Genomic DNA, 72,089 nt, shown 5'->3' on the forward strand with positions numbered 1-72,089 from the left:
ATAAAATCACGTCAAGTCCATATGAGTGCATTTAATAATTGGTACTATTGTGAACCTAGGCCGAGAATATAATATCAGGTGTCAAAATCTCACTCTCATCATCTCATTTGAAGCTATATTTATACATTTGGAAATTATATATATTCTTCTCTCTTCTCATAACACTCATCATTATGCTTAGTGTGATCGGAAAGAAGAAACAAACTTTCTTTGTTTAATAGAGAGAAAAGAAGGAAATAAGAGAAAAGATGATGGATGAGTTATCTTTTTCCTCCTTCATAAATTTTATTCTCTCCAAATATGGACTGAATTCAGGAAGGAAGAAAGGGAATACTATGATAAATGTTTTTAAATTATAAAACATTCCTTATAATTAGCACTTTCTCTTCCATTCTCTTATAACAAATAAAATAAGGTATTATCTTATTCTCTAATTTTCCATTCAACCAAATAAAAAGGGGGAAGTACATAATCTCCTCCCTAGGGATATCTCGATTATCAATTCTTTTCTCCTTTCCATCTAATTTTCTTTTATCCTACCAAACAAAGCATTAAACCCCTTACATCTTTCCTCTCGATGTCACTACACCTCTTAACCCATCTCAATTTATAGTGTTTTCAAACCTAATTCTTTGAGTGCATCTAATAATTGACTTAACTAAAGGAAGGAAATGGAGACTGGGAAAAAGAAGAAAAAATCACGTCAAATTCATATGGGTGCATCTAATAATTGGCACTATTATGAATTAAGGAAGAGAATATAACACCAGATGTCAAAATCTCACTCACTCTCACTCATCATCTCATTTTAAGCTACATCTATACACTTAGGAATTACATATACTCTCTGTAGACACTAAAATTTTAGTGGGTTTTGGTGTTGACAAATGGACACATTAAATATGAGCCTAATGTTTAATTAAGTTATTTAATTGCCCAAATTTGGTCCACTTAAATTATTTAATTTGCCCAGCCCAAATGGTTAAATAAAAAGATAATTATTCCTGATAAAATATATTTGGAATAATTATTTTTAAGGATAATTATCATAATATAACCGGTCCGACCCAGTTATAATTTTATCCTTATCAGGAGATGACACGTGCCATCATCCTATCAACCCAAAAAATTCAGGGTCCAGAAATCCAGAGACTAAAAAATCCAGAGTTCAGAAATCCAAAGACTCAGAAATCCAGAAAGTCAAGAAATTAAGAGAATCAGAAATCTAGAAGGCCAAAAATCTCGAGGGCAAACTTGAAGGCGAAGAATACCAAACGCATCCAACGATGTGCCGTTCTTCATCAAATTCAACAAATTCTCTCATCTCTGAAGACGAAGAACAACAAGCACATCCAAAGATGTGCCGTTCTTCCTCAAATTCAACAAAGGACACAAATTCATAATTCAGAAGTTCAGAAATTCAAACACAAATTCAGAATTCAAAAGCCCAAAAACAAAGGAAACAAATTCAGAATTCAGAAGTCCAGAAATCCAGAGACTCAAAAGTCAGAGACACAAATTCAGAATCCAAACCCAAAAGCGAAGAACATCAAACACATCCAACGACGTGCCGTTCTTCATCAAATTCAACGGTGATTAACAATAAGCACATCCAACGACATGCCATTCTTCATCAAATTCCACGGTGATCAACAACAAGTACATCCAAAGTCGTGCCGTTCTTTATCAAATTCTACGGTGATTCAAGAATAAGCTCGTGCAGCCCTTGAATCCAACCAATAACAAAAAGGAGATCGAATCAGAAGACCATTCTTTTTGTAAAGAATATTATTACAGAGGATTGTACTCCAAATTTTTCTAAATTAATAAAATGTTCTATTTGCTTCATATTTTGTTTCTATTGCAGATTTACAAAATTTGTGTGTACACTCTCTCCTCACAACATTCACCATTATGCTTAGTGTGGTAGGTAGGAAGGAAGAGGGTGGAAGGAAAAACAGAAAAGAAGAAACAAACTTTCGTTGTTTAGTAGAGAGAAGACAATGAGAGAAGAGAAAAGATAATGGATGAGTCATCCTTCATCCTTCACAAATTTTCTTCTCTTCAAATATGGACATAATTTAAGAAGGAAGAAAGGCAATACTAGTATAAATTTTAGTAAATTATAAAACATTCCTTATAATGCACTTTTTCTTCCTTTCTCTCCTAACAAATAAAATAAGGTATTATCTCATTCTCCACTCTTCGATTCAACTAAATAAAAAGAGGGAAGTACACGATCTCCTCCCTAGGGATGTCTCATTCATCACTTCTTTTCTCCTTTCTGTCTAATTTTCTTTTATCCTACCAAACGGAGCATTAAACCCTTTACATCTTTCCTCTCTTCTCTCGCTTTCACTACACCTCTCAACCCATATCTATTTATAGTGTTTTCAAACCTAATTCTTTGTTGGATAAGTATTCCCCAATTTACTTACAATCTTCTACTATAAAATAGCAATCTTCTTACTTTTCGTCCAACTAATTCAAAAAAAAACTTGAATTGGTTCAATTGGAATTACAATCATGTCTAACTGGTTCAAGAAAAATTGAACTAGTTCCAAATAACTAAAACTTGTTCATTTCTCTCAGAATACTATTTGCACACCGAATTCGAGCCACAAAGCCCACCCATCTCCACATTGGCTTGAATTCGTTCTACATGTACTTCTTCAAAACTGCATCTCGAATAAAGATATCTTCATAACTCCACCTCAATAGAAAATCTATCCACCTCGAATCAAATATTATGATAAAATTGAGAAACACTCTAACATTTAGTTCGTTGGACAATTTGAGTAGTTAAACAAGGGTTTTAAGTAGAATTGAATGAGTACAAATCTAAACTACTGAATACTCTAAGGTTCAAATATGTATTGCGTAATATAATGTTTGAGAATCTGAAATTAGTGTTTTTTTTATCTAAAATTCATAGCAAGTATGAGAGTTGAATTGACTGAAAAAGCATTTTAATCAAGTATATTATATATTGTTGGTTCTAAATAAGTAAATACACAAAATACCAACTTGTTTAGCTCTTTATCCTTTATCCTCTCTTCTCAATCTACTTTAGACGATTCTTTTTACTTAATATCTTCTCTCTCTATCTCTACCCCCTCAAAAGAAAAAAAAAATATAAAATAAATAATAATAATAATAATAATAATAATAATAATAAAGTGTTTGTTAACAATTTGTTAGTGCATTTTTTATTTATTTATTTTTTTTTATTTTTTATTTTACATTTGTTTAAGGTCTCTTAAATTTGTATCCAATATTAATTAGATTCACTAAAAAAAAAAAAAATACTCCTATTTAAATACAGTTGTGCATTATAAGAAATAAGGGAAGTTTTAAAATATTTTCTCTTATAAAAAAAACTCTCTAACAGTAACCGCAATGCCTTGGATTTGCATTTATTTCTGGTTGACACTAGGCCATCATAATTAAGCATCACCACACTCTTTGGCTTTGTTTGGATTGACTTTTTAAACGCGACTTTTGGCTTTTTGAACTTAGAAACCGTTTTGAAGAGTGTTTGAATAGTTTTTAAAAACGAGCTTTCGTTTAGCATCCTATCCGTGAGTAACACTATTTCCCTTCCTGCTCCAACAAGGTCTACTACAATTTTATTTATTTATTATTTTTATTATTTTTTATTTTTTACAATGAAAAAGTGAAACTTTGATTTTATTAGTTCTATGTTTATAGGTATTTAAATTTATACACTGCTATATATTATTGTGTTGACACCCATTTTGGCAAAGTCTTGCGTTGATGATGTGGCAACCATTTTGGTGATGATGTGACATGTGGGCAAGGTAATAAAATGGACACATAGAATAAATTATGGAAGATGCATGCAAAGGTGGTATGGATAGAGATATTCAAATTAAACTATAGATAAGGATTATAATGCTAATGGCTATCTTTGAGATAGTTTAATTTGAATATGTACTTAGTTATGTTATAGAGTCATAATGTAATTAAAGTATTTTAGTGTAGGAGTTGTTTTGGCTACTTTCTTTTGTAAATAAGTGTAAAAGCATTCGTTGTAAGAGGTCCAACACCGGCCCTTAGAATCACAGTTTATTATAATTTTGTTTTCTCAAGCTCTTCTTCTTTAATCCAACTTTCTCTATTTAGCAGTCTTGCTATTCATTCACAGAGGAGTTTTATGTTTTTTTTTTCCTCCTATAATCGCCTGATAGTCAATTTTCTCAAAGAGACTAGAGTTAACTACACCCATTCGAATCACATTGCTGGTTCTGGCACGCCTGTACACATAAATTTCTGAATCCGCTTAGTCAGTCGATTTTAGGGTAAACACGTTGTAAACAGTCCAAAAAAACACTCCGGCTCCGTTTGTTTGGACGAAAAATATTTTTCCGAAAATATTTTTTTATTTTCTAATGTTTGATTGTCATAAAATATTTACGAAAAAAAAAATTATTAAAATTTAACAAAAATAATTTTTTCGTCAATTTTCGGCAAGGTATTTTACATGTCCTGCCCGATGAATAAAAATAAAAGAATATTTTACCTGAAAAAGAAAAAAATATATATATTTTTAAAAATTTTACGTCAAAACAAACATAGCCTCCACCTAAAAGCAAAATAGTTACTTCAGTTTTAAAAGAGTCTGAGCAAATGATTTACCAAATAGACATAAAAGTCCTTTTGTCATCTAAAGTACAGTTTTCAACATAAGCTAAATGAAAGTAATAACTTCTACTATACCTTCTTTTTTTTTTTCTTTTTCCTTTTTTTTTTTTTTTTTTTTTTTTCATAAAACAAAAACAAAACCTATGCCGAACAAGTTCTTAATTAGTATGTCATGCACATTATGGTAATTGACATTTGACCATTATAATTAAGCATTACCTCACTCTTCCTATGTCATACACATGCATCATGCTAATTGACATTTGGCCATTAGCCCATTACCTAAATATAACCTACATAAGAAGGAAAGTTTGGTGACAAACTTAACATTTGATATTGTTTTGACATGGTTACAAGAATACTTAAACCTTCATTTAGATTAATTTAAGTTTTCATCATTGTATATTTATGAATTTCAAATTATTGCAACAATTATATTTCAACAATCACATTGATTTAAGTTGGAATTGTCCATTTATTTCCGGCAATTCTTGAACTTTTTTCATAAATTAGAAGTGTGAGATGTTTCATTCTGAATTAAATTTCTTAATTTTACTTTTAAAATGCCGCTTCGCTTTCAAATATAACATTTTTTTTAATCCAAAGGTAGGGTCGGCCCTAGGGCAAGGCGATCAAGGCAGTTGCTTAGGGCCTCCAATTTGAAAGGGCCTCAAATTTAAGATTATAGTGCAAATATAGTAGTATATGTGTGACATTTAGGCCATAATTTTCATAATATATTAAAGACAATACATACTTATATTTCATGTAGATTTGTGGCAATAAATAACCTTAAAAAAAAAAATCTGTGGTAATAAACAAATGTACTTATAATATCAATTTATATATGTTATACAATAATTTATATGGTAGCAATAATTTATTTCTATTCTCGTGTATGAAACCTTATAAAGGGTCTCGCATTTAAAAGTTCGTTTAGGGCCTCTAAAAATTTTGGGAATCTCAAGGCCGGCCTGTCCAAAGGGTTGGCTCAGTGGCAAGGTCACTTGGTTTTGGTACCTCATGAGGCATCGGATCTAATGTTCGACTTCGACTGAGTGCAACAATTCCTTAGAGTCAGGCCTCCACGACTTACCAGACCTGGGGTGGAGAGCGCCCTTCTTTGGTCTTGGGGATTAGTCAGGGCTAAGTTTTGGACACCACATGTTAATCTAAAAAATTATATAGTTTTAAAAAACTTTTATTAGGGTTGTGACGTAAAGTAAGCACAAGGTAACAAATTGTTAACTAAGATATTTAACTTGATTCTAAAATTGTACAAAATGCATAAAATTTAGGGCAAAACTTGCCAACTCACCGATGAGTAAGTCGCTACTCATCCCCGATTTCTTTATTTATCACCTTCTTGATTTTGTAGTTACAAACTATTTGTGTATTTAAGATTGGACCACATCAAGAATGAGTAAGAATGACCGGTGAGTAGACAAGTCTTGTCAAAAAATCTAGGTTAGTTCCACTCTATTAAAAAAAAATAAGAAAGAAAAAATAATCTATTAATGCTAATTTTACAATGCTTTTAACATTCAAACAGGCTATTACTCAATGTTGTCCTACTAATTCAAAATTAACTTCGAGTTTATTTGTACTAAATATAATCGTATTTCAACATGCGTTCTCGTCCTATTATAATATCGACCCTTAATTAATTCAATATGAATTTGAATAGTTGCAACAACAAAATAATGTACTATACAAGTTTTTGTAACTTGTTCCCTTTAATTATTAAAAATGTTACACGTCCTCCGGAGGTATCCTGCAACAATATTTTCAATAATTGAAGAAGAAAGGAAACAATTTATGTAAAATTGTATTACAGAAAGAAGATATTTTTTATTTTATTTTTCCATTTAAAATTTGTACTAAAAACATTTTAAAATGATTAAAAATACATGATTAATATTATTTAAGTGAAACCCATCAAATGACAAGGAATTGCAATGTTTCTGGCTAACATCAGCTTAGCCTTGTCTCTTCCATCAACTCATCTTGTGAACAAAACACAACTCATTATGTCTCACACCTTCCACCCAACCACGAGACATGTACTACAGCACCCAATGAATTTGGCCAACTATACACACACTAACACGTACGATGTGTGTGTAAAATACATATACCCCCCCCAGACGCACATATCACATGCATGCATGCGTCTGTTGAGTATACACATTAATGTGGCATTCATGCACTTCCATTTTTTGACATCAAGTGCATGTCCTAGCTCACTAACCCTAGTGCTAGACATCAAGTCGTGGATAGAGCTAGAGAGTTTCATTCGTTCGTGACTCGGGTTATTAAGGACAAAATCCACAAGCCTAACAAGCTTGAAATTCAATATAGATAATAATGATTCAAACTCCTCATGTATGAAAGATTAAAATCTTTCCCCAATAGGTTGAGAAAGGCCAAATGCATGTCTTTTCGATCAATCTTCCCACTCTCTACGTTTATAATGGTATGCACTTATAACTTGCTTTATAGTGAGTTCTTTCCAAACTATTTTCAAGTTTGGAGTTCTTTCCATTGAACTTTAGTCAAATTCGTGGTCAATTTTTTTTTGGGAAAATTATAATTTTATGACCAAATCTAAACAAAATTACTCTGGAGTGATCACAAAATCAAGAAAAGATGAATAGTTACTAATTTTGAAACTTAATTGCTAACCAGTGACAATTTGATGGTTTATTACGTAAAGATTCTTCTTATAATATATATATTTTTTAATTAGACAAACTTATCCTACACATTGAACCTAGCTGGTATTGGTGTGCCGTTCACCACAAGCTTAGAAAGCGTGCATTAAGGCGAGGGCCAAGTTTTACATTTATAAAAGCCACTACTACCTTCACTAAAAATATAGTTAGGGTGAGTAGGGATCGTCCTAAGGGATTGGAGTCGAATTTGGTTGTGGAATCACTATTAGGGTTAGTAGGTCGAGTGATCAAACAAATAGTTAGTTGGTTGATTAAACTAGAGAGCAAATTAAACTAAATAATTGAATGCAATAAAGAGTAAGTAAGAGAGAGAGATCTTGGGGTTTAGAGGTCACCACCAAACAATACTTTTCTACACCCTTAACAAGTGACTAATGAGAGAAATGTGTGTTGCAATATTGATGTGTGTGTGTATTTGGTTGATTCAATTAGCAAGGGTGACCAATTAAGTATATATTGTCTAAGCAACATGTGAAAAGCACAATATATCTAACAATTAAGTATATATTGTCTAAGTAGCATGTGAAAAGCACAATATATCTAGCAAGTCATTAATCCTTTTATTAAGCTCACAAGCCAAATACACCACGAGGTTAAAAACATATGCTACTTGCATTCAAAAGTATGGAATATCAAACAACAAGCATGAATTGTCCTCCCATCTTACAACTATGCTACCACTGCACTACAATTAAGCTAATGACATGAAATTAAACTAATTAAGCTAAGGGAGAGGCACAATCCATCAAGAAATGAGCATGAACCATCAAGAAAATTACAAGAGCATTCCATTAAGCACTATGTTTTGACAATCTTTAGATCTATGGCATTAATACACATAGACATGCATCAATAACACAAGAAATAGAGACAAACACATGAACATCTATTCTAGCATACATAGGCATATGGATAGAATGAAATGATCAATTGGAAGCATTAAACCACATAAATCATTGAATAAACAAGATCTATATATATAAAAGTGTCAAAACATGTATTATAACACTAATCCCTCAATAATACACAAAATCAAGATGTAGAAAGCATGCTTAGGGCTAACTCTAGTCCCAAGAGGATGTCTAGCCACTCATGATAATACTTCTCCAACTCTCAAGGGCAAACTTCATGGAAGAAATCTACTCATTGGTTGATGAAGAGCTCCCAAGCTTGTGTCTCTAACCTCTTTCTCCTTTCTTCCTTCCTAAGAATAGCCTCTATTGTGATAAATCAATCTAAGTGTCCTAAGTATCTTTTAAAAAGTGTATCATATTCTATATATAGGTAAGTCAAGTGACACACAAAATGAGCTGGGGTCGTGCACAAAATATTCCCCAATGATTGGATAAGGACAGCTTTCAATGGGCTGGAAATTTAATTTTTTCGCACTGGAGGAAGTTCGATCGATCGAACCTTGGACTTGGATCAATCGAACATAACTGAGATCTATCGAACTGAAGTTGGATTGATCATCAATGGCGGCGCTTTTTGGATAAAAACAAATTTGAGATATTTCGAAGATATTTTTAGGAAAAGGACAAAAGTGGTTGGTAAGGTGGTACAACTAGATAAGATCAATCATTTGGATAAGGACAAGGTAGTTCGATCGATCGAAGAATGATGTTGGATCGATCGAACTTTAAGATCTCTGAAAATGTCACCATAGCTCAGATCCATCTTGAAGTGCTGAGATCGATCATGTTGGATCGATTGAACTTTGATCTGAGATCGATCGAAGATGTTGAATTTCACCTTTTTCTTCCTTTTGCTTCCACTTGGCTCCTTTCTTTGATTCATCCCAGAATTGCTTCATTTCTGCTCTTATTTGGCTGAGTTGGCTTATTTTCGGGATAAGTGCCTGAAAATGGAAATAACACGTAATCAATGTAAAACGGTAAAGTAAGATAGATAAAGGTACTAGAATGCCTAAGCTTAAGGGGTTTAAATACGTATTTTTCAGCGCTCATCACACCCCCAAACTTAAATATTGCTAGTCCCTAGCAATGAACTAGAAAGTAAAGGAATGAAATGCACAATTAAACAACTACAAACTAGAAAGCAATAAATGGATAACACCACCTTCGTAGGGAACACGATTGCACTTAGCATATGTAACAAGCCTTTTAAACCCCTAGGTTACCCCTACCTTAAACTCCAAAGCACGAGTGCGACGATTATCATAACTCTTTTGCCTATTCTGGGCAGTACGCATGCGATCTCGAATAAGAGCTATTTCTCAGAAGTATCCTTGATAAACTCAGGACCTAAGAATCTGCTCTCGCCAACCTCCATCCAACAAACAGGCGATCGGCACGGTCGGCCATATAACGCCTCAAATGGTGCCATCCCAATAGTCTTCTGAAAACTATTATTATACGCAAACTCTACAAGCGGTAAGTAATCCTCCCAATGGCCCTTAAAATCAAGAACACACGACCGAAGCATATCCTCCATAATCTGATTCACCTGCTCAGTCTGTCCATCAGTCTGAGGATGATAAGCAGTGCTAAGATGCAACTCTGTACCCAAAGCCTGCTGAAAACTCTTCTAGAATCCCGACACAAAACTTGAATCCCTGTCCGATATGATAGACAACGGAATACTATGCAACTTTACAATCTCTGAGATGTAAAGCCTTGCCAACCGCTCCGAAGTAAAATCAGTGTAAATAGGCAAGAAATGAGCTGACTTGGTCAACCTATCTATAATGACCCAAATGGAATTATGACCCTTGAAAGAAGTGGGCAATCCCTCCACAAAATCCATAGATATACTCTCCTATTTCTACTCCGGTATCGGTAGTGGCTGTAGAGCTCCTAGCGGCCTCTGATTATCAATCTTGACCATCTGACAAGTACTACATTGCGAGACAAAAAGAGCAATGTCCCTCTTCATACCTGCCCACCAAAACTGTCGCTTCATATCTTGATACATCTTATCGCCTCCTGGATGAACAGAGAACTCAGAGTGGTGAGTCTCAGTCATCACATCCTTCCTCAAATCATCAGCAGAAGGTACCACTAACTGTCCCTTGTACCGCAAACCTCCATCAGCCCCAACATAGTAGAATGGAACCTCTCCGGAAGCTATCTCTGCGACCTTGTCGACACACTGCTGATCGGTGAGTTGTGCTTTAAAACCTTCCGAATGATAGAAGGTGTAACCACCATGCAAGCCATAAAAGCGTCTGACAACTCATCTACATTCTTCAAAGCATTCCACTCAGTAGTGAATAGAGCAAAAAGACTACCAACAGGTCGGCGACTGAGTGCATCTGCCACCACATTCGCTTTCCCTGGATGATATTGTATGGAAAAGTGATAGTCGTTCATAAACTCCAACCATCTGCGCTGTCTCATATTCAGCTCCCGCTGAGTGAACAAGTACTGTAGACTCTTGTGATCACTAAATAACCTGAAGGACTCACCCAACAGATAATGCCTCCAAATGCGTAAGGCAAAGACCACAGCTGCCAATTCTAAATCATGTGTTGGATAATTAAGCTCATGAGGCTTAAGCTTCCGAGATCCATAAGAAATCGGTCGCTCCTCCTGCATCAAAACACATCCAAGACCCTGCAACGAAGCATCCATGTAGACAAGATACTCTATCCCGCTCTGTGGAGTAGCCAGAATGAGTGCAGAAGTTAACTTCCTTTCCAGCTCATCAAAAGCTCGCTGACAATGCTCATCCCACACAAACCGTACACTTTTCTTAGTCAGATGAGTGAGTGGTCCTGCTATCTTGGAGAACCCCTGGATGAATCTCCTGTAATATCCTGCCAGACCGAGGAAACTTCGAATCTCAGTAGGTGATGTAGGCTGTCCCCACTCAAGCACCGCTGAAACCTTGGCTGGATCCACTGCTATCCCCTTTTCTGACACCACGTGACCCAGAAATTTCACCTCCCGCTGCCAAAATTCACACTCCTTGAACTTGGCATATAACTAGTGCTCACGAAGCGTCTGTAAGACTATGCGAAGATGTCTAGCATGGTCGTCCTTAGACCTAGAATAGATCAAGATATCATCAATAAAGACAATGACAAACTGATCTAAATAAGCCCGAAAAACTCTGTTCATTAAATCCATGAACACTGCAGGTGCATCAGTCGTCCCAAACGGCATGACACGAAACTCATAAGAACCATATCTCGTGAGAAATGCTGTCTTAGGAACATCCTGCTCCCTAACCCTTAACTGATGATATCCAGAATGTAGATCAATCTTGGAGAAGTATGTGACTCCCCTTAACTGATCAAATAGATCATCAATCCTGGGTAAAGGATACTTGTTACGAATCGTAACCTTGTTCAACTCCCTGTAATCTATACACAAGTGGAGCGAACCATCCTTCTTCTTCACAAACAGATCGGTGCACCCCGGGTTAAGTACTCCTACGGATAAAACCTTGGCTGAGTAATTGCTGAATCTGAACTCTCAGCTCCCTCACCTCCACTGGTGCCATCCTATATGGTGCCCTAGCAATAGGCGTAGTGCCCGGAACTAAGTTAATCACAAAATCGATCACGCGACTAGGTGGCAACCCTAGACTCTTTTGAAATACGTCCAGAAAGTCCTGTATAATTTGTATACGTTACAGTAACCTCCTCCTTTATTTCCTACTCTATTCGAAACAAATAGGTGCTATTGTCCCCGTTAAAACGTGGCTTAGTAACGACGTAAACATCCGGGCTAGGTATGGTAACCACAATAGACCCATCTAAAACAAATAACTTGAGCATGGCAGTGATAACCAATCCATCCCAAGTATCCTGTCATAAGTGTGCATGTCCAGGATAAAAGATTAGCTAGAAATCTAAGTATACCAATATCTAGTGTCACAGGCACATCACGCTCATGAAAAATGGCAGTATTGCCCAATATTGTAGAAATATCCTGAGGTCTACTGCATACGTGTGTCACCAACCAATCCATGAAAAATTCCCTGTTTCTAAATACTCCGTAGAGCAAAATACATAAGGTAAAATGGAATGCTCCACAATCATCCCATTTTTAGATTATTATTCTATCCTGGGAATGCCTCCTTCCAAACCAAACCTACCATATGGATTTACACAAGTTCTCTTATAAACTTCTTGGTAATCAATCTGTCTCCACACCATGTATTTACAAGCAACTATTTGCTTTCCTGTTCTACAAACCAACCACTCCACTGTGGTCAATCATTAATTATCACACATTCATATTCCAATACAGTCTAATAAATATTCTAAGTGTACATAACATAAGAATGCCATCACACAACATAATAAGGATAGCCAAAACCGCTAGTTCACTATATTAAGAACGTGTTTGGATCATAAACCTCCAAAGAAAACATATTTGTAAAATATCCTTTAATAACATACCAATGTACGTGATTAAACCGTACCCCTTTTATTAAAATCTCCACTACTATTAGCAATAACTACTACTCTTAAAAAGAGTCTTTCTCCTTGTGATCCGGTACCCTCCTACTTGGGCGGCCCAATATCATCCTTATCTAGGACACTGCCTAGTAGTGTGGCCGTACTCTCCACAAGCATAGCAAGTACCCTTAAAAGTATCGAATGGCCTCTTCTGCTGGTTACCCTGTGGCTGATCTCGTCCTGCTGGTGGTCCCCCATCTTGTTGTCTCTGAGCAAACCTAGGACATTGGTTAGATGTATACCCATCCTCTCCGCAGCCAAAACAATGAACTTAAACCACAGTCTGCACCACTGGTTCGGCTTCGAGTGTCCGCTGCACGTTTGACTGATACTGAAATGCAGTTGCTACACCTTCAGCTACAGCCTGAGCAATAATGTACACTAACTAAGGAGAAAACTTTGGATTACTGCCGTGACTGTAGCCCCGATCCTGGAACCCCTGAGTCTGCTGTACATCTCCCCGCTCGGTACGCAACTGACCTCCTTCCCCCTGCTCCTTATCCTGATACCTAGGCAGTTGCTGCTCTTCCTCACTTTACTGATGTCGTAGGAGATATTGTTGCCTACGCGCCGCTCTCCTTTCCTTCCTAGTTCCTCCCATGTTCTGTCCGCTCCTAGCGTTAACCATCTATTAACACGGAAAGACAGACATCAGTACCATTTCTAAACGAACCGTAAAGAATACACTGAATCCTAAACTTAAGCTCTAATCAAAAGATAACGCTACGCGAAAGACTTAATACGAAACACCCTAGAGACACTTGAACCTGGCTCTGATACCAATTGTGATACCCCTCGGATCCGAGACACGGGTTGATCAGGCCCAGGCCCAAACCCGAGGGAAATATCAAACAATTAATATATAACCGAACACAGAATACAAGATGAAATAAATAATAACAATAAGCTGGAAGAATACTAATTGAAATCCTCAAAATATAATTAATGAAATCTGTTAAATCCAAACTCCAAAACTCCATAACTTACAACTCGGAAATCCATCTAGTGGACCCCTTATTATTAAAAATCCCAAATGAAACTAAAATATCTGAAATTAGAAAACTAAAGGTAAACATAGAAAAAATTCCTACGTAGTCGGAGGAATGAATGTCTGTATCTGCTCTGCACGTCCAAGCTCTAACCCTGGAACTGACGAACGCCTGAAAAATAAGAGAGTGGATCAGGCCCACATACAAGTCCTATTCTACTACGATCCAAACAGTAATCCGATACGCAGATATATCTTAGGAAGACTCAACAATATCTAGAGTCGTCCATATGTATATATATAGTACACACTATAGGACGCTCACTAGTCCAGTAGGTCTGTCTCAGCCTGAGTAGAGATACCATGCAAATCACACAATAATGTGGTCATGTATACCTAGACCTACCAGGAAACAACACCTATGTCCAGTTATCCATCCTAGGCGATATACGCGCCCTAACCATGGTCCTGAGACTCAAGCTCATACCATGGTACCAAATAATAAATATATAAAATCCGTACTCCTCCTAATACAAAATACCATCCATTTGTGTAGTGGTCTAGTATATGTATAATCATCCGCCCTGAAACCATATTAAGTCATCCAACTATTTTGTTGACCTGACACAAGTAGGTAATAGACTTAACCTATATGGTTAATCCGTACCTTAATCCAAATTAGGTAGGACTTAGGGTTTGATCCGGTCCATACCTAGTATGTCACCATCCCACACCGGCACATACAATCCTCCAGTTTACACGGTTGACCAAATAGTGATAAGTGCAAATCAACTATACTCCAGAATAAGCACACATACAAATCTAATAAGTGTATGATCAAATTATACATCCAGTACATGATCTAGAAGTCACATTTTAGTCCTTTAAAATGTTAGAGTAAAATACAGCATTTACCTCCTCTAAAACAGTACCATAACTTGATGCAATAAATAGTATAGTTAAACATCAATTAATTTCCATTTAAGCATACCTATTTTTTTCCAGAACATATAATATATGCTTATACAACAGTTGAAACATGAACAACAGTTTAAAATTATGCTAGAAACCAAAGTGCTTTATAGAAACAATAAGCAATGTCAAGGTATAATTCAACCTCCCACATACAGTGTATTATTGTAGGTTATCCCATGCTTCAATATTAATACTAACATTTTTCCCAATTCTTTTAATATCTCTGGAACCGTTTTATAAACCATCCACAGCCCCTAGAACAATTCAGAAATCCTCCTACAGGCCAACTGGAAGTCAGAAACGTGAAAAATCAAAAAAAATAAAAGAGGAGCCGCCTACACCAAAAGTGGAGCCGCCTCTCCCCTTGGTGGAGCTGCCTCCACCACAAGTGGAGCCGGCTCTACCCCTTGTAGAGGCGGCTCCACCCTTGTGGTGAGCCGGCTCTACTCCCCTGTGACCCCCTGTGACCCGTTTGCGCATAGTTTGATCATCTTCTTCACCTCCGGTGGGGTTCAGAGGCTCTGTACAATTTTTATAACTTATTCTAGAGTTTAATTGATTTCCTAGAATTAATTAAAATCATGCATTCATTCCAAGACACATAAGGCTAACAAGTTTAAAGACCCATGCAAACTGATTCTTAACAGAGCAACTTCCTACACACAAAACAGATTCATACAACGATTTAACAGTCAATTCAACTATGCTTCCAAGATTGATATTAACTTTAATTTAATCTATTTTAATGCTTGATTAATCCCTGGAGTCTAAATAGGCATGCACAGAACACGAATTAAAGGGAAAGAGAAGAACAAGACTTGCCTGTAGTTTCATATTTTGAAACTATAATCCACTGTCTCTAAAGTTTTCGACAACGTCCTAGATTGTCGTCCCACTCCTCCGGTGCTCTTGGTTCAACTCAGAAGCAACCCCGTTCCTTTCTCCTTAAAGCTCCCTTTTAAACTCTCAGAACTCTCTCTCTGTTGCTCTCTGTGTATCTCTCTGTTTCATAGTTGTGACTATGAGGACTAGGGTTTTGTTTCTAACCCTAAACCAACGTAGAATATGTATATATATAGACTTTTAAATCCTAAACCCTAATCCTTATACAACTCGGCCCATTAAACAACCTAGGTTTAAAACAGTGCCGGCTACATGAACTTACGTAAATTCATACGCACAAAAAAATAATAACAATAACTTAAATAAAGAAATAAAAAAAAACAACCATTAACAACCAATTAATAATTAACAATTAATCAAATAATTAATAATTAAACAAAATACATGCAATTTAATCAACACAATAATAAAACAATAATCAACACAATAATAAAACAATTAATCCAATTAAAAAATAATTAAATCAAAAATAAAATACCAAAAATATCCTTTTAAAATTAGGGGTATTACAGGTTGTTATCCACCTTTATCAAGAATGAAAGCTTTCAATGCACTACTAGCTCAATTGGGATATAACCAATTCAATAGTCAACAAAGCATGTACCCCACAAATGAATGCGAGTGTACGCCTGTGCTAGTGTAGAATCCTAGATTAAATCTCAAAACAATCACAAAATTAAGATGATGTGGACCACAAGTGCAAGCAAGATATCAATCTTTCGAAAAATTTACTCCTAAATGGCTTCCACAAGGCATACAAGGAGTATTGGACTCTCAAGTCAAGCAATTTTTAAATTTTAAGCAATATAGTCCTCAAAAAATCAAAATCATCGCTAATATGGACCAATCATAGAAAATCTCTCAAATATACAAGTTATGCTCAAAATTTTGAATTTAAAAACAAACACTGTAACATACACCATTACCCCCAAACTTAAACGGCACAGCGTCCTCAATGTGCAAAGAGAATAAAAGGAAAGAGTATACCGGTGCAATTAAGGCAAAGAATGGCTGGGACTGAAGTATCCAAAGTGGGTGGCATGGCCCCCCCAAACTTGGGATTAGCCGTGGTCCTGAAATTTGGCACTCGGATAAATTCATCAAATAACAAAAGGGATAATCAGTGCACAGTGGACATGCAAGTGTAAATGAAATAAAACAGTGAGAGAAGTATAAGGGTGGTCTTGAAAATTATGTAGCATTCTCTCTCACTGTAATCACTGTGATACACCTGATGGAGTCAAACAGATAGATATGAGAACATAATAGATGACATCCATAGCAAAAACATATATAAAGAAAATAAAGTATAGAGTACATCAAAAGAGCAAAGCTGACATATCCGGCTGCAAATAATCTACAGTAACAAAAATGAAGTATAGATCACAAAGGTGTAGTATGAAAAGATAGAAGAAACTGGGAATCTCAGGTGGACGAGGCAGGACGGGCAGGGCGAGCTCCACGGATATCGTGAGATAAGTCTTGGAGTGCAGTCATGATATCTGTGCAGAATGTATCAAAATTAGCTCGGTGGGCCACAACATCGGCTCGAATGGCAGCAGTATCAGCTCTAATAGCAACCACTGTATCCTCAAGAGCTTGAATACGCTCTCTAAAGACGGGGGTCTGATTAGGAGCCTCAAGTACGGATGAATCAGAAGAAAAATCCTGAGTTTGCTTCTCCTAGTGTATTGGCGACCTAACTAGAGAGTGCTGCTCTGCATCATTTGTAGGTCGCTTTAAATTAATATCCATACGTTCGACAGCCGGATCAACTGGTGCGTCGTCCGCTGCTGGGTCTACTGCTGCTGCTGACTCCTCAGCCTCTAAATCTTCTAAATCTAAGTCCTCTGCCGCCTGAACTGCAACCTCCTGTAATTGGGTAATAATAGCATTATAGCTCTTGTCCCAGTCCTTCTTCAAGAAGTGATAGGAACCTCTTTCAGAGTGCTCCCGAGGATGGAAAGGATAGCCTTGATCAATCAGTATCTGGGTGATGAGGTGGCCAAATGGGAGAGACTTAGCCCTTCTGGGCTTCTCCTTGCTGATATACTCATCGAAGAGCTTCCTCATCACGCTCCAGATGAGCACGGGAATAGATACCTAGTGGCCCTTGTAGAATGCGTAGAGGGCTGTCAGATAGTCTCCTCGCCGCTAAATCTTGTGCCCAGCCATATATATGTTCCGAAAGAAAATGGAATCAAAGAACCATAGGTTATCTGGAAGATAAGTGTGGGTGGCGAAAGTCTAGCCATTGGCATGGTGACCTGTCAAGAAAAAGGCCATGTCGGCATAAGAAGGCCTGTACAGCCTCGGATATAGCTCATGTAGCTCCGGAGGGCATCGGTGTGGATAACGGCATGATTTGGTTAGCGTGTCCACAGTAATAGTAATCTGATGGCCATTTATGGTAATGACCAGCTCTGCCGTGGTACGTGGGAATGGTCGGAGGTTCTGGAAGAACACCCGAACTAGCCGCGGGTAGACTGGCTCAGTAACTGGGGCAAGAATAGCTGCAAGGCCCCTCTGGATAATATCATCATAAGTGGATTGGGTCAATACCAATCTGGAGAAGAAACCTGTGTCAAAAACTGACTCATGGTCCACTGTCATCTGTGCATATCTAGGCGCGGGCCTGTAACCCTCTCAAGCTGGCTGAGGTGGCTGGTGTGGTGGAGGAGATGGAGATAGTGTAAACGAAGGCTGAGCCTGAGAAGGAGATGGAATATGATCAGCCTCAGCCTCATGAAAAGGTGACTGAGGTGGAGTAGGCTCTAATGGCTCCTCCTGTGCAGGGTCTTGTGCATGAGAAAGACCAGCCTCGGCATCGAAAGTGTGCCTGCCCTGGCAGTGATAGTGACCGCGGGCTACAGTCTTGAGCTTAGGCATGGCCTGAAAAATAATTTAAAAACTTGCAAGGGGAGTCAGTGCCAGAATAAAGAATTGAAAGCACAAAATAGATTCATGCATGTCAAATAAGATAGACAAAGCATATATGACATGAATCTATACAAGTGATAGGAGGTGAACATGTTAAGCAGTATAAGTGAGAAATGCATCCAATGTGGAATATCACAGGCATTGGGCATATAGAAGATAGCATGGTACAAGATAAGATGCATGGAATGTATGTATGAAATCTGTGAAGTTCGATCGATCATAAAAAATTGTGAGATCGATTTCAAAACTTCGATCGATTTGAGAAACTGAAAAAAAATGAGTTCGATCAATCTTTCAGGATCAATCTGAGATAGAAGTTCGATCGATCGAACTGTGCGAAGATGAAAATCAAAAGGTCACAGATTTGTGACGTAGATGGCATGGGGCCTTCACGAATAGTGTCGTGGGCCCATCAACACAACAATTCCTCAATCCTACTCACTTTACAAAGCCCATACTCCCATAAATCAAATCAAAACTCAAATGTATACAAAACATGTAAACATATATATACATAGTGCCTCAAGCTTCATCAATGGAGGAAATCATCAGCAATATATCATGGATTCAACATTTAAAACATGTATTTAACAACTTGAAGCTTGAAATCAAAGATGGGGTTCGGATTTTACCCAAAATCGTGGAGAGAAGATGAGATACGAAAGGAGTAATGCAAACTCAGATTCGAGAGGAGAGAGAAGAGAGAGAGAGAGTCGAAGCTCACTGGATCTCGCCAGAGATTTGCCGGAGATGATGATGAAGATGGGTGCACAGTGGTGACGGGAATGAGGGACTGAGGGTTTGGAAGAGTTGGATCGATCAAATGAATCGATCTTGAGACCCTTATGTTCTATTTTTTTAAAAAAATTTCCCATCCAGTTCGATCGATCGAACTGAGATTTTAGATCGATCGAACTGTGATGGTCTCTCTTCAAAGTATTTTTGGAATTTTTGAAAAATCAAAAACTAAAATTAAAAATTAAAAATTAAAATTGAAAAATAGAAAATATTTTTTGGATTTTTGAAATTAAAAAGTCAAACGAAGTCAGAGATGGTGAGATGAAAAACAGAGATCGATCTGAACAAAATGTTCGATCGATCAGACATAAAGCAAAAATATGCAAGTTTTTGGTTAAAAAATTTGGCTAAGTGTTGGAACTCAAGATCGATCGAACTTTGAAGTTGGATCGATCTAAGGTCTTCTGATCGATCTGAGAATAAGTTCGAACGATGGGATAGAGAGGTGATTTGGATGCAGGTGGATGCAGGTCGAAATTTTTTTAAAGTGTTGGATGCAGGTGGAAGTTCGATCGATCGAACTCTCATTTGAAATCGATCGAACTTATGCAAAATGCTCAATCACAACATAAAAGTTCATGCAATCCTAATCACAGTCCCTAGCCATGTGTATGAACCAAAAACAAGTATCTAGACTTCGCAAGAAATGAAATTAAAGATAGAAATAAGGGAGGAATAGGGTTTTGACATCCTACAAAATGTCGTGCTAGTCTTTAACGTCTCTAGCAAGACATTGGGCTCTTTTAGCCTAGATCAAAGATCTTGTAATGCATCCCCTCCTTGTTGGGGTGATAAATGCTTTGAACTCCACCCAACAAATGGTTCTTTGAAGAACTTGTTGAATTTAGCTTAAAAGAAACTTTTGATCCCTTGTCAATGCAATCACAATCTTTGGGCTTTTATGCCCTTTCAAAGCAAGAATTTGAAACAACACTTTGAGAATGCAAGGTTGAAGATGATCCCTTTGAAGTTTTGGTCTTACACAAAAGCTCACTTCCTTGACATTGAAGATTATAGCATTTATCTACAATATTAACCTCTCCTTCATATTTGTCAAATGAATTGGGTGTGGGATTGAAGATATTCAACTTCACCTTCATGTGGCCAAATGAGATTTTCATTTCCCCGTCCTACAATTAATGTTGGCATTAGCGGTTGCCAAGAAAGAATGGCTAAGGATAACAGGAATTTGGCTTTTAGGATTGGGGACCGGTTCCGTGTCAATGACAACGAAATCGACGGGGAAGAAAAATTTGTCAATCTTTATCAAAACATCCTCAATGATACCCCTAGGCTTCTTAATGGATCGGTCGGCAAGTTGTAAAACTACCGACGTCGGTTTCAATTCACCTAGGCCATATTTGACATAAACCGGGTATGGAAGAAGGTTAACACCTGCTCCTAAGTCAAGAAGCGCCCGATTAATGATATGATCACCAATGATGCATGAAGTACTAGGTGAACCGGGGTCTTTAAACTTTGGTAAATTGTTATGTTACAAAATTGAGCTCACTTGCTCAATCAAAACCACTTTTCTTGGTGCTTGGCTCTTGTTCTTCCGCTTTTAGGTGCACAAGTGTTTCAAGAATTTGGCATAAGCCGGAATTTGCTTGATTGCATCCAAAAGTGGAAGATTGACTTTCGCTTGCCTAAACATTTCCATGATTTAAGTGGTTTTTGCCTTTTGCTTGTCTTTTGAAATGGATCCTTTTAAGGCATCCGGAAATGGAGCTTTTGGCTCAAACACTTTTTCAGCATTTTCTTTTGAAAACTCTTCAACATAAGAATTTTTCAAATCACTTTATTTCAAATCATTTTTCAACAAAACCTTTTCAAACTCATTTTTTGGCAAATCTTTCTTCAAATCATTTTTGAAATCATTATTCAAATCACATTTTGAAGCTTTCTCATTCACAAGATCATGTATATGCAATGAATGAGGAATATGATAGGAAACGGGACGGGTGACAACTTGAGGTTGCACCGGTTCACTCTCTTCATTGGACATTTCAACTTGATTGTTTACAATCCTACCACTCTGCAAGGTAGTCACCGCATTAACATGCTCAATGGTGTGGCCTTCTGATGAGGAATGGGTTTCCACAACACATTGTTGCTTAGGTGGGGCATTCATAGGCATCTTTCCATTTTTTCTTGCATTAAGAGTGCTTACTATTTGCCTTACTTGGGTTTCTAGCTTCGCAATAGATTGAGAGTGGGAATGAAGCAATTGTGTGTTTGCCTCAAGAGTGCCCAAAGCATTCAAAACTTTTTCTTCAAAGGCGGGACTTCTAGCGTTTCCTTGGGAATAAGATTGGTTGCGAAAATGAGAGTTAGCAAATTGATTCCCTTGTGATTGATAAGGTCTATAACTTGGGATCCTTGGTTTAAAGTGAAGGTGGAATGTACTTCCCTTGAAAACCACCTTGGGAAGGGTTTGAGCCCTCTCCCTGGTTTTTCCAAGAGAAGTTCGGATGATTTCTCCAACTTGGATTATAATGAGTACCATAAGGATTGTTCCCTTGGTTCACAAAAGCTGCGTTAACTTGTTCATTAGGTTTATTTTGCACTTGTCTGTGAGGACAATGAGAAGTAGAATGAAGAACACTAGAACAAGTCATACATGATTCATTCGATGTAAGATGAGAATGGTTAGGGAAGGAAGATGCTTGGTTCGCCGAGTTTTGGTTAATCAAAAATTGATCAAACCTTTGAGATAAAGACTTCATTTTGGCGGCTATTTTATTTGAATGGTCGACTTGATGTAAGCTAACACTCTTCCTACCTTGTGAATTTCTACCATTCTTGGATGATAATGTTCTATGCAAAGAATTCTCACTCATGCTCTCATAAAGACGCCACACGTCATCCTCATGCCTATCAATGTATGAGCCACCCATGGAAGCATCAAACATACCTTTGTAATTGTCCAATAAGCTCTTAAAGAAATATTGAACTAATTGCCATTTGGGCATGTCATGATGTAGACACTTCCTAAGCAATTCATTAAAGCGTTCCCATGCCTTATGAAATGTTTCTCCATCCCTATGTGTGAATTCTCTAATGAAAGTTCTCATGGCATTGGTCTTAGAAACCGAATAATATTTCTTCAAAAACTCTTGTTGCATTTCTGCCCAAGAAGTTATTGGAAAAGGCCTAAGATTGTTAAACCAATATTTTGCCTTATCCTTTAAGGTGAATGGAAAAAGTTTGAGTCTTAAGACCTCCTCCGGCATGTCCGTATATTTTACGGTAGAACATACTTTAAGAAACTCATCCAAATGCTTGTAGGGTTCTTCACTTAGAAGTCCATGATAGTTAGGAAGCATTTGAATGGTTTGTGGCTTAATTTCATAGTGATGTGCTCTAAATGGTGGCAATTGAATGCATGTGGGTGCATTATATTTATTAGGCACATAGTGATCTCTTAAAGCAAGTGGAGGATTAGCAATTTGAGGTGCAACATGGGCACTATGCTTTGATTTCCTTGCATGATGGGAGGTTTTGGAGCATACATTGGCCTTGGCATTCCAAATGGAACTTGGCCTTGTTGTTGTTGTGGTTGGTGAATGAATGGCCTAGGCATGTCTAGTGGTGCTTGAATGTTCTCATGATGCACATTTGGATGGAGGATACTTTGTTGGTCTATGTGACCAAGGTCCTCTACTTGCTCTTCATTATTGCCTTCCATTGATGTAATGGATTGGGTAGAACTAGAACTTCCTCTTCCCCTAGGATTTCTAACTACTGATTCAAGATGCAAATCAAGAGGGACAAGAGTTGGTTTTAGTGATCTACGACCATGTATGCACAAAACACACAAACACAATGACTGAACAAACACTTCAACTTCATAACAATTCAATGATACTTCCTCCACAAATACTTAACCCATACTCCTATGCCTTAACAACAATAATGCAAAGAACAATTAAGAATGCCTCCACGCGGGCACACGATTTATCTAAGAATTTAAAAACAAGCCTCCACGCGGGCCGACGATTTAACTAAGGGATTGAGTAAAGAAAGTCTCACAAAGGTCCTTTAGCACTTCAACTCCAAATTCAGCTTAGCTTAGTAATTTTTTTAAATTTTTAGCATTTTTCCTTGCTTGCTTAGCTCCTTTGATTGAATGCTCCTTTGCTTGCCTCCTAGCTCAATGCTCCTTGTCAAAGATGAACAAACACAATAAGTGATCAAAAGAAAAATAAAAACAAAGTAAAGACACGATCAAAAGAGTACTAATTCCTCATTGATTCCACAAATACGACGTTGCCTAATCCCGGCAACGGCGCCAAAAACTGGTACTGGTGTGCCGTTCACCACAAGCTTAGAAAGTGTGCATTAAAGCGAGGGCCAAGTTTTACATTTATAAAAGCCACTATTACCTTCACTAAAAATATAGTTAGGGCGAGTAGGGATCGTCCCAAGGGATTGGAGTTGAATTTGGTTGTGGAATCACTATTAGGGTTAGTAGGCCAAGTGATCAAACAAATAGTTGGTTGGTTGATTAAACTAGAGAGCAAAATAAACTAAATAATTGAATGCAATAAAGAGTAAGTAAGAGAGAGAGATCTTGGGGTTTAGAGGTCACTACCAAACAATACTTTTCTACACCCTTAACAAGTGACTAATAAGGGAAATGTATGTTGCAATATTGATATGTGTGTGTGTTTGGTTGATTCAATTAGCAAGGGTGACCAATTAAGTATATATTGTCTAAGCAACATGTGAAAAGTACAATATATCTAACAATTAAGTATATATTGTCTAAGTAGCATGTGAAAAACACAATATATCTAGAAAGTCATTAATCCTTTCATTAAGCTCACAAGCCAAATACACCACAAGGTTAGAGACATATGCAACTTGCATTCAAAAGTATGGAACATCAAACAACAAGCATGGATTGTCCTCCCATCTAACAACTATGCTACCACTACACTACAATTAAGCTAATGATATGAAATTAAACTAATTAAGTTAAGGGAGAGGCACAATCCATCAAGAAATGAGCATGAACCATCAAGAAAATTACAAGAGCATTAAGCACTATGTTTTGACAATCTTTAGATCTATGGCATTAATACACATAGACATGCATCAATAACATAAGAATCCCATATAGATTATGACCTGGATCAGATCGATTCTTTTTTGAATCTCAATACGTGCAATTCCCTCAACACCGGAGGATATTCGCATATTTTTTTGTACATAATTCTTAACACATGCAATCCCGTATTTTTTGATCATCTTGGAGACCCTCAGAATAATTTTTTCGTTGTGCAAACCAAAGGATATGGTTGACATTGATGCTTTTGATAATGCATTCTCAGTTCAACACTACCATGAAACTTTACTTCGTCTATCAAATTCTCACTTCTTCATTCACAAATGAAGATTCAGAAAAAGACTGGGGTCTATTGCGATTCTAGTCTTTCTAGACAAACAGTGATATGATAAAAAGGGTGAGAGACTGAAAATTACAATTAGAGGGCCATCTTTTGAGAAATTCCCATGGGTGTACAGACCCTCAGTTTGTGACAGCTAAAAAAATGAGTATAAATAGTGACAAATGACAAAGTCTGCTTCTTTTATTTTGGTTTCTTTATTTATTAAAATATGTTGCTTTAAGTCCCCCTTAGCGGCTAAAAGAAAAAAACTGGCACAACAATTCGATAACAAGAAAAATAGATCATCTTAAAGAAAGAAAACAAGATTTCATAGATGACTTTATCACTCCTTAGATGAAAATTGCAAAACTGCAAAACTGAAAACTATACTTTGTGATTAGAGTTTATATGGATTTTGATAAATATGATATTAGTGAATGCACAAGATGTGCTAATTGGTCTATTGTTTGAAGTCCTAAACATATTACATGCATTAAATAATTCCAATTGAACTTTAAACGTTTTTAGAGTTGACACATCATCAAAAAATACTTGCTGATTGGAATTTCTATTTATTCAATTGTGAGATATATAAGAAGTTCTTAAAATTCTTTCTTTCCTTCAATCATTTGGAATATGCTGCATGTAATTCTTTTACATGCTTCTGATAATTTTGTTTACAAATAGCTTTGCTCCATATGTATATTTTGATTAAAAATATTTTTGGGTTTTGTTTATTTACATTGCAAATAGTCCAAATATACAGATATGCTATATGTTGTGGTGTCAGAACTCCGAGAAAAAAAGTGGGGGCAAACTGAACACCAAAAAGTAGCCTCGGACCTCAAGAATCCTGAGGCATCAAAAAATACAATTTCCTCTAACCTCGGACCTCAAGAGTCCGAAGGTATCAAAAATATGTTGTCTATCTGCATTTGCAATTCTTATATCCAAGACAGAAATTTTGTGTACCTCCTCCACGGGGAAAGTGCTAGGCCCCATGTCCTCTTGACCTCCATCGTTCTCCTTGAACATCTGCAAAGATCCGATCTTGAAATTCAAACCCTCTGGATGATTCAAAATTGTGTGTAAGCACTTGACCATCACTGTAGGGGGACCCTTATTTTCACCTGAAAATCAGTGGTGACCACTCTTTGGATGATCCAAAATGTAAGCAGCAACTTCCCTTGGTGCACCTTCCAACTCTGGTACCCTTCTTCAATCCTTCACCTAACAAGGACAACCCCCGACGGTTTTTCACAGCCATGGGTTCTTTATCAATCAGCTTAAAAACAGATATATACTTGCTCCCTGATGTATCCAACATTAAATATGCTCCTTCTGTACCCTCTGAGGACCTGATTGGATAGTTCAATCTATCTGACCCTTTAGAGGTAGAGTTATTCAAATTCCAAATAGCCAAAGGTATTTCGATTTTTTGATTAACAATCACAGGTTTTATCCAAAAATTTATATCAGGAGGCTTTTCTAGGTATAACAAGATTGTTGTCAACATTTTTAGCCCTAATTTTAGCAGATTTCTGACAAAAAAGTGAATCATAGCATCATTATTTTTACAAATATCATTAATCAATCTCTGAACCTCCAGCTGCTCACCATTACATAATACCTCTTGATTATCAAGATTAACCAAACCATTCTTCTTTTTAGCAATCTGACACTTAACGTAGCCAACGTCTCGGCACCGTTCCACATGAAATATGAATTATTTTCCACAAGATGTTCTCACATTGATGACATGAAGATCAGAGAGACGGTGAACCAAATGCAAAACATTCCCCTCACTGACCACATAATCCCGAATGAGAGAATTGCTCCGTGACATTTCTCTCATCCTCCATGTTAGAAATTTGTCTAAAATTCATTTATGACATGGCAAAAATCTTTTGGCTAAAGAAGTGTGATGGTGAAGCTTCCAAATTAGCGTCCGAATGAAGCTTTGAAATTCTTGGGCAACAAGAATTATTCTTGGGCAACAAGTGTTATTTGGCTTCCAAAGGAAGCTTTGTAATATACTTAGACACCAAGTATATTTTTGGCTATAAATAGCCTTGCATTCATTCAATGAAAAGCATCCGAGAGGCATCCAAGAATAAGACAATACTCGAATCAAGAGAGCATATTGGTTTTTGTTTGTGTGAGAAAATCCTTTTGCGTGTACAATCTTCAAGAGAAAGTTGAAGCTTGTATTTGGGTGGGTTTTCTCTTTGTGTAAACCATATATTATTTAGGGTATTTCTTGTGAGTGTTGTGTGAGTCTTCTTTGTTGGTGAGTGAGTAGTGTGAGAAAAGAGATTAATAATCTTCTTCTTTATAGTGATACGAATCATTATTGCCCATGGACATAACTCTATTTGTGAGGGTGAACCACGTATAAATCCTTGTCTCGTTTGTGTGTGCCTATTTTTTTTTATTTTTATTTTTTGTCATTATTTTTCACTTGTTCTCATAAACTCCTATTTGATCCTTTTTTCATAACACTCCACAAACCAACTTCCGTTTTTTCACAACAAATCCTTTATAGGACTGAATCTAAAGCCTCACTAACTCGACCGAATTAGACTCCAATACCCGCATTGGAATCATATTACCCGATACAGCCACATATATTAAAATGGAATCGCTTGAGGGATGATTATGTATGTGATTAGGAGAAACCACAGATTTATTTTGAATGTGAGTTATTGCAGCACTAGAAGACAACATTTTGATCATCAAAATTGAAAGAAATTCTTAAGCCCAAGAAGTAGCCTCGGATCTCAAGAGTCCGAAGGCATCAAAAAATAAAATCCATCCTAGACTACACGACTAATGGTGCAAATATGGTTTTGGCCAAAAAGTGTAAAATTCATATTCATATTTATTGAATTATAAATTGTGATTATTGTAAGAGTGAATTATCTAGACCATTTCGAAGCTCTGGGCTCACTAATAAGACACCGATGTTTGCTTCAAGTATCAGTTAGCGGGTCAAGATCTTGACACAATTATGTCGACCACATGATGCACGAGTGCAATCAATCCCATCATCTTCTTTCAGATTTTATCCAGAGGCAGATCTAAGATTTGCAGAGGCTGCAAGTTGAAATCCAGAGCAAGCCATGAATGTATCACACCGATTATAAAAACAGTGACTGGTCGAACCGGCCAAGGGTACTGTACGGTGAAGTTGAAGCCAATGAAGGTTTATCATGGGACAACTACAACACCTTATTGGAAACTTGAAGCATTTTCGTCAAAAAGATAAGTAAAATCCTTACCAAGGTTGTTAAAATTGGGATTCTACGTAGAATCGTTTTGGGTTCCGTAGAATCGGAATCGTAGAATTGGATCGTGAATCGTAAGATTCTACCAAATTGTGAAAAAATAATTAAAAATAACTTCTAAAACAATAAGATATGTAAAATATAACCAAAATAAGGCCAAAACACACAATATTACATATCCATGAGTTCACAAATCTCAAATCCTAATAATATTCTAAAGTGCGAATATAAATAAAAGAAAATATTCCTAAGTCTGAATATAAATAAAAGAGAATGTAACACAAAATAACATGGTCCACAAATTTCAAATCCTACTCATCCCTCTCCAAAGTTAGAAACTAAAATTACGTATCAATAAAGTCATCATTCAACCCTTCACCATCTTCCTCATTAGCTTCATCAATGGGATTTAATGGCTACAAATCTTCATTATCATCAATTGCATATATTTCCTCAACTACAAAGCATAAAGAAAGAACGAAAATTAAAAGTTTTGCATTCATATAATTCATATAACTAGTGTTTGAGCATTCTGACAGAGGAGAAAGAATTGAGAACTTCCAACAAGATACAATTTTCTGTAGCCCATGGGATGTATCCAGTTTAATCTTCCAACAAGTAAAAATTGATCATACACTCATTTCAATAACATGAATATAAATTAGGATATGTACAGAAAACAATAATATATAATGATATATATAAGCATTCAGAATAATGATTGTCATTAATCCTTAACAAAAACAACATTTTTTTCTTTCTTCCATACCTAAAGCTGTGCAATCTACTTTATTCTTTTCTTTTTGGACTAGAGGTATGAAGAATATCACTCATTTTGATGCCTATTTATATATGTAAAAAAAAAAAAAAAAAAGTAAATAAGAAAAGGTATAACTTGAATGAAATATGTTACATTTAGCTTGTTTAAATTACGCAACCACAGACCCCTTGTAATATTTACAGGACATCCTTTTTTTTTTTTTTCTTAATACTATTTGTGTCTTTCTGGTGTAGCTATTTAATTACTTATTGCTACTAGTTTCAATTCAAATTTGGTTCTGTAATTTTAACAACAATATCAGATAGATCAAAATATTATTTGGCTTCAAAATTTGTAAAAATTAATGTAGTATTTGTGATTCCGCTAGCTAAAATTTCATGAAATTAAAGGGTGTCAAGGCTGATAAGATTTTCTGGACGAAGATTTCGAGAAGAATTAGAGAATAGCAATCAGTAATCACCCACTCACTGTATCCATGATTCCATACTAAAAGAAGAGGGAGAAAAAGAATTCTTGGTATAGAACATACCTAGTCGAGCCGCCGAACCTGCTGCTGTATGGAATGGATCCAATCTGCTATATAAAGGCCTCTGCACTGCCGCCTCCTCTCAGCTCTCAGTCCTCACTCTTGAGTCTTGACTTCCCGTTTCTAATTCTATAATAGAGTAGGGTTTTCTATTGTCATGTTTTGTTACTTTGTATTTTATAATTTATAAAATAAATAATAAAACATATAATTTGGTAAGTTTTGGGCCAGACCTGGCCCAAACAACTCATACAATTAAGGCCCAAAGACCAAATATTATAAAGGCCCGCCCAAACACCCGTTTTGGTAGAATCGGTAGAATCGTGTAGGATCGTACGATTCTACGATTTTACAAATGATTCTACCGATTCTACCCCCGATTCTACCAATTGAACGATTCTGCTCCGATTTGACTCGATTTTGAGTTCTGAGTCGTAGAATCGTGCGATTCTACGACTCAAAATCGTGATTTTGATAACCATGATCCTTACAACTTAAAGTACAATTTATTTTGACGAACTGCTTTACTTTTTGATTCTGCACACTTCATCATTCTAGAACTTATCTTGCTTTAGCAAATCAATGGTAGAACTAAACCAAAAAATAAAATAAAAAATCAATGGATAGGTGCATCTGCATATTTCGAGCCTGAAGTTCCTTTATCATCCCAAGGATCGTACCTAATGGCTGAACTAGGATTGAGAAAGGAGAATTTCCTATGTGAAAATCCCTTATTTGAGTATAATAGTCTAAAGGTGAAAGGTAATTCACCTTAGAAATCCTCTTCGAATAGAGTCATTGTTACACCAATTTAGACCTGTCAAAAGTCAGAAGATAAAAGTAAAGAGTCAGCCTCACGACATAAGAAAAAGGTCCTTTGAGCTTCAAAGAATAGGTTTTCCGCCCTTACTTTGCGTAAATATAAATAATGCAAAAAGTTTTTGCAGTAGACTTAAATGTTTATTTCAAGCACAATACAAGATATTTCTGAAGCATCCACATGCCAATAATTTGAATCATCTAACTCCTCGGGTAGCTAAAACAACCTATTTGACTCTCCCTCAGATTGAGAATGATCCTGAGATAAGGATCCTAACGTGTTACTTTTTAGGATTTACCCCTTTGTCCAAAACTACCTGTCCATATATTGGTGCAGTAATAGGATAAGCACAAGAAATTTTATGTAGCAAATTTTATTTATATCAACAAATGATCACCTAAGAGAAGACTGTATCTTAAAAAAAATATAATAATAATAATAATAATAATAATAATAATAATAAACTTTATTTAATAAGGGAAGAGAAGAGACAAAGTAACTTACCTTGGTACCTTTGGAAGATCATGGAATTCCAAAGAACAGACAATAAGGGGCATGAATAGACTATAAATTGAGTAAGACTACATAACAGATTAGTCAAGGTGATTTTCATATACATGTATATGTAAATATTTACTGTTTTATTCAATCATTTCTTTACATAGTCTCTCTTGCTTCTTCCCTAAGCTACGTACAACATCTGAAGTGAATGAAATATAAGATAATAGTATCAATTAGATATTAAAACAAGAGAAATTAAAGCAATCTGGACTAGGTCGCATGTGGCAACGTAATTGATTTTTCAATTGACACTCTTTATGGATGTACAATAATTTCTGAATGAAAGTCTTCATGTAGTCTATGGAGCTGCTTAAGACAATTGCAGTTGCAAAGTACATTTTAGATAACGATCTAAAAGACTTTAATATGTTTAATGAATAACAATAAATACAAGATGTGGTGTTGGATCCATTATTTAAATTAGTTCTAAACATATAGCATGCATCAAGTCATTTTTAGAGGTATCAATTGCTATATGTAGTAAACGTATAAATGCTCACTGATTAATAGGAGCTCCATTATCAATTGGGAAATAAATGAAGTTCTTCAAATTCTTTCTTTCCTTCAATCAGTTGGCATATGTTGCATGTAATTCTTTTGCGTGTTTTTTACAATTTTCTACACATGGACGATTATAAATAGTTTTCTATTTATCTTTCAGTCTTATTTGATCCATGTTCATATGTTGTTCACTAATATTTGGGTTTCTTTACATGCCAAAAAGAGCTAATTCCCAAGTGAAGTGGCAAATAGCACATTTAAGCCAATCAAAAAAATAATGGCCTCAGAAACTAGTGTAAGAGCAACAAATAGATTATATGAAAATTACCCGGTGGTGGTGGCCTTGTCGCTACTACACCACAAGCTTAAACTGTGTGCATTAAGGCAAGGACCAAGTTTTACATTTATAAAAGTCACTACTACCTTCACTAAAAATATAGTTAGGGCGAGTAGGGATCGTCCCAAGGGATTGGAGTTGAATTTGGTTGTGGATTCACTATTAGGGTTAGTAGGTCGAATGATCAAACAAATAGTTGGTTGGTTGATTAAACTGAAGAGCAAATTAAACTAAATAATTAAATGCAATAAAGAATAAGTAAGAGAGAGAGAGATCTTGGGATTTAGAGGTCACCACCAAACAATGCTTTTCTACACCCTTAACAGGTGACTAATGAGGAAAAGGTGTGTTGCAATATTGATGTGTGTATGTATTTGGTTGATTCAATTAGTAAGGGTGACCAATTAAGTATATATTGTCTAAGGAACATGTGAAAAGCACAATATATCTAACAATAAAGCATATATTGTCTAAATAGCATGTGAAAAGCACAATATATCTAGCATGTCACTAATCCTTTCATTAAGCTCACAAGGCAACTACACCACAAGGTTAGAGACATATGCTACTTGCATTAAAAAATATGGAACATCAAACAATAAGCATGGATTGTCCTCCCATCTAACAACTATGCTACCACTACACTACAATTAAACTAATGTCATGAAATTAAACTAATTAAGCTAAGGGAGAGGCACAATCCATCAAGAAATGAACATGAACCATCTAGAAAATTACAAAAGCATTCATTTAAGCAAAATGTTTTGACAATCTCTAAATCTAAGGCATTAATACACATAGACATGCATTAATAACACAAGAAATAGAGACAAACACATGAACATCTATTCTAGCATACATAGACATATGGATAGAATGAAATGATCAATTGGAAGCATTAAACTGCATAAATCATTGAATAAACAAGATCTATATACATAAAAGTGCCAAGACATGTATTATAACACTAATCCCTCAATAATACACAAAATCAAGATGTAGAAAGCATGCTTAGGGCTAACTCTAGCCCCAAGAGGATGTCTAGCCACTCATGGTAATGCTTCTCCAACTCTCAAGGGCAAACTCCATGGAAGAAATCTACTCCTTGGTTGATGAAGAGCTCCCAAGCTTGTGTCTCTAGCCTCCTCCTCCTTTCTTCCTCCCTAAGAATAGCCTCTATTATGATAAATCAATCTAAGTGTCCTAAGTATCTTTCATAAAGTGTATCATATTCTATATATAGGTAGGTCAAATGACATACAAAATGAGCTGGGGTCGTGCACAAAATATTCCCCAATGATTGGATAAGGACAGTTTTCAATAGACTGGAAATTTAACTTTTTCGCACTAGAGGAAGTTGGATCGATCGAACCTTGGACTTGGATCGATCGAACATAGTTGAGATCTATCGAATTGAAGTTGGATCGATCCTCAATGGTGGCGCTTTTTGGATAAAAACAAATCTGAGATATTTCGAAGATATTTTTGGGAAAAGGACAAAAGTGGTTGGTAGGGTGGTACAACTAGATAAGATCAATCATTTGGATAAGGACAAGGTAGTTCGATCGATCGAAGAATGATGTTGGATCGATCGAACTTTGAGATCTCTGAAAATGTCATCATGGCTCAGATCCATCTTGAAGTGCTGAGATCGATCATGTTGGATCGATTGAACTTTGATCTGAGATCGATCGAAGATGTTGAATTCCACCTTTTTCTTCCTTTTGCTTCCACTTGGCTCCATTCTTTGATTCATCCCAGAATTGCTTCATTTCTGCTCTTATTTGGCTGAGTTAGCTTATTTTCGGTATAAGTGCCTGAAAATGGAAATAATACGAAATCAATCTAAAATGGTAAAGTAAGATAGATAAAGGTACTAGAATGCCTAAGCTTAAGGGGTTTAAATATGCACTTTTCAGCGCTCATCACCAGCCAACCACTTGTTTTAAGTTTTTGTCTACGATGTCGAGCTAGGTCTCGGAGAGTAAAATGAAGACGATTACACGAAGATGGGGAATTGAGGACATCGGTGTTGAGGACATGGTTGTAGTTGATTTGGTATTTTGGGATCATCTCATTTGAATGGTGTTGAGGTTGTCTAATCTTCTTCAAATTAAAGCTACACAAATTGCATTGTGCAAGAACTATAAAATGTTTTTTTTTTTTTTCGCAACCGAACAAACATTGCAAACCACATGAAAGAGCGTTAGTGGATGCAAGTTTCTGAATGCTCAAGGTAATACACTGAGGATACCGAGTACGACGCGGATCGGATACAGCCCACATGACACAAAATGGGCTAAGTCGGTGATCCTGATCCGAACCAACCAATCTCAAGCTAGGCCTAAGATTGAATAGTGATGCTGAAGGCCTATTAAAAGTAATCGAGCCCATGTCAAGGGAGGCCTAGAACATGGCTCAGTGCGAGGAATTAGTTAGGAGACCTCTAGGACCATTGTAACAGTCTATAAATAGACTGAAAATAGAGGGAAAGTGGGAGAGATATGATTGAAGTGTAATAAAACTCTGTTAAAATTAAGAGAGAATTTTCTTGCATCTTCAATTGGCGCCGTGTGTGGGAAACGATGAGGATTGAGTGACGATTGGTTACAAGTGATTTGATCGCGAGTGATTCGTGACGAAGAAGCTAAATCAAGATCAGCAAATCAGTTTGGCTGAATTTTGATTCTGGTTGATTGTGAGAGATTCGCGTTTGATCTACGCAGATCTGATCTGTGCTTGTTCAGTCGATCAACACGATTGTGTTCTGTTTGGCAGAGTTAAACCTGACGAGTTTACGGTGGAAGCAGTTCGGATCTGGCCTAGAAAGATTAGAATTCAGCTGATTTGAGTCTAGATCTAATGCGATCGCATTAGCGAAACTCAGATCTGATTAGAAATTTGCAGTTAATGACTTTACTCCGATCAGGAATGATGATCGGAGGTGAGAGCTCAAATCCATTGGAGAATGGCCAGCAATCGAAACTCGATGAATTGATGAGTGTAATCGAAGCACTAAGAAGAGAGAATGCAGAATTGCGAGCTGGAATGGAGCGTCGTGAGGCTCCTGCTATTCCAAGGCCACCTCTAGTAGGAGAGGGAGTTGTGCCATCTAATGTTGCTCATCACGATGATCCGAAAGGAAACAATCGTATGGATCTTCATCGCGAGTAGATTATGCCAAGCGATTTACCTCCAAACGTCCGTCAGATGGAAGAGTGGGAATGATCTATCCATTTGGATCCGCATCGCGAGCAGATCATGCGAGAAGAAGTCACCGCTTTTGATCCAACTCAGGGAAGGTTACGGCGCGATGAAGCAATGGAGTTTGGCCATCATGGAGCTCTATCACCGTGGCATAGGGGATTCACGGATGACAGACTGTTTGATCCACCATACCGACCTTCAATGCCGACGTATGATTATAGGGTTTCAAGAGAAAGATCTGTAGATCCGAGGATTCCACCACAGTTTTCAAGGGAGTATGAAGCACTCCGTTCCTCCGCAAGAACAATTACATCACCATTCACTAGTGAAATCTTGAACACTCCGAATTCGAGGAAGTTTTCCATGCCAGTATTCATTCTGTTCGATGGAACGACCCACCCGATCGATCACATTTACCACATTCAGTTGAAAATGGCTTTGAATACGAACAATGACCCTTTGATGTGTAAATGCTTCCCTATAAGCTTGGCAGGGCCAGCCCTCAACTGGTTCAAGAATCTGACTGAAGGCTCAATCGCTAGCTTCTAAGACTTGTGTGATAAGTTCATCAGCCAGTACTATGGGAATAAGCGCCTAGCAAAAGATGTTTTAAGCCTTTTTACTATGAAGTAGCATGAAGATGAACGGCTTCAAGCTTTCCTCACCAGGTTCAATCTTGTCAAGAGCATGGTAATGGAATGTCACCGATCCACGGCAGTTCAAACATTCAAGCTGGCCATGAACCGAGGGACACCATTCCACACAAGCCTGGTGGTAAATACGCCGAAGACCATGGATGAACTGTATGAAAGAGCTGATGGTTTCGTGCGTTTGGAAGAAGAGGAAGCAGTTAATGCGAGAAAAACGTCGATTATCTCAACAGATGAGAAGTCTAAAGCCAAGATTCGGCAAAAACAAGCTCCACCACAATGTCAGACCTCCTGGAAAGCAGAGAAAAGGCCCAGAGAAAAAGAGTTGGTTACTCCCCTCAAAGTCACTCTAGCACGACTGTATCAAAAGAACTAAGATAAGTTTCATCCTCCATTACTAAGCAGACAACCTCTTGAACAAAGGGACCAATCTAAATATTGTGCTTTTCATAGTGACTTTGGTCATCAGACTAATGAATGTAGGAACTTAAGGAGGCAAGTGAAGATGCTGATCGCAAGGGGAGACTTTGGAAGATATGTTCAAGGGCCAGCACAGGAGCAGAACCGACCAACTGAGCAAGTCAAGAGATATCAGAAGCTGAATCACCATAACGCTTAGCCCATTCAGATTATAATTACAATTCTTGGCCGACCTGAACAGACAGCAGAGTCTGAAGAGTTGCTCCGAACGCGTCTCCATCAAGCATAAATGAAAAGGAGGATAGGCAGTGTGAATGCTCTGCACCAGCAGCATGCATCAACACAGATAAAGTTCGATAGAATGGATTTGCTGCGAGTTCAGGTTACTCATGAAGACCCTTTGGTTGTTAGCCAGACAGTCGCAGAATGCCTGGTGCGAAGGGTGCTCATTGATCCAGGGAGCAGTGCAAATGTCATGCTAAGGGTTACTTTTGATTAGCTAGAGATCAAGCCGGAGGCACTTAAATGCACTGGAAATCCTTTGTTGGGATTCGATCGGCACAGTAGAATTGCTTGTCCGAGCTGCCGAGAGGGAACTTGTTAAAAGCTTTGTGGTAGTTGAAATCCATCCAACGTACAATCTGTTAATGGGAAGAGGATAGATTCATAGGGTCCAGGGAGTCCCATTGACCTTGCATCAGGTAATGCGATGTTTGAGCCCGGATGGAAGCAAGGTGATTGATATCCATGGGGATCAAGTTGCTGCTAAGGAATGTTACTTGGTAACTCTGAAAGCTGCAGCGAAAGGAAAAGCTCCCGTCCGCTCTACTAGCCCAGGATAACAATTGCAAAAGCCTCCCCCCAGCACGAACGGGGAGGAGGAGCCTCCGGTGTTGACTGAGGAGCCTCTAGTTGATGTCCAAATTAATCATTTGAGGCCAGACCAATCCACAAAAGTAGGATCAGGGCTTGCAGAGGAAGAAAAACGCCAGTTAGTTGATTTCCTTTCTCAGAGCGTGTGATACCCCTCGGATCTAAGACACGGGTTGATCAGGCCTAGGCCCAGACCCAAACCCGAGGGAATATTAGACAATTAAGTATTTTAAAATGAATACAGATGACAAAATGAAATAAGAATAAATATTAAAAGCTGAAAAGAATACTAATATAAAATCCTCAACTGATAAAACTTAATAAAATCCAACTTCCAAAACCTCCATGATTACAACTTGGGAATCCATCTAGTGGACCCCTAATAAAATCCCAACTGAACTGAAAACTGAAAGTGAATAAAACTAAAACATCGAGAGGAGTCCTACGTAATCTGACGAATGAAAAACTGTCCTCGAATAGCATGATTAAGCTCTAAGGCTGGAACTATCCTGTACCTGAAAAGAATGGAGTGGGTCAGGCCCACGAACAAGTTCTAATCTGATTGCAATCCATACAGTGACCCGATACGCAGATACACCCTAGATACCTCACAATATCTATTTAGTCCATGCATATATATATATCCACACTAAGGGACATTCACTGGACTATAATAAGGGTCTCAACCTAAATAGAAGGCAACATGCGAATATGCACCCAAAGGTGGGCATGAGTACCTAGACCTAATAGGGTACACTTCAACCTACTATATCCAGCTACACATCCACTGCATATACACACCCTAACCAACGAGCCTGAGACTCAAGCTCATCTCGTGGTACCATAATCATATATCTAAAGTCCGTCCCAAATCCAAAGTATGTCATTCAATTGTTCATTGAGGTGATGTATGTCATTCAATTGTTTATTGAGGTGACATACGAAACACAGTCCAGTTAGTCATTTAACTTATTCAGCTGATATGACTTAACTACAACCAACTAAACCAGGAAGTCACCCAACTTAGTCAGTTGATCTGACTTAAACACAATTTAGGATTCAATAGTTTACAATCTATTCCGTTAATCCGATGGGTTAGGTTTTAGCGTTTTGAAGCTAAACCGTGCATAGTATGCCACTGTTCCATACCAGTGCATACAATCCTCCATAATCATGTAACTCTACGCGTGTAGCACGTACCTCCTCATCAGATTTTTTCATATTATTAATCAGTTCAGCTTTACTAGGAGAGGGCCCCCAAACATCGCTTGGTGTAGGCCCGAAGCCAAGCATCCGCACACGACCAGGTCTCTCTTCTCTCCTCACAATAGAGAACAAATCATTGGAACTGCCAATAGGCGAGTCACAGTAACTTTTTTGAAATTCTTTTATGTTTTCCTGCCAAAAAAAAAATTGTTTGAACTACCATGACATACTGCTATGAAACATCCAGACAAATCTAATAAAATGAATGATAGAACAGGAATCTAGAAATAGCTGAACAGAAAAGTAATTAGATAACAAATTGGTAATGATGAAAGCTAAAGTGTTTTGAAATAGCAGTGCATCACATAATGTGAAAATATAGTTGTACGTACCTTTGAACTTTCATACAATCTAAAGCTTCAAAATATTCACACCCACTTCATTTACAGACAAAATGCTAGAAATTAAAGGAATGCTAAAAATTATGTGCAATATATTGACATTTCAGAACCTAAATAATAGTACTTAGCTTCAACCTGAAGTCTGAGGCCCATTTATTTATTTGTGTGTGTGTGTGTCTGAGGTCCATTTTACTTACAAATACTTGCATGCTTAACTAAATTTCTGTTATTTTTAATTTATCCTCGTTTATTATTGTGTAGTTGAAGATTTCCTTGTTCTTGACTCTGTGTCTTAGTTGCTTTGGCAGAACAACACTCTAATTCAGAAAGATTAAAGCAGGTTCGCTATTCAAAGTATTATTTTTCTTATACATCAGTATTTTATGGTAGTACTATATATGATTTTTTTTATTTTTTATTTTATTGTTTTGAGCAAGTAGGGGATTACCCAGGTCCTCTCTATCATAGATGGTCAGCATCAACCTTAGCTGAATGGTATGGAGCTGTTGGAAGATGCTCAACAGAATAAGCATGTTCTATCCACTGGATGTGAAAAGTATCTTGAGCCTGAATATTCACTATTTGTTTTTTTTACCACACTAAGATTATGATTGTATTAAGACACCTAAGTAATTAATTATCATTTTATGAACCAGGATTGACATGTTACTTCAAGGTGGATTATGTGAGGGACATCTAATAGAAATAGTTGGGCCATCATCATCTGGGAAAACACAAGTAAGAACTCCATTCACTTATAATTACAATCATTAAAACGAAACAAGTTAGTTGAAATTTCAGATGCTTCTGAATTATGTTTCTAACTGTTTTATGGCCTCTAAATCACTAAATTATTATACTATTCTTGGCCCACAATTTGATCACCAGATTTACCAGAGTTATGCTATTGATCTAAAATCTTATAACTGTCCAGGTTTGCCTACAAGCAGCCTCAAATGTTGCAAAGAATAATATGGGTGGTGTTGTGTTCTTAGACATAGGAAATTCCTTTTCTCCTAAACGCATTGCACATTACATCAGCCAGATCTCAGATCATACTGATAAAGAGGTCAGGCATCTTGTCTCGTTGTTATAGTTCTTTCTTTCTTTTTGTTTGCTCAGATGGTCATCTTTGGGTCTGGAAATAAATTCAGGAAACAACGCTCTTGGACTTCCTTTTTAGGCATGTTGTTGATGCTTGCTCCATTGTAATTTTCCAAGAAGATTTGTTCCCAATATAATTCATAGTACATGGTATGTAAAAATTTCAGTGACTTTCTGGGTTGGGAGACCTTGTGTGTGCGTGACATTTCTGGTGATTGTCTTCTCTTAAGATCTACGTGCATGTCCCCACCCTTTTTCTTGAGATTCCTCTTCCGGCTCTAATTTTTTTGTCAGGGATCTTTCTTGCAGGGGAACTACTAAATTCTTCATCTTATATGTTGAACTTGTTTCAGTTGTAGTTTATTTTATTTGGTTATGGAGAAAAAAACGCTAACATTTCTACAAAACCTGATTTTTTTTTTTTTAAAAAAAAAAAAAACAAACAAACAAACATAATAGGTTCTAAAAGCCTTCTACATAGAAGCACAATTGCAATTTAACTTTGAGCACCACAAAACCTAATCCAGATGGGAATAGCAAACATGTAATCCCATGAATTGATAATTTATATAAGATACTGAAAATTTTGCATGCCTGATTTCAGTTAATTATTGATCAGAAACAATATCTGACCATTCAAGTCCCAACTGAAATATGATCTTCAAATCTAACAAGATTTCAAAGCAAACACAGTCCGCCTAGAGGTAAGAGTTGGGATAAAAAAACAATAACTACAATAAAACAGGCATACTATTATGAATCTCATTCAAATACCCAGTAAAGGGTTTCTATCCCCTGATAGAATTGTTCAAAATTCAAATATCCTCATAAAGACTGCACCAAGAGTAAAGATCTATAGAAGTAGCCCATCGTCCATCATTACCCACTCCTCAAGGATCCAAATAATGGAATTATTCAAAGCTGTAGTAGCTACTTCTGAAATACAACTATATATGTGTATATCATACTTTTACCATGATTGAAAATGCAAGGATGACCGAAAACTATACATGTGTATATCATACTTTTAACTTTATATGTGTATATCATACTTTTACCATGATTCAAAAGGCCACTGCACTGGTATGAGTAAGAAATTAACACAAACAATAAACAACAAATAGCAAATACTTCTCTTCCACAACACAAATCAATCAACAAGAAGCCTCCACATACAATGATCCCATACTCCCATGCTTTTCAACAAATACAAGAAAGTAAATTGCCTCCACACGGGCGATGATAAACAATGAAATTCAAATGCCTCCACATGGGCCGATGATTTAAAAATTGGTCACTTCAAGGCATGTGACCCCCTAATACACCGCAAAGAGTTTAAAATTTGGTCACTTCAAGGCATGTGACCCCCTTTTTGCAAAATGGAAGCATGAAAACTTACAATCATCTCCGAAGCAGCAGCATCAGTAGCTTTGCCATCCTTATTTATATGTGTGCGATTGAATAAATCTGCACGAGAAAGCTGAATACCTTCGTCTTCCTCAATCTATAAAAGAAACATAGACATTGTGATATATATTATTATACCACTAACATTTATAATCATTCAACGACATAAGAACTGAAATAATTTATATTGCTAAAACTTCAACTAACCTCGGCAGAAACACATGCAAAGCTTTTTGTCCTTGTAGTATACATCATTGTCTGCTTCCCACGACGTTCTTTGTTTTTTTTACTGACCTCCTACAAAAAGTGAGAAAAAGTAAACGTTCTAACACTCCACCTAAAATAATGACTGAAAGTAGGTAAACTATAAATTCAACTCATTGACTTTAAACAAAATTGGTAGATGGAGGATTACCTTCGTCATAGGCGTACCCCAATGCCTAACCAAAAATTCCCAATGCTCCTTTTCAACATCAGGTGGTGGGTTTGCCAATCTTTCTGCATCTGTATCCCTAACTGAGTAATATTCACTTTTTAATTCACACTTGTACCCCCTCCATTTTTTTCCGATGGAGGATATTGTCCAATGTTTTGACATGATTCCCACATCATACTTTCCCTAAAAATGTGATAATTGTTGCATGTTAATCCACTTTTTCCATAAAAATTATTTTAATATCATTGAAGGGTTTTACCTTTACAACGTTCCACATATCCTCTTTCAGCTGTTTAGGCATCTCCCACCAAGTTTTGTAGCACAACGGAGCTAAATTAGCATTCCGGGCAAGTGTTCCCAAAAAATTAGTATATGTACCACTTCCAGGGCCGATCGGTTGTCCAAACTTATTAACCCTAAACAAAAATTAACAATTGTAGATTGACGAGCCCGCTTAATATACGCCAAAATGATGTAGTGAATGTGCGGTTGAAGAAAAGCCTTTTGGGTCAAGTTTAAATTTATAAAAAACCACTACTAACACTACTACTAAAGTAGCAAGAGTGAGTAGGGATCGTCCCAAGGGATTATACGTGTTGGAATTTAACTTCAACTGTAGCGTATCACAAGATTGCAAAAGATAGAGATTGGTTGATTAAACTAGAAAACAATTAATTAAAATGAAAGTGAAATAAAACTAATTAAAGATAGGGATTTAAGAGATATGAAGAGAGGACTTAGGGTGTTGGAATCACCACTAAGCTCATGTAATTAACCACCTGCTTTCCATTAATGGGGAATACATTGTTGTGAACAAAATGCAATTACCAATTGCAATATTAAGTATGGACCATCTAATTTAAGAATGAATTGTCTACCTAAACTAAGTGTAGCACAACCCATCAATTTTAAGCATGACCCATCTAACTAGTAACAATTGTAGCACACATCAATCTAGAGAATCATGGAATTTGCAATAATAAGCCATGGAATATCTAAGCAAGCATAGTTTGTCTACCTACCTATAAGCATGAATTAAATTGTAGAACAACCCATTAAGCATAAGTATAAACCATTAAATTAATTGACAAACTCATTCAATGAAAACCTATGCTTAGCCATCACTAAATCTTTAATTATTCACACATAGACATGTAACCAACATAGAGAATCTAGTGTACAGATCAATTCCCCAAATAATCACACATAAGACAACATGTAATTAAAATAGAGAATCATAAGGAAGAATTAAATCAACAATCACAAGGCTAGAGCATTAATCACAATAATATATATATAAATCCCCAAAAATAGAAATACAAGGGTTTAGATTACACAAGACTTTGGGCTTATCCAAGCCCTAAGTATAAATCTAGCCAATCATGGAGGAAGTGGATGTGGTCATGGAATCAAGCTCCAAATATGGCTCCATCTTCTTCTTCCTCTTCTTCTTCTTCTTCTTTAAACCTCTAGAGATGGAGAGAGAGAGTGGTCTAGAGATGGATCTTGAGATGTGCCTCCACTTCCCCCTTTTCTTCTAACCCTAATATCTAACTTTCTAGAGAGATAAAGTAAAATTACAATGTAAAAATAAAATGATAAAAAGCTTCTTTACAAATAGGTCACTTCCCTTTATATGGAAGGTCCTTTTCTTAGTCACTAAGTCATGAATATAACCCCAAAAATATCTAATCCCGTACTATGTGGTAGGTGGACTTTTGGGCGTGCACGGTAATAAGACAGCTCGCTGCCAGCAAAAGTTCGATCGATCCAACTTTAATTTTCGATCGATCCAACTTTTCGATCGATCTGAGAAAAGTTCGATCGATCTCACTTTTTTCTAGCGATTGATCTCAGAAAGTTGGATCGATCCAACTTGAGAGTTGGATGGATCCAACTTGGCAGATTTTCAGCATCAGCCTCTTTTTGCTCCAAATCAGCCTCCTTTTGCTCCGGATCATCACTAAGACTTAGTTTGACTCCGAAAAGGCTTTAAGAAACCATTTTTAGCTCGTTTTAACTTTATTGACCAAAAAAGGGAAATAACACGAAATTAGTCTAAAACGGAAAAATAAGATAGATAAAGGTTCTAGAATACTCAAGTTTAAGGGGTTTAAATGTGTACTTTTCAGCACTTATCACACTCCCAAACTTAAATATTACTAGTCCCTACCAATGAACTACAAAGTAAAGAAATGAAATGAACAACTAATTAACTATGAACTAGAAAGCAATAAAAGGATAACACCACTTTCGTAGGGAACACGATTGCACTTAGCATATGCAACAAGCCTTTTAAACCCCTAGGTTACCCCTAGTGGATGAGTGAAGTCTTGTGATGGTTTCCAGAAATGATATCCACAAACATTAAGCTCATTTTTACAAAAGAGACACCAATATTGCAAATAAGCATTGGGAGAAAACTACCTCAAGTATGCAATTTTACAAAGCAATCTCCCAAAATTTCAATATCAAGCAAACAAGTATGGTCCTCCACACATCAAGAAAATGATCATGCAAATCAAAACAACTCTAGAATCCGTTTTGAATGGACCGGCATCAAATGTGTTGCTATCTTAGCCAACTAAAGAAATGATCACATCCTTACCCTCAAACTAGCACACAAATCTAGTATCGATCATCAAGATAAAAAATGGACCTTTTATTAAAGCTTTATTGCTCTAGGTGCGCTTATTATTTTCATTCAAATTTTTTTATTTTTTTTTATTTTTAGGATCAAAGATGGAAACATGGTGCAATGTGTTGATCTATTAAGCTTTTTAGTGATCCATGAGATCGAGCGTTAGGTCAATGACTCCCAAACCAGACGGCTTTAGGGCATTAGGTGTTCAAACACCCCTACAGACTTACAAGCTCAAATCAATTAGATTACAAATCAAGACAACCTCCATCTAATAATTTCCCACTTCTCACCTTTTGGGAGAAGTTCTCACTTTTTTATTGCTTTTGCAACTGTGACAGCCCAAGTTTTGTAAACCCGTTGCGTCAGTGATGACCAAAAGAAGACCCGATAATGGATCCGAAATGCGGAAATGAAAGGTGAAACAACGGTCTCTAGAGATACAATGCGTCTCTAAGACACCAATGTGACCCTCAATGAGGTCACGAAACCCAAAGTAAACAAATGCAGAAGTGTCGTTTCAAAAACAGACAAAAAGAACATAGGGGTAAAATGGTCATTTTGCAAAAAGTGGATTCAAGTGCTATCGAGCACACCGCTAGAAAGACAATGAAAAATTAGTCAAGTTCAAAATTTTTTTTACTCAATTTGGAGTCCGGACGGGGGAGAAAGGTCAAAAACAAAAATGATGTCGTGGCGGCCCGACGAGGACAACCCACCACTGCTGCAACTGAGAGTAAAAATGGGCATCTAAACGAACTTTTTTGGAAAAACTCAAAGAAGAAATCCCCCTTAAAATCAAGTTTCCTACCACGTTCGCGAACGGAAACAAAAAAAAAATGCATTGTAAAATGCCCAGAATGCCCCCAAGAAAATCAGGTCAAGAGGAAAAAAACTAATCCGAGCTACTGCCCAAGTTTTGGAAATAGGGCTTCAGGAGGTTTTTAAATTGCCTAAATTGAAAATGCAATCTTAAAATGCCCCCACAAAACCTCCGGAAGTTTCGGATCGGTCATGACGATTTTCAAAAAAAAAGTCGATGAATAGTACCAACTATATTTGTACTAAAAATTTGCAAAACCTGGCAGCAAGGATTTTTTGGAAAAATATTGATTTTTAAGGGCCAAGATGATGTTTTCTGGAAAAACACAAAGAAGAAATCCCCCTTAAAATTGATTTTTCTACGTGACTCGCGTGGAAAAATAAAAAAAAAAATGCATTGTGAAATATCTGAAATGCCCCTGGAACAGAATAGGGTAAAATACCCTAAAAATGCTACTTTGAGTTTTTGTTTCATCAAGGAAGGTATTGTTTGCCAAAGTGAGAATGCAAGTTTATACAATATGATAAAATAGATGTGCTACAATGGCCTATGGTCTCACTACAATACATTTACAACATTTGACATGTCAAACCTCCAAGTTAGAAAAATTACATTTCATAGATAAATCATGAACATTTTAACACTTGCATGTGAACAAGAATACTTCTAAATGCTAAATCAACTAAATATAGCAATTTAGTATGGATGTACTTAATAACATCAAATCACCAATAGCCAAAACCACAGTCACAATATAAACATGATTGATAACTTGGAATTGAATGCGAAAACAAATAGTGGAAGACTTGGATATCAGTCGGATGAGACCGATACAGGGCTAATTTAGAGCTACTAACCCCTAGGTAGCCTACCCAACGCGTGAACTTTTCTGGGCTAATTTGGAGCTACTAACCCCCAGGCAGCCTACCCAACGCGCGAACTTTTGATTTAGAGGACTCTTGTCCCCGTACTAGAGCCAAACCTTAGCCATCATGCAATGTCTTAAGTGGTTCCAAAATAAATAGATAAGTTTACAACTTATATACGTATTGAATAGTACATGAAACTACCTTCATGCACAAGTAGGCTGAAACCACACAACACATACTCTAAATCCACAACTACTATAGGATGATAATGTCGAATCTTCAGAGCGCGATTCGTTACGCGCTATAATAACATTACATGTCGAATCTTCAGAGCGCGATTCGTTACGCGCTATAACAATATAATCCAATATTGAAACATAACTTATAAATCCATTATAAGTCAAAAGTCATGCTTTAAACATACTATCAATGTCAAATACATGAGTTAATCAATAATACAATAGAAACGGAATTTAATCAATAAACTAATTAAATTCCTAATATTTCAAATCTCAATCAAATGGCCTCCAATTAATACATGATAAACAATATAGCATGGTCATTATATACACCACATCAAAACTCGATTAAGCCCTAAGAACAATAAAGTGGAATTTAATTAAATCATGAAAATCAAATCCCTAACTTCTAAAATACCATCAAATGGTTCCAAATTAACATATGCTAGAACATAAGTCATAGTTATCACAAATATCAAGTTAAACACTTAATTAGGCCAATGGAACCCTTAATTAGATTTTAATTAATCATTTTAATTAAAATCTCTAGATTTTTATACTTGTCCAAATGCTCTCAAATTAAAGTATGTTAATCAACATGCCAAGACATAATTTAAAAGCATATCACAAGTCAATTTTATGCTAGGTACGGCCATGGGATTTAATCTTTTACAAAAGATAAATCTTAAATAAAATATGCAATTCTTATTCAATTAATCCCAATTTAATATATGTTAACAAACATATTAAAACATGATTTTCTAGCATGCCACAATTCCATTCTAAGGTATACTCATCCTTGTGAATTAAATTTCATGCAAAGAAATAATTAATACTAATTTTCTAGAATCGATACAAGGCATGCAATTAAGTTGAATAATCATGCTAAACACTCAATACAACACACATAAAAGTCTAGAACATCCCCTACCACAATTTGAGATGAAAATCTCAAAAGCCACCAAATGGAAACCGCTCTGAATCCGACGAAACTTCTAGGTTTTGTCGGGGACTACATCGTGCACATAACCCCCAAGGAAGCCCCATCAAAATTACAACTTGACTTCAAACCCAAACTCAAAGAATGGTCAGAAATGGGTTCTAATAAGGGTGAAAGAAGCGCGTAGTCAACACTAACACTAAACGCAAAGGCCCTTCTATGTTCTAACGAAGAAATGAAGCTTAAAAGAGGAGAGAGAAAGTGGCAGCCTCCCTTGGGCTGCCATGGAAGCTTCAGGTCGTGCAAGAGAGTGTGGAAGATGAAAAAATAAAATATCTCACCCCCTTTTTATAGAAATCTCAAAAAGTGCCCCGAACGGGCCCCTCCGGGTCCGAAAAAGTGAAATTTGAGCATACACACTTAAATGACAAAACTCTATGAACAAAAAAGATTAAAAATGAGAAAATATAAATAAAGGAAGAAACGGCGTAAAAAACCGAGTCCCGAGCAGAAAGTTATGCCCCAAACAAGTTTGGCGCTGACCAGAACCAGAAACCCTGAAACTGGAAAACAATGACCAGAAGGAATTTCTAAGAGTACACGACTCGAAGAAAAGTGAAAATGAATCCCATACGAGGATCCAAGCTCAAAACAAGGCATTTAGTAGTAACTTTCATTAATTGCACAATGGCCCCTCCAAAAAGTGAAAACTGCACTAATGGCCCAGAATGAAAATATCTTCCAAAAATATTTTCTTAAAAACCCCTGAAATAAAATATCTTCAAAATATATTTACGAAAAACACCCTAAGAAAAGAAAATAATTTCAAAGAACTTTGCATCCATGCCCCTATGGACACCGGGAGCAACCAGAGTACTTTCTTGCAAAAGTAAAGATACGTATTTCGTGGAAATCACTTAAGATGGAGATACATAAAGTCAAAAACCAACTTCGAACACAAGAAGTTTGGTTATGCCAACAAAGTGTTAAAAGGGGAAAAGACAAAATAGGGAAAATGACGAAATAGTGAAAAGGACGAAAAGTGAATAGTGTCGAAAAAATAAAAAATGTGGAAATGACTCGGTCCTCAAAGGAAGTTGTTAATCCACAGAAAAGAGTCTCAGAAATCACTCCAGAGCACTTGAGACGACACTAAGCGAAGAGCAACTGAACTCAGAAAGGAAAGACAACGGAATATATATATATATATATATATATATATATATCCATGAAAATCTGGGTAATTACAACCTTCCCACCTTAAAGGGATTTCGTCCCCGAAATCCAGTCCCAACCAAAACAAAAGGGCGAAACCAGGATAACTACGGAGTACATCTCCGAGTATCCCACACAACGCGATACAAAAGCAATCCCAAAGCTGAAAGACAACGCACAGACCAATGTCATTCGCACCTACGTGCTAATGACAGGACAACCTCTCAAAAGGAAAGTGACTAAATGGCCACCCAACAAGTCGGAACTCACACACAAAACCCAAGGTGAGACAAAGGAACAGAAAACAACAACCGTAAACATCCCTCTAGATGAACCATCATACCGATCCAAAAACGACCACCGAAAGATCTCCAAGATGACCACGTATCATATCAGGGTACCAAACAAGACGATGCGGCAATACGAATAGCGACCAGAACCCGCCCACGACGTACTCAAATGTGTGGTAGCAATGACAGTGCCTAGTGCCCGCCCACACTTACTCGTCAGTAAGGTAGCATCAACGGCAACTAGTACTCACCCACAACACACAACTTTGTACTGTAATATGGCAGTATAAAGCACTAATTCATAACCTGTCCCCCACTAGGTCTACCTAAGAAACTTCTCGATACAAATGACATTAATGTAAAAAATGATCATTACCAAAAGCACTACGGGGACCAACATTTTGTACTAGAGTTGAGATATGGTCCAAAGATGTCCGGCCAGACCATCCTGGCCAATCCCAAAACTCTGACAACAATGCTATAGGTGCCGCTATGCTTAAGACCTTAAATCCTCAATACAACAAAACCAACATCTCCAATGTCTCAAAATACCTCTATTAACAACATTAATCAGGAATCCAAAACCTGACAGATAAATCAACCCCACCATGAATCAAAACGAACCTCAATACAAGACATTTCATCGAAAGTCCCACATATCTCCCTGAAACAGATCAACTACAAAACTACACCGAAATTAAACATCAGATCCACATCCTTATCATGGATAACTAAGTCTTCGAAAAACAAGTCCACCACGTGGCATACACATCAAAATTCTGACAACCATGGTCATAAAAACAGAGTCTCTCAAAACTGTGCTTGGTAATACCAGGCTAAATCAAAATTCCTTAATTTCATTCCATACCCAATCACTGGAATTACAATTCCTCAAAACGATGCCTAGCCATAACTAGGACGAGAAAACTTCACAAACAAGCCAAATCCAACTGTGATCCTTCAAAACCTCTCCTAATGTTCAACCACATCCAGGTCTCCAAAATTGAAACAAGTCTCCAAAAGACATTCTCAAAAGAGCATCGAGCTCACCTCACAAATAAAAAAAAAATCCTCAATAATATGGACACAAGTCCTCGTAAAATGATCTCACACAAATCAACCCACCCTGAGCACCATAACTCCGTCAACAAACATGGTAAAAACTCCCCAAGGGAAGACACGAAAGAAAGAAAACCACTAGTCCTAAGAAGGACAACACCACGACTCCACCTCTGAAACAAAAGACAACAAGGTCAAAGACTTCACCCCCTACTTGGAAGTAAGTCGACCAAAATCCACCAAACCCTCACCAAGGACTCAAGACAACCACGGTGACCCGCACGAACCAACCAACCCCAAAACTGTGCACGAGGTGACGAAGAGAAGAAACAACCAAGAAAAAGAGGAGAAACCCTATCCCCCCACGAGTGTTAACACAACGAACACAAAAATAGAGCATTCTTCCCACCTTAGGGAAGCGGACAGCTCAAAACCAAACAAATGTGAAAACTCCTCCACAAGGAATCTTACAATGGAACCATTACAAAACCCACATACGCACTAAGTGCGACATGAGGAAACAAAAGGGAAAACTAAATATGAAAGTCATACATATGACAAGGAATACAACTACCAAGTAAGCAAATCTACTCACATAGATAAAATCAAAGGTACATGCAGCATGTCTCCACGTAACGCAAAAGCATATTATTAAAGCATAGTAACAACATGGCATCTCTAAGCATGTAAATAAGGTATGCTAATGTCATATAACAAGAAAACAAATGTGAATAGACCTCCACCTACTCATACATCACAATAACATAAATCTTACTACTAACATGGTAGTAAACGAAACTGTAGAAGATAAGATGATGCAACAATGAACCCTATGGACATCGTGTCCCAGAGTGTCTAGGTAAAAGGAAAACAAGTCCTAGCTATAATCTGACTCTAAACAGACATGAGACCTTACCACAATGGTAAGACTCTAACAATCTAACTCCGAATCTAAAGGTGACACTACAAGTGACACTAACAGTGCAGTGCTCTCACTACCCGAAACATCAATCAATCAACTTGATCCCAAAAGCGTCATCACGCAAGAACTCTTCAAGGAAAATGGCAACTACATCCATACCAATAACAACTAAATCAATTACCATGACTGATCCCCAAAACAACCATCATCATCACTGATCAAAGGACAACGCCTATCAAAACAAAACCAACACTGATTCCATCTAAATTGCGCTTATAGCTAACCAGCACGGTAGCATGACAGTGCCATGCACCCGCCCATAAACGTACCCGCCCACGAAAATTGCAATCTCAGAAGAATCTTCCTAAACAACCAAGGATCCTAAGAGGTCCGCAACTTCATCATGGCTCAAAACCAACAAATCCAGCATTACGGCTACGCATAATGGCTCACCCCACGAGAGCCTAAACAAAAGGTGACCATCCACCTATCCAAAGCCAACGCTAGGTCAACAACGACCTAAACTACCATGAAACCAAACTGACAATTGCTAACAACATCTAAGAAGAGTGCCTAAACAAAACCAAAACACACCAAATATTGCACTAAGTGCAAACTCACCAAACAACCCAACCTCGAGTCAAACATCCGTGACTAATCCCAAGTCCTATCAAATACGCAAAACAATATGCATATACAAATCTAACCTAGCATACATCATATGTCATGCTTCTTATACTAGAATAAAATCATGCTTTAACCAAACGATATACTACATATATCACCTAGGCACATAAACATGTTATCAAACTAAAACATGTTATCATAAAGCATATAAACAAATAGAGCATGGTAACACAAGCATGATATGCACCCAAAACCCGTCGTCCAAGATATTCAAACCTAGGAGCTCTGATACCACTTGTGACGGCCTAAGTTTTGTAAACCCGGTGCGTCAGTGATAACCAAAAGATGACCCGATAATGGATCCGAAATGCGGAAGCGAAAGGTGAAACAACGGTCTCTAGAGATACAATGCATCTCTAAGACACCAATGTGACCCTCAATGAGGTCACGGAACCCATAGGAAACAAATGCAGAAGTGTCGTTTCAAAAACGGACAAAAAGAACCTAGGGGCAAAATGGTCATTTTGTAAAAAGTGGATTCAGGTGCTATCGAGCACACCGCTGGAAAGACAATGACAAATTAGTCAAGTTCAAAAAAAATTTAATCAATTTGGAGTCCGGACGGGGGAGAAAGGTCAAAAATAAAAATGATGTCGTGGCGGCCCGAAGAGGACAACCCACAACTGCTGCAACTGAGAGTAAAAACGGGCATCTAAACGGACTTTTTTAGAAAAACTCAAAGAAGAACCCCCCCCCCTAAAATCAAGTTTTCTATCCTGATCGCGAAAGGAAACAAAAAAAATGCATTGTAAAATGCCCAGAATGCCCCCAAGAAAATCAGGTCAAGAGGAAAAAAAACTAATCCGAGCTACTGCCCAAGTTTTGGAAATAGGGCTTCGGGAGGTTTTTAAATTGCCTAAATTGAAAATGCAATCTTAAAATGCACCCACAAGACCTCAGGAAGTTTTGGATCGGTCATGACGATTTTAAAAAAAAAAAGTCGATGTATAGTACCAACTACATTTGTACTAAAAATTTGCAAAACCTGGCAGCAAGGATTTTTCGGAAAAATATTGCTTTTTGAGGGCCAAGATGATGTTTTCTGGAAAAACACAAAGAAGAAACCCCCCTCAAAATTGAGTTTTCTATGTAACTCGCTGAAAAATGAAAAAAATGCATTGTGAAATACCCGAAATGCCCCTGAACAGAATAGGGTAAAACTCCCTAAAAATGCTACTTAGAGTTTTTGTTTCATCAAGGAAGGTATTGTTTGCCAAACTGAGCATGCAAGTGTATGTAATATGATAAAATAGATGTGCTACAATGGCCTATGGCCTCATTACAATACATTTACAACATTTGACATGTCAAACCTCCAAGTTAGAAACATTACATTTCATAGACAAATCATGAACATGCTAACACTTGCATGTGAACAAGAATGCTTCTAAAGAAGCTCAACTCAGCAAATCACCCAAGCAATTGCAATCTCCAATCTTGTATCCTGTACCTGAAATATGCCCCAGTATCGTAGGGGTGAGTAACATAAAGCTACTCGTAGGAAATGAGCATGCATCGACCTACATTTTACAAGTGTACATGATTTAATCATTGTGGTTCATTCCACCTAACGTCTATGTCAAAGGTGAGACTCAGGGAGCATCCTAGCTACCTAAGATCATTTCTAGCATAAAACACATCCTTTATGCAATTTCAACAACACAAGAGCGTGCTACACATAGCAACAAGATATAACATGCTTACATAAACCAACTAGTTAGAAACATGCTTACACAAAGCAACCAGATAGAAACATGCTTACACAAAGCAACTAGATATAGATTCTCAAAGTTATCAACTTGAAATCTAAATGCTAAATCAACTAAATATAGTAATTTAGTATGGATGTACTTAACAACATCAAATCGCCAATAGCCAAAACCACCGTCACAATATAAACATGATTGATAACTTGGAATTGAATGCGAAAACAAATAGTGGAAGACTTGGACATCAGTCGGATGACACCGATACAGGGCTAATTTAGAGCTACTAACCCCCAGGTAGCCTACCCAACGCGCGAACTTTTCTGGATTAATTTGGAGCTACTAACCCCCAGGCAGCATACCCAACACGCGAACTTTTGACTTAGAGGACTCTTGTCCCCGTACTAGAGCCAAACCCTAGCCATCATGCAATGTCCTAAGTGGTTCCAAAATAAATAGATAAGTTTACAACTTATATATGTATTGAATAGTATATGACACTACTTTCATGCACAAGTAGGCTGAAACCACACAACACATTCTCTAAATCCACAACTACTATAGGATGACAATGTCGAATCTTCAGAGCGCGATTCGTTACGCGCTAAAACAATATAATCCAATATTGAATAAAAAAACTCATAAATCCATTATAAGTCAAAAGTCATGCTTTAAACATACTATCAATGTCAAATACATGAGTTAATCAATAATACAATAGAAACGGAATTTAATCAATAAACTAATTAAATTCCCTAGGTTTCAAATCTCAATCAAATGGTCTCCAATTAATATATGATAAACAATATAGCATGGTCATTATATACACCACATCAAAACTCGATTAGGCCATAAGAACAATAAAGTGGAATTTAATTAAATCATGATAATCAAATCCCTTACTTCTAAAACAACATCAAATGGTTCCAAATTAACATATGCTAGAACATAAGTCATAGTTATCACAAATATCAAGTTAAACACTTAATTAGGCTCATGGAACCCTTAATTAGATTTTAATTAATCATTTTAATTAAAATCTCTAGATTTTCATATTTGTCCAAATGGTCTCAAATTAAAGTATGTTAAACAACATGCCAAGACATAATTTAAAAGCATATCACAAGTCAATTTTATGCTAGGTACGGCAATGGGATTTAATCTTTCACAAAAGATAAATCTTAAATAAAATATGCAATTCTTATTCAATTAATCCCAATTTAATATATGTTAACAAACATATATCTAGCATGCCACAATTCCATTCTAAGTTATACACATCCTTCTGAATTAAATTTCATACAAAGAAATAATTAATACTAATTTTCTAAAATCGATACAAGGCATGCAATTAAGTTGTATAATCATGCTAAACACTCAATACAACACACACAAAAGCCTAGAACATCCCCTACCTCAATTTGAGATGAAAATCTTAAAAGCCACCAAATGGAAACCGCTCCGAATCCGACGAAACTTCTAGGTTTTGTCGGGGGCTACACCGTGCACATAACCCCCAAGGAAGCCCCATCAAAATCACAACTTGACTTCAAACCCAAACTCAAAGAATAGTCAGAAATGGGTTCTAATAAGGGTGAAAGAAGCGCGTAGTCAACACGAACACTAAACGCAAAAGCCCTTCTATGTTCTGATGAAGGAATGAAGCTCAAAAGAGGAGAGAGAAGGTGGCAGCCTCCCTTGGGCTGCCATGGAAGCTTCAGGTCGTGCAAGAGAGTGGGGAAGATGAAAAAATAAAATATCTCACCCCCCATTTATAGAAATCTCAAAAATTCCCCGAACGGGCCCCTCCGGGTCTGAAAAAGTGAAATTTGAGCAGACGAGCTCAAATGACAAGACTCAGTGAACAAAAAAGATTCAAAATAAGAAAATATAAATAACGGAAGAAACGGCGTCAAAAATTGAGTCCCGAGCAGAAAGTTATGCCCCAAACAAGTTTGGCGCTAACCGAGGCCAAAAACCCTAAAACTGGAAAACAATGACCAGAAAGAATTCGAGTACACGACTCGACAAAAAGTGAAAATGAATCCCGTACGAAAATCCAGGCTCAAAACAAGGCATTTAGCAATAACTTTCATTAATTGCACAGTGGTTCCTCCAAAAAGTGAAAACTGCACTAATGGTCCATAATGAAAATATCTTCCAAAAATATTTTCTTAAAAACCCCTGAAATAAAATATTTTCAGAAGATATTTACGAAAACACCCCAAGAAAAGAAAATAATTTCAAAGAATTTTGCATCCATGCCCCTATGGACACCGGGAGCAACTAGAGTACTTTCTTACAAAAGTAAAGATACGTATTTCGTGAAAATCACTCAAGATGGAGATACATGAAGTCAAAAACCAACTTCGAACACAAGAAGTGTGGTTATGCCAACAAAGTGTTAAACGGGGAAAAGACAAAATAGGGAAAAGGACGAAAAGTGAATAGTGTCGAAAAAATGAAAAATGTGGAAACGACTCGGTCCTCAAAGGAAGTTGTCAATCCATAGAAAAGAGTCACGGAAATTACTCCAGAGCACTTGAGACGACACTAAGCGAAGAGGAACTGAACTCAGAAAAGAAAGACAACAGAAAATATATATATATATATATATATATATATATATATATATATATATATATATATCCGTGAAAATCCTGGTCATTGCAGCAATTTTTTTTTTTTTTTTTTTTTTTTTTTTTTTTTTTTTTGTATTCAATTATTAACCTAGAGTTTGGACCCTCCACCTTTCGGCGCGAGAAGTTCAGTGCTTGATGAGGCTAGAATCCCGGTTACTTAGTGAAAAGGGGTTGTTATCCACCTTTATCAAGAATGAAAGCTTTCAATGCACTACTAGCTCAATTGGGATATAACCAATTCAATAATCAACAAAGTATGTACCCCACAAATGAATTCTAGAATTCTAGAATGAATCTCAAAACAATCACAAAATCAGAATGATGTGGACCACAAATGCAAGCAAGATATCAATCTTTCAAAAAATTTACTACTAAATGGCATCCACAAGGCATACAAGGAGTATTGGACTCTCAAGTCAAACAATTTTTAAATTTTAAGCAATATAATCCTCAAAAGATCAAAATTATTGCTAACATGGATCTCAAATCTCAATCATGCAATTAAGTCTCAAACTTAAGTAAAATGCAACAAAGTCACCTTATCCCCAAACTTAAACTGCACATTATCCTCAATGTGCAATGAGAACAATGGAAAAGATGGAAAGAGTATACCGTGGTGATAAAGACATGAAGTTCGGCAATAATCCAATTCAAAAGATATCTCTCCCAAACTTGGAATCAACAACCTACTTGAATAACCACACTAGCACACTCACATCAAATATCAAATGGAATAAGATAAGTAAATCAAGCATTCTAAGGCAATATAGCACAAGACGAAAGAGAGATATGAGATCAAGCCCAATATAAATCATAAAGTAGCATGACTACACATAAGGGCACAATGGTGAAACGTTTTTATATTTTTCTTTTTATGAAAGCAAGTATATACAAAATACAAGAAAAACAAAGAATAAAATGCATGACCAAAATATAAAAAGAAAAATAAATAAGGTAAAATGCAATGAAAGAATATATACAATGTAAGAAATGAAAAACGATATGTACAATGCAAATATATAAAAAAATTTCTTACTTTTTGTTTTTCATTTTTTTTATGACATAGCAAGTATGTACATACACACAAAAATAAAACAAATATACATGCAAGAAATGAAAATGCAAGGAAATAAGGGATGCAAAAAAAAAAAAAATTGTTTATTTTTTATTTTTTAAGAAAGTATGTACAATGAAACAAAATACAAGAAAAATAAAGAAATAAAACTACAAACGAACATGAACTATACAAGAGATAAAAGACACAATGTGTCATGTGGGTGCTAAGTTTAACGTCTCTAGCAAGACGGAATGCTACATTGAAAAACCATTTTTATTTTTATTTTTTATTTTTTATTTTTTCGAATTTAAAAATTAAAAATTAAAGTTAAACAAAATATTTTTGGATTTTTTTGGAAATAAGATAAAAGGAAATAAAATAAAATAAAATAAAAGAAAAATATTTTTGGGATTTTTTTTTTAAAAAAAAATTTGAAATAAAAATAAATCTTCAAAGTAAAAATGAAAATAAAATAAAATAAAAATATTTTTGGAGTTTTCAAAATTAAACAAAAATATTTTTGTATTTTTAACAAATTTAAAAAAAAAAATTATAAAAGAAAAGAGAGTAAATAAAATAAAAGAAATAACAAAAGTCAAAGAAGATGAAGAATAAAATAAAATAAAATAAAAATAGAAAGAAGAAAAAGTCAAAAATTCAAAGGGGCAGAGCTGTGATCGATCTTGACTAGGATCGTTCACACCATGATTGATCTATGCTCGCACGATGGGATAGAGAGCATGAAATTTGCAGTGCTTTAAAAAAATTTCTAAGTATGGAATCTCAAGATCGATCCAATAATGAAGTTGGATCGATCGAAGAACTTTAGATCGATCTAGGAATGTTTTCGATCGATCTGACAGAGAGTTGAAATATGCAGGCTCAAAATTTTTCTAAGTGTTGAAACTACAGATCGATCGAACTTGATGTTTAGATCAATCGAAGGTATTCTGATCGATCTAACTGAGAACTGAGATCTGAAGATTTTCTTGGATCGATGAGAAAGAGAGTGATTTGGATGCAGGTTTGATGCAGGTATGAAGTTCGATCGATCGAACTCTCATTTGAGATCGATCAAACTTATGCAAAATGTTCAATTTTCAACATGAAAGTGCAGAAAACCCTATGCTAAGCCCCAATGATGATAACAAAAATAGAGATTGAAAAATGGATAGAAAAATGTACACAAAAATGAAAAATAAAAATAAAAAGAAATAAAGGAGGAATAGAGTTTTGAAACTCTACGAATACTAGTGTTTAACGTTTCTAACAAGACGTTGGGTCAACTCACTAATCAAAATAATCAAAAACCGGATATGAAACATCCTTATTGACCTTTTTTTCCATTTTCTCATTTGATGCCTCACTTATAACAATGAAATCATCCTAAAAAAGAATGAATTGAAAAGAAATGAAAGAGATGATATTGTTCATTTCATCTATGGTCTAGAAAACAAAATCAATCATAGTTAACCTTGCCTCAATTTTGTGCTCTTGAAGCGTATTCAAAGAATCACTTCCTTTGTGAATTGGCAAGTCAATGCCTTTCAAAGACTCATTTGGAATATCAAGGAATACCTTCTCTTCATCCTTTTTCTCCTCCTCAAAAATCATCATCTCCTCACCTTCCAAATTAGCTAAGGAGTCCATTAGAGAGTTCACTTCATTTTTGGAGCTTTCAAAGTCAAAACCACAATTTTTATATATTTTAAAAAGGCATGTCTCAAAAGGGTCTTTGGAGATACTAGAAAGAAGGCCCTCTTCAACAAGTTCCTCATCCTTCTCTCCTACCTCAAGTGTGGTCAACATCTCTTCACTCTCTGGAGTAGCAATGTCTGAGATAAAATCATAATCAAAACAAGGAAAGTCCTCATTAATCATGTTATGCTCTATTGGATTAGCCACTAACTCACTTGCCACTTCTTTCTCTATACAAGATAGAGTGCTAGGTATTAGCTCACTTTTCTCATCCTCCTCTTCACTCTCATCATCCTCAACTATATACATTGAAGTTCTTGCCATTTTTTCATTTGCTTCTTCCTCCTCCTCTTGACGAGAAAGAGTACTTACAATTTGCTCAACTTGAGCTTCACGCTTGGCTAAAGTTTGAGAATGAGAATTAATAAGTGGAGTTTGTTAAATATGCACATCAAGTAAAGCTAATACTTTTTCTTCAAATCCGGGTGAAGACTGTGATACCCCTCGGATCCGAGACACAGGTTGATTAGGCTCAGGCCCAAACCCGAGGGATATCAAACAATTAATACTTTAAAACGAACACGGAATACAAAATGAAATAAGATTAAATATTAAAAGCTGAAAGAACCTAAATATAAATCCTTTAAAAACTAAATATTGATAATCCCAATAATCTAAAACCTCCAATAGATTAAACAACTCAGGAATCCATCTCTAGTGGACCCCTAATGAAAACCAAACTGAATGAAAACAACTGAAAGAACATCCTGATATAAGCTATGGAGAGAAAATCCTACATTGTCGGTAGAGTGAGTAGAAACCTCTGCTCAGCACGAACACGTCTAAGTGTGGAACTGTCGTGTACCTGAAAAATAGAAGTGAGTCAGGCCCACGCGAAAGTTCTATACTACTACAATCCAAACAGAGGCCCGATGCGCATGTACACCCTAAACAATTCAACAATAGCTAATAGTCCATAAATATATATATAGTCACACTAAAGGACTTTCACTGGACTACAGGCCGGTCTCAACCTGAATAGAGGTAACATGCTAAAACGCACACAAAGTGGGCATGTGTACCTAAACCTAAACAGGGTACACCTCTAACCATCGTATCCAGCTACGCATCCCAATGCATATACACTCCCTAGCCGTCGATCCTGAGACTCAAGCTCATATCGAGGTACCATAACAATATATTTAAAATCCATCCTGAATCCTAGTAGTACCGCTCAACTAGTCGTTGCCATGACACTACAATCAATAGGACTTAACTTTTAGTTAATCCAATTCTTAATCCAGAGTAGGTAGGTTTTGGTATTTTGAAACTAAACCATCCCTAGTATACCACCGTCCCATACCGGTGTATACTATCCAATCATCCAGCAGTTACTAATATCAACAATTAAAATAAACATCAACTAAATTCATATCTCCATCACTGATACTAACAGGCATAGTGTAAGCATCAATAAACAGAATCAGCTATATACATAAACATGTTCAGTTGTATATCCAACACTGATACTAACAGTCATAATGTAAGCATCAAGAAATATAGTCACCATATATATACAAACCTACTCAGTTTAGGTTGTTTCATTAAATTTGATATAATGATAGGATTATTTCAAATTATCATTCAACACTCAGCAGTTGATATTACAGACATTTAGAGTAAACATCAACAAAGTCCATTCCTCCAACAATTGATACTAACAGTATTAATGCAAGCATCAAGACAGAATTACAGTATGTATATATACATGCTTAGTTTAGGTTGTTTTACAAAATCCCATTAGTGCTAAGTTTAAGAATTATTATTCTTCAACACTAACATATTCTAAACAAGTGTAATTCAGATACATGCTCATGATATAGAGTTATACATGTTCCAATTATATCATCCGTCTCACAAGATTACTATTGTAGAGAAAATTAAACATTACTAGCTTCACAGTTTTAAACCTAGTTTAATTACCTGATTAAGTCCCTACTGTCCAAGCTATTCTAAGCAAGTAGACTTAATTAACCCCACATCTGAGGCTTTAATTTAACCATATACATCACTTAGACACTCCATATTCAATTCTGCACTCAACAGAAAACTCCAGAATCAACTACTGCATGCAAAAACTGACTGAAGAACAAAGAAATATGGAAAAATCACCAAGGAGACGTCTCCCGAAAGTGGAGCTGCCTCCTTTAGGCCTTGGAGCTGGCTCCCACACTTGGGAGCTGTCTTTAACTCCAAGGGAGCCGGCTCTCTCCCTCTCTGCCTCGTCTCTTCGTCTTCCCTCTTCTTCAGATGTCTTCTGCACCCTCTCTACCTTACTCCTATGGTTCCCAGAGGTTGTAACCCAATCCCAGAATGTTCCCAGTCCATGTTTAAGGGTTAATTACATTCCATACATAGGTTTAAACAAAGAATTAAACAAGCAAATATCACTTTTTAACAGTTATAGCAAGCATGTAAACATATTGTTTCAATTCAAGTTCTAACATAAACATATAACGTTTTTATTAATTCAATCAACCCTAGAATTATTTAGGAATGCAAAAAACACGAAGCCTAAGGGAGAGAGTAAGGATAGAACTTGCCTTACACCGACGTCCGTCTCAATTCTCCGGCGAATTCTTTGTTTGTTCTCTGTTTTCTTCCCAGCCAACTCTAAAACTCCTCACAGCCTTACTATGTCGTAATCTTCTTCTAAAACCCTAAGCAGACATCCTAGGTGAGTATTTATAGGCCACACTAACCCTAGGCTTAGGTAAACCCTAATCGGATTACTCGGCCCACAACAAAAATCTAGGGTAAACCTATGTCGGCTACTTATGTGAATACTCTATATGCAACCAACCTTACAGTTACGTTAACAACAAAATAAATTACATTTAATTAAATAAGTTCATAAAATTAAATCAATCCTTAACACAATTAATTAAAACAAAAATAATTAAATAACAATTAACATATTAATACAATTAAAGCAATAATTAAAACCATTAAATAAAAACAACTAATTAAATCAATGAAACAAACACTAATACACTTAAACAATTAAAAATTGAAATTTAAATAATAAAATAAATACCAGGAATATCCTTTTTGAAATTAGGGGTATTACATTCTTCCCTCCTAATAAAAGGAATTTCGTTCTCGGAATTCGCTCTTACCTTCTTCCAAATTTTCAGGAAACTACGGGCGAATGATGTCTTCCCGTTCCCAAGTAGACTCAGCCTCATTATGATGACTCCACTGGACACGAACTAAAGGAATAACCTTGTTACAAAGGATTTGATCCCGACGGTCGACAATATGACACGGTGGCTCCAAATAAATTGAATCCGGTTGCAACTCAATCTCCCCAACATCGATATGCTGATACCGATCCTCATCTCACAGAAATTTTTGCAACATGGAAACATAGAACACATTATGGACGCGATCCAAGTTATCCGAAAGTGCCAACTGATAAGCAACAGCTCCAACACGATCCGTAATCATGTATGGACCGACAAACCGCGATGACAACTTCCCTTTCTTCCCAAAGCGCATGACACCTTTCATAGGTGACACTTTGAGTAGAACCTGATCTCCAACCTTAAATTCTAAAGCACGAGTACGCTGATCAGCATAACTCTTCTGCCTACTCTGAGCAGTACGCATGCGATCCTTAATAAGAGCTATCTTCTCAGAAGTATCCTTGATGAACTCAGGACCCAAGAATCGGCTCTCGCCAACCTCCATCCAATAAACAGGCGATCGACACGGTTGGCTAAATAACGCCTCAAATGGTGCCATCCCAATAGTCTTCTGGAAACTATTATTATAAGCAAACTCCACAAGTGGTAAGTAATCCTCCTAGTGGCCCTTGAAATCAAGAACACACGACCGAATCATATCATTCATAATCTGATTCACCCGCTCAGTTTATCCATCAGTTTGAGGATGATAAGCAGTGTTAAGGTGCAACTCTGTACCCAAGGCCTACTGAAAACTCTTCCAGAATCCAGACACAAAGCTCAAATCCCTGTCTGATATAATAGACAATGGAATGCCATGTAACTTTACAATCTCTGAAATGTAAAGTCTCGCCAACTGCTCCGAAGTGAAGTCAGTGCGAATAGGCAAGAAGTGAGCCGATTTCGTCAGTCTGTCCACGATAACCCAAATGAAATTGCGATCCTTGAAGGAATTTGGCAACCCTTCCATAAAATCCATAGAAATACTCTCTCATTTCCACTCCGGTATCGGTAGTGGCTGCAAAACTCCTGGCGGCCTCCGATGATCAATCTTAACCATCTAACAAGTACTACATTGCGAGACAAAAAAAGCAATATCCCTCTTCATAACTGCCTACCAAAACTGCCACTTCATATCCTGATACATCTTGTCGCCTCCTGGATGAACAAAGAACTCAGAGTGGTGAGTCTCAGTCATCACATCCTTCCTCAAATCATCAGCAGAAGGTACCACTAATCGTCCCTTGTACCTCAAACCTCCATCAGTCCCAATATAGTAAAATGGAACCTCTCCGGAAGCTATCTCTGCAACCTTGTCAATGCACTACTGATCTGTGAGTTGTGCCTTTAAAACCTTGTGAATGATAGAAGGTGTAACTACCATACAAGCCATGAAAGCATCCGACAACTCATCCACTGTCCTCAAAGCATTACATTCAGTAGCGAATAGAGCAAAAAGACTACCAACAAGTCGGCGACTAAGTGCATTCGCCACCACATTCGCTTTCCCTAGATGGTACTGTATAGAAAAGTGATAGTCTTTCACAAACTCCAACCACCGGCGCTGTCTCATATTCAGCTCCCGTTGAGTGAACAAATACTGCAGACTCTTGTGGTCGCTAAATAATCTGAAGGACTCACCCAACAGATAATGCCTCCAAATGCGTAAGGCAAAGACCACGGCTGCCAACTCCAAATCACGTGTTGGATAATTAAGCTCATGAGGCTTAAGCTTCTGAGATCCATATGAAATCAGTCGCTCCTCCTGCATCAGAACACATCCAAGACCCTGCAAAGAAGCATCCGTGTAAACCAGATACTCTAGTCTGCTCTGTGGGGTAGACAAAACCAGTGCAGAAGTCAACTTAGTCTTCAGCTCATCAAAAGCTTTCTGACACTGTTCATCCCACATGAACCGTACACCCTTCTTAGTCAGATGAGTGAGTGGTCCTGCTATCTTTGAGAATCCCTGGATGAGCCTCCTCTAATATCCTTCCAGACTAAGAAAACTCCGAATCTCAGTAGGTAAAGTAGGTTGTCCCCACTCAACCACTGCTGAAACCTTGGTTGGATCCACTGCTATTCCCATTTCTGACACCACGTGACCCATAAACTTCACTTCCCTTTGCCAAAATTCACATTTCTCGAACTTGGCATACAACTGGTGCTCATGAAGCATCTGTAACACAATCCATAGATGCCTAGCATGATAGTCCTCAAACCTAGAATAGATTAAGATATCATCAATGAAAACAATGACAAACTGATCCAAATAGGCCCGGAAGACTCTATTCATTAAATCCATGAAAACTGCTGGTGCATTAGTCAACCCGAACGGCATCACCCGAAACTCATAAGATCCATATCTAGTGAGAAACGCTTTCCTCGGAACATCCTACTCCTGAACCCGAAGTTGATGATATCCAGACCACAGATCAATCTTAGAGAAATAAGTAGCTCCCTTCAACTGATCAAATAAGTCATCAATCCTAGGCAAAGGATACTTGTTACGAATAATAACCTTGTTCAACTCCCTGTAATCAATACACAGGCGAAGCGAACCATCCTTCTTTTTCACAAACAAAATTGGTGCTCCCCAGGCTGAGGTACTCCTGCGAATGAAACCCTGGCTGAGTAACTACTGAATCTGATCCCTCAGCTCACACATCTCCACCGGCGCCATCCTATGTGGTGCCCTAGCAATAGGGGCAGTGCCTGGAGCTAAGTCTATCACAAAGTCGATCTCGCGACTAGGCGGCAACCCTGGAATCTCCTGAAATACATCCGGAAAATCCTATACAATTGGTATGTTATCCAATGATACAGTAGTCCCCTCCTCCGTGTCATCCTCCATATGAAACAAATAGGTGCTAATGACCCCGCTAGAACGCGGCAAAGTAACTACATACATGTCCTGACCAGGTATGGTAAACACAATAGACCTATCAAAACAATTAACTTGGGCATGGTAGTGAGACAACAAATCCATCCCAAGTATCACATCATAAGTGTACATGTCCAAGACCAATAGATTGGCTAGAAATCTAAGTCTGCCAATATCTAATGCCACAGGCCCATCACTCTCATGAAGAATAGCTATATCACCTAACGGTGTAGAAATACCTTGTGGTCTACTGCATACCCGAGTCATCATTTCAGACAAAGCAACAAATGATCTAGCTACAAATGAGTGTGTAGCACCCGTATCAAGTAACACATGTCCATGGAAACCATGAATAGGGAACTTACCCTCAACAGCCTGAGGTGCCTGCATATCCTGTGGCATGGGGTTGTACACCCTGCCATAATGTAACTACTGCAGTGCCTGTTCCTGAGGCTGCAGCGGCGTTGGTAAAGCCGGATAAGTCTGTCCCTGAATCCTTGGAACCTGTAGAGCTGGTAAAGGCACTGGCGCCCTCTGCCCCTGCTGCACATGTTGTCCCTGTCCCTGTCTCTGTCCCTGTCTCTGTCCCTGTCTTGTTATAGGACACTACTTGGAAGTGTGACCATACTCTCCACAAGTGTAACAACTATGCTGGAAAGTACCAAATGGTCTCCTCTGTCGGTTAGCCTGTGGCTGACCCTCTCCTGCCTGTGGTCCCCCATTCTGCTGTCGCTGAACAGGTGCTACATCCCTGGGAGCATCTGATCCACCTTTGTGCTTTTTCCAAGGCTGTTGTCCCTGGAACTTGCCCTTGTCATTCTGTTGGTGACCGTTCCCATTCCCTTTCTCAGCTGATTGTTTAGCATATTCTCTGTCACCCCGCTTCTCACCTTTAGCCTGTCTAATGTCCACGGTCAACTGATACTGCTGTAAAGCGGCGTCTACCACCTGAGCATAGGTAGTATAAACTGGACTACCTGTAATCGCTCTCTTGATAGACCATATCAGTCCCTTAACGAAACTGTTACGCTTCTTCTCCTCCGTATCCACCTTCTCCGGTGCAAAGAAAGACAAGCGTGTGAACTGCTGCTCATACTCCGCCGCTATCGTATTCTCCTGCTGTAGATTTAGAAACTCAGTCTTTATAGCTGCCCTGACTGCATAAGGAAAGTACTTTTCATTAAAGCATGCACTAACTAGTAACAATTGTAGCACACATCAATCTAGAGAATCATGGAATTTGCAATAATAAGCCATGGAATATCTAAGCAAGCATAGATTATCTACCTACCTACAAGCATGAATTAAATTGTAGAACAACCCATTAAGCATAAGTATAAACCATCAAATTAATTGACAAACCCATTCAATAAAAACCCATGCTTAGCCATCACTAAATCCTTAATTAATCACACATAGACATGTAACCAACATAGAGAATCTAGTATAGAGATCAGTTCCCCAAATAATCATACATAAGACAATATGTAATTAAAATAGAGAATCATAAGGAAGAATTAAATCAACAATCACAAGGCTAGAGCACTAATCACAACAATATATATATAAATCCCCAAAAATAGAAATACAAGGGTTTAGATTACACAAGACTTAGGGCTCATCCAAGCCTTAAGTATAGATATAGCCAATCATGGAGGAGGTGGATGTGGTCATGGAATCAAGCTCCAAATATGGCTTCATCTTCTTCTTCCTCTTCTTCTTCTTCTTCTTTAAAGCTCTAGAGATGGAGAGAGAGAGTGGTCTAGAGATGGATCTTGAGATGTGCCTCCACTTCCCCCTTTTCTTCTAACCCTAATCTCTAACTTTCTAGAGAGATAAAGTAAAATTACAATGTAGAAATAAAATGATAAAAACATTCTTTACAAATGGGTCACTTCCCTTTATATAGAAGGTCCTTTTCTTAGTCACTAAGTCAGGAATAAAGCCCCAAAAATATCTAATCCCGTACTATGTGGTAGGTGGACTTTTGGGCGCGCACGGGAATAAGACAACTCGCTGCCAGCAAAAGTTCGATCGATCCAACTTTTTGATCGATTTGAGAAAAGTTCGATCAATCTCACTTTTTCTGTGATCGATCTCAGAAAGTTGGATCGATCCAACTTGAGAGTTGGATGGATCCAACTTGGCAGATTTTCAACATCAGCCTCTTTTTGCTCCAAATCAGCCTCCTTTTGCTCCGGATCATCACTATGACTTAGTTTAACTCCAAAAAGGTCTTAAGAAACCATTTTTAGCTCGTTGTAGCTTTATTGACCTAAAAAGGGAAATAACACGAAATTAGTCTAATACGGGAAAATAAGATAGATAAAGGTTTTACAATACTCAAGTTTAAGGGGTTTAAATGTGTACTTTTCAGCGCTTATCATAGATGTTTAGTACAAAAATAAAGATAGAAATCCTTTTTTCTCCTTCATATTGAATATAGTCTAATTATGTAAACTATATAAGATGATCTCTCTATATATATACCTTAATGGTAATAAGGTTGTCGCGGTTATGACATTCTTGCATCGTGTCGGGTCCCGTCTCTTCTTCGGTGGTGGTTGGGATGATTTTGAAGTTAAAGCTTCGGTATTTTGTTCACTCACTTTTTCCACTTCACTAACTGTTCGTTTCATTGTCAGCTTATTTTTTATCCTTCCTGGAAAAGAAAATAAAAAAGTGAGAATTCATTTAAGAGAATGCAATCAAATTGTTTAAAAAAGGCAATGCACAATCCAGGAAAAATCAATAAAAAGAAATAAAAAATACCTCAAAACTTTAGGGTATTTTTGGTTGTCCAATGGAAATTATATAAAACCATTCTGTTTTGGTAAAATCATTGATTGCACTTATACAATAATGTGCCAAGAATAGATCAAAACATATTAAAAATATATAAGCACACAAAAAAACTAAATCAGTTTTCACGGGAAGCGTACATGTGGATGCTACAAAATATGATACTGCAATATTATTTTCAAAGTTGCATATATATATATATATATATATATAATGAATCAGAGCTTATAATATCCAAAAAAGACATTTGACATCCAAAAAAGACGTTTCACATCCATTGAGTAGTAGATATGGAATCATCCTAAATCTTATCTTCATCAAGGTCATCATCAACATCATCATCTTCTTCTATAGTTGTTCCAAGCAAATTAGCTCTTGTCCAAAACGTGCTATCATCAGGTATATCCAAGTTGTTATCCACATGTTATGCATGAAATGGCTCCTGAACTTGATAAGATTCAATATTATGCTCTGGCATATCATAAAGGTCTCGCGGTTTTGCGCCAATAACCACTTTCCACTCATTGTCAATGGGATCATCAACAGAGAATACTTGTTCAGCTTGAGATGCTAGAATGAAAGGCTCATTTGTTCCCAACGATCGTGACGAATTAACAAGCTTAAATCGAAAATCATCCTCCTTTATTCCTCTACCCTTGGACAAGACATCAAACCAATCACACTTAAACAATACCACCTTCCTATTTACATTGTAATTTAACTCAATGATATCAGTTAGCACACCATAGTACTAAATATCTCCTGTGACGGGATTTTGATCGGTGGCTCTTGCATAACTAGATGTCACTGCCTTTATGACAACTCCACTGTTCTGAGTCTTTCTCTGTCTCTCAACATCTCTAACATGAAACTTCAAACCATTGATCACAAACTTCTTAAACCGTTTCGCGACAATGTTTGGACCTTGTGTTAGCCACCTCAGCTCATTAGGAATTGGATCCTCACTATCTCGCAACTGTATTCATAAAGATATAACTTATATAATAAGGTAATTTTTCATAAACCTATAATACACCAACAACTCAAAAGTCAAATACTTACACGTTCATTAAACCATTTGTGAAATAAATCATGAGAAATCTTCTCTAATTGTCTTGGTTTTAAATAGCGCTACCTCATTTTAAGAAATCTCTTATGTTTTCTGTATTGTGAAAATATAATGTTAAACATATTGCCTATTAAACTAAATGAAGTTTGACACAAATATAATCATGTAATATATTGGGGAACTTAATCTTACTCAATGAATGGTTTTGCTCCATGATAATTGAACAAAACATACCGATGAGCTTGCACCAAAGTCATCTCATCTAGATTAATGAACTCTTGTTTTCCTAAGGCACGGCCTTGTGTACCAAAATCATTCACTTCCTCTCCATCAAGCACATTATCGGAATTCCTTTAGGGCCTATCGAATCTCGTCTTAATATTTGTCAGATAACGTGAACAAAAAGTTAAGCATTCTTCCGCTAAATAACCTTCTGCTATTGAACCCTCGGGATGACTTCTATTTCGCATGTAATTTTTCAAAGTCATAAGGTACCTAAATATAAAGAATGAAATTTAATAATATCAAAATTATTAAAAAATAAACAAACTATAAATGAAAATTCATTAAAAATCTTGACCTCTCAATTGGATACATCCAACGGTATTGCACTGGTCCTGCAATCCTTGCCTCGTGAGCTAAGTGAACAGATAAATGTACCATTATGGTAAAGAAGGCAGGTGGGAATATCATTTCCAACTGACATAGTATTAAAACAATCCAGTGTTCCAATTTATCCAAGTCTTCAGGCCGAAGAGTCTTTGAACACAGCTCTCAATAAAAGTTACTGAGCTCGACAAGTACTGAGCAAACATTCTTAGGCAATATCCTATGAATGGCTATGGCTAGAACTTGTTGCATCAATATATGACAATCATGACTCTTCAACCCATTAATTGTACGCTCTTTCAATTTCACACAACCTGAAATGTTAGATGCATACCCATCTGGAACTTTAACATTTTTCAACACTCGACATAATGTGCTCTTTTCAAGTGAAGATAGCGTGAAATTTGTAGGAGGCAAATAAAATTTGTTTAAACCACGCTCTTGTGGGTGAAGTGAAGGCCTTACTCCTATATCCTGTAGGTCAAGTCTTGCTTTTAATCCATCCTTCCCTTTCTGATCATTCATCAATGTGTGAAGTATATTGTCACATATATTTTTTTCAATATGCATCACATCTAGATTATGACGCAGAAGATTATACTTCTAATATGGTAATTGAAATAATATACTTTTCTTTCCCCAATTGTGCGGCGAACGCGTCTGATCTTCACGCTTCCGATCTTCATTCATTATATGTACACTCTTTCCAAATGGTGGAAATTTAAGGCCCTCTAATTCATGTAACAATTATGGTCCAGATAACATAGGCGGTGCACACCTTACCTCTTCAGTGCCGTCAAATGCTGATTTACAACGCCTATATTTATGATCTTTTTCAAGAAAACAACGATGCCCATCATAACATATTTTCTTGCTATGATCTAAGAAATGAGAGCAAGTGTCTTTATTACAAGTAGGACAAGCCAAATACCCTTTTGTACTCCAATCGGATACCATTGCATAACCAGGAAAGTCAGAAAGAGTCTAAAACAATGCTGCATGCATATGGAACATCTCATTTCTTGAAGCATCATAAGTTTCCACCCATCAATCCACAACTCTTTTAATTCCTCTATCAAAGGCTGCAAATAGACATCAATATCATTTCCAGGTCCCTTAGGGCCAGGTATCAAGGTTGATAGGATAAAATAAGGTTGTTTCATGCACATCCATGAGGGTAAGTTATACACAAGTATCAAAACAGGCCATGTACTGTGTGCAACACTCATGGTCTTGAATGGGTTGAACCCATCAGTTGCTAATGCAATCCTGACATTCTGAGGATCACTAGAAAATGTTGGGTATCTTTTATCAAAGCTATCCCATGTTGGGGAGTCAGCGGGATGTCTCATCAATCCATCCTTGATTCGCTCTTCGGCATGCCATCTCATAGAAGAAGCTGTCTTACTTGACATGAACAATCTTTGGAGTCTTCGCTTCAAAGGAAAATATCATATAACTTTAGCAGGAATTTTTTTATTTGTTGATGAGGATGATTTACTTGCATTGTCCTCAGTTTCTGAATCAAAAACTTTCCACCATGACTTGCCACAATTATGACACATTTCATCATTAGAGTGTTCATTCCAATACAACATACAATCAGAGGAACATGCATGAATCTTATCATATTTAAAACCCAGGTCACCAATCATTTTCTTTGTTTCATTGAAGGTTTTTGGTAATGTCTCGCCATCTAGTAATCCATCTTTTATCACTTTTAACAGATCAGTGAATGATTTGTCACTCCAATTATATTTAGTCTTCATTAAATATAGCTTCACTATATAGGATAACTTTGAAAACTTTTTACACCCAGGATATAACCCTTGGTTTGCATCTTCTAATAGCCTATAAAATTTATCTAACTCTTCATTTGACACCCTTTGGTGCTGATCATTTTCTCCGTTGGTCTCTTCCCTCCCTTCAGTTGGAACACCAAAACCCTTATGTAAGAGTCCATGCATATCATCATTTTTGTTTGCATTGATATCCTCATATGTTGTGTGTACATCAGTTTGCTGAGAAGATGACGGCACTTCTTCCCCATGATAAAACCAAGTTGTGTATGACTGAATAAACTTATTGCATACCAAATCATCTCTCACCTCAAAACGTGTTTTTTTTATACAATTGCCACAATCAATACAAGGACAATATATACGCCCATCCTTCCCAACTCGCTCAAATGAGATATCTAGAAACTCTTCAACTCCACGCAAGTATGCTGAACTTAACCTATTTTCATAGTAATGCATATAAAAAATCAAATTTCTTAAATTGTTGTTATTAGATCAAGTAACCTAATCAAACTACAATCTGAAGTACCTTGACTGAGTTATCCAACTTCTATCCATGATATTACATTAAGTAACCTAAATAAAATATATGGACAAGAAATATATTATTGGTAAACATGATAACAATATAGTCAAGGTATTTGAAAAGAATAAAAAAGTAACATGTAACAAAAAAATCATGACTACTCAATTAAAACAAATTCCTTAACAAAATGTAGCTAGGGTTCCTAAGAATGATCGTAAATTTTTAGTAAAATATCATTATGCAAGATGGGTCCATTGTGTACAGCAAGAAAGTAACAGGTAATAGTTCAAATCTCCAAAAGTTCCACATGAACATAAATAAATTATTTGCATTAATCAAAATAAAAACATATTATAACACGATTATTTGTAAGAGCTAACAATTCAACAAGATGATATACCAAAGTTGATTTACCTATTATGCAACAAGTAGAATATATATATTGATGAACTAATGAAACTCATAAGGAATAATTTTAAATGAATAGATAAAAAATTAAAAAGTAGGAAAAGCAATCATCAATACCTTCAAAGAATATTAGCTAATCAAATGCGAGTTATTCCCTTCTTGATTGCTAATGCGAAGGAAATCAAGACAAAGGCTGAATTATAGTGGTCACACTGTCAGCAATAGCAAGAACATAGCAAGCTCAATGTCTTGTAGCATACAAAAACATAATTTTTTATTCAAGTAGAAGGCAGACAAGAGAACAAAATTGTATTTGACAAAAAAAGAAACCGAATATTATATGAAAGCACTAATCTGACCAAGTAATTATTTACATATGCCCAAACACCCATATGCACATGTGGATATTGATTATTAAAAAAAAAATATTATTTTTCATTAAAATGCAACACAATACAATAGTAAGAAAATTGAATAAATTGGCTATATTATCTATTGAAAATGATATATAAGAAAATTTGAATGCAAAAAAATTGGTTAAAAAAATAATAGAAATATAACCTTAAAATATATCTAGATGTTGGGATTAGTAAAGGCCAAAATTAGAC

The 72,089-nt window shown here is 36.7% G+C and overlaps 1 long non-coding RNA gene and 2 pseudogenes across 1 annotated transcript; 1 reads left to right on the plus strand and 2 right to left on the minus strand.

The window, feature by feature from the left end:
- Positions 1-17,122: 17,122 nt before the first annotated feature.
- Positions 17,123-27,558, minus strand: LOC132272576 (phosphatidylinositol 4-kinase gamma 4-like; annotated as a pseudogene).
- Positions 27,559-36,210: 8,652 nt separating this feature from the next.
- Positions 36,211-39,584, plus strand: LOC132272577 (DNA repair protein RAD51 homolog 4-like; annotated as a pseudogene).
- Positions 39,585-40,787: 1,203 nt separating this feature from the next.
- Positions 40,788-41,647, minus strand: LOC132273279 (uncharacterized). The gene is made up of 3 exons (XR_009470068.1): positions 41,608-41,647; positions 41,120-41,531; positions 40,788-41,009 (listed from the first exon to the last, which is right to left on the minus strand). It is a non-coding gene; the product is annotated as an uncharacterized LOC132273279 (long non-coding RNA).
- Between the last annotated feature and the right edge of the window lie 30,442 nt (positions 41,648-72,089).

Source organism: Cornus florida, unplaced genomic scaffold, assembly GCF_030987335.1.
Source record: "Cornus florida cultivar Cherokee Brave unplaced genomic scaffold, ASM3098733v1 CherokeeBrave_3.0.0_Hap2_Chr09, whole genome shotgun sequence".
Taxonomy (NCBI): domain Eukaryota; kingdom Viridiplantae; phylum Streptophyta; class Magnoliopsida; order Cornales; family Cornaceae; genus Cornus; species Cornus florida.